Source organism: Lottia gigantea (assembly GCF_000327385.1).
Source record: "Lottia gigantea unplaced genomic scaffold LOTGIsca_191, whole genome shotgun sequence".
NCBI lineage: Eukaryota > Metazoa > Mollusca > Gastropoda > Lottiidae > Lottia > Lottia gigantea.
Window position 1 is genome coordinate 1 of NW_008708362.1, and position 52,069 is coordinate 52,069.

Sequence of the window (52,069 nt, forward strand, 5' to 3'; positions counted from 1 at the left end):
TATAGCCATTGTCTGTTTTGTTAATATTGTCAGTTTTATTTAAATTTTCCGTTTCATTATTATTGCTAATTTGTTAATATTGTTGTTATCTATTTTGTTTGTATTCCAATGAATATTGTCTTGATCCTCGTTGTCCTCAATTCCTGTTAATTTGGAACTCCGCTTAAACCTGTTCTTGACGATCTAACTTTCAAGTAAAGATCCGTGTTGATCTATGAATGGTGAAATGAAGCATGTTGGTAAAATAAATATGGAGACATATTCAACATACCCTATGTGGAGTCATAAAAGATTATTAGACTGAATTATAGTCTTAATTGTGTTGATATTATTTCGCTATATTGGTCTATATCCCAGTCTGAACAGTAATTGATAATGGAAATTCTGACCCTGGGGGTTCGACTGTAATTAGACAAGAGACTCTACCTCCATTCTAATTATAACACAATACACGGTCCAGGTTTAATTATGTCTCTAAGTATTAACTCTAAACTCTGCCAACATGAATGTGCCTATTTTATAAGCTTTGGAATATAAAGTTATGGCTATTTTAGGCTTCGCTTTCGCGTATTGTAAACATTTATACATTACCGTGTCTTTATAGCAGTAAGTCAAATTCAGCATCAGTGAAATTCTTAGTTAAATCGCTGTCTAAGTTGTGTTCGATACAAAACGCCTCGCCATTTCCCCAGAAACAATTTCAAATTAGAAGTAACACTGCGCCGCTTTTGTTTGAATAACGAGTATTCCTAAACTCCTTCAACACCATGGAATTAAGGTTTGTATAATAAGGAATAATAATTGTTATGAAATCGATATTATAGTTGATCAAGAAAGTTAAACCAGTCAATATGAGATTCATTTCACCATGTAGATTGATCTTGTAGGGTAAATAGACTTCCTTTCAATCTCACACTAATCTTACTTCGCCTAATTCTTCTTCATAAACAACCTTTACTACCCCTCATCCAACTTAATGAAAATGTTTATTGGACAGCTTTTGTGTTGCTAATCTTGCCTAGAAAAGAGTATTATTTGTCGACCAAGAATAGTTACCGTAAATTTCTAAAAATGTTAACATTAGTTAAAATACAATTTGGGAGTACGGTAGGACACTGTTAGTTCCTTGTGCTTTAATCTGTCCTCTTCTGCTGGGTTTTTTCCTCTACCGATATTGAGCGATAGCGCTCATAGTCAGCGCATTCGGAAACATGTCTAATGGAAAGATGATTCTACGAGTCACTACACAATAATGAACATGCCCAGCTACAGTCACATGCCTCATTCATCATAGTTATCAATGTCTACTTGGTCCTTTCCAAATGTCCTAGTTCTGATTGTGATATTTTTCTGAATTCATTTGGTGCGCATCACGGCAACGCAATGCAACTTCCGGCCTTGACGGCAATTTGTAACTATTGTTCGACGGCTAATTATTGATTTCCTGTGTAGTGAAATGATATACATTGCGCTGGTTTGATGGTTAAATACTCATCCTACTATTCGGAACCTCATATTTTATATATGGCACTTCATGTTTATATTCTCAGACAAATTTAATAACTCTTGGAGTACAGGTCATCTCAGATCGAATTTTTTTCTAAAATTTTAATATTAAAGAAAGGTATATTCCATTTTGTCCTGATATCAAATCTACACAATTTTGATCTTGATAATATTAATAATATCTAATTTGATAGACAATACGACAATAGAGTTTATGACTGACGTTCATTATGTTAGGATAGACACGTACAGCATCCTGAAAATATGGTTTGTGTCAATGTTTGTTCCATACAGTAAATTTGACGTCCCATGGGTACCAGAGTATTGATGTTGTATCAGTGCTTAAATGTCAGAAGCTCTCTGTGCTGCAACTTACTCAACTTTTCAATCAGCCGAACGAGATAATTAAATTGTCTAAGAGAGGCTATTTAATAAACATATAAGAAATATACAAGTTTCTTCCACTTTGCATTGCTCGACACAACCTTAGATTTTAACATTCAAAATCAAATTTTATTGACGTACTTTTTATCTGATGACACAATAACCTGGTTTATGATTGTTTTTTAAGTTCTTACAAGAACTGTGTGAGCACAAACGTAATTCCATCAGAATGTCAACAGACTGCTCAATGAACTATATACCTTAAATAGAAGATCGCGTGCACAACTAAATCAGCACTTAACACTATTACATTTTGTCCAATTTGAAAAACGTGTGACGTGCAAAGTATTTTTTTTCGTTATCTGGGGAAAAATCGACATTTTAAAATTACGAAAAGTGAGAAAGTAAAAAGTTCTTCCCGAGTGAATCGAGACACGAAACCTGGTTTGACACAATCTTTTTAAAAGAACTCGACATGCATAAATTGAAGGTAGTCCTTATAGACTTTATATACCAGCTTAAGATTATCACGCCACGGTTTTTCTATTACGGAGCACAATGTCAGTAAGATATTGGCTCAAAAAATTGATACGATTCATATTATTATTTGTCTTTTATCGGAATGAAGCGCCGTTGAATGCTCACGCTAGAGCAGTAATGAGAGCTATACTAAGTTCTATAATCTTAATCTTAAGCATTTGATTTTACAGCAGGGACTGACCTACGTTTATGTCCAATCAACTCCCTAGCAAAAACTAGACCTAGATATCATATATTTTAATTTAATGATAAATTATCTGCTACATTAGCCTTACCTTGAACAGGACATTCTAAATTACAGTACCGCATTTCTTTCTTTTATCTGAAGAGTTATTAATTGTTCGTTGATAATAAAGTGGTGAGAGTGTACGGCACTCAATAGAAAAGGCAGTATACAAGATAATAATGATTTATTTTTATTTAATATTCCTTGTTCTAGTGACATGACATTACGTGGTGCAAGTTCATATTTCATCCATATTTTAAGGATCACGATAATTCGTGAGGGGTGAGGCAACTACATCATGACACCGTGGTCCCTAGAATAAACATCTAATAATCACTTCTTAATATTCCAAGGTCAGGAAGACATGGACACATTACCAAATCGTATTCTGGCTCATTTAATACTTACCCAGACTCTTCTATATCAACTCTAGTCTGAGTCTAAATAATGGAAATGTATAAAGTGTAATGTGTGAAACGATTTCACAATACTATCCGTATTGTAAGAAATAATTCGCCAAGGGAATTAACTTGGTAAATTTTCCTAAAATAGTTACTTGTTTATATTCAAGTGGAAGAATTTCGACTCGAATTGAAATACGTATATACTTGACAATTCAAATAAAACTTTTCGTAACCTGCTTATATATGAGCAAGATGCAATGTACGTCATTTATCATATTTACAATGAAACCCCCTAAACCGACATATTTAAAAAATCCCGACCAAACACTATATGATCTATAGGTGTCCATGATTTAAATAGGTTGTAAATAGGTTTTTAAACTTTTTATGTGAATTGGGGACACTGAGTTCAGCGAATTGCACCATTTCAGTTTTCAGCCAATCGTCTGTGGTTCCTGAAATTCCACTAAAAATAATCATTTTACGAAGCTTCATATTGAACTCATCAAGATTGACTTGTAGACTTGTAGATAATAATATTCAATTTGAATTGGTAACAAAATTATGTCTAAGATAGTTTGATTTATGTAAAACAGATCAAAATTGCATATAATGCAATTGAATTACAATAATTTAATCTGCTGCTCTGGCGCATATTATCTTGCCTGGAAAGCTATTTTCCTATATGTATATTTGATGAATGATTACAGTTGTGTATTTCGTTTCGTTTACTTTTGATAATATTTTTCAACCAACGATAACATTTAAAGATGGATAAGACAATTTATGGATAGATACTTCAAGAATATTTATTACTTCAACATTTCAATGTGTTTCTCACACCATCATCAGGAATATAATAATTTAAAGATGGGTTTCCTTATTTTTTTAGTGTCAAACTAAGCAAACTATTTGATTAATTGGTGTTTCTGATGAATTATCATGTATTCCTAATCATATCATTATGTTCTTACTGCATAATGATTAAGAGTTTTAACCAATCATAAACGTCCATGAATGTACAGTCTGGATAAACAAAAAAAATTTTTGACCTGTTTGATCTCATCTCATAATTCTCTTCTAATTTAGCTAATTCTGAATTAATTATGGACATGTGAGACAAACTGGTATTTTTCCAAGTCATTAGAACACCTCTACTTTCTATTCATAAAAGTATTAGCATTTTTATTTTCATAAATGAAAATATGGGAACCCATGTTTAATGTTTTTTTTAGATAATTTTCTCAATCATTCACTCTCAAATTTCTTCAAATTGACAGGACAATTTAATCTGACTTGTCAACTTTCTAAAGATCACATATCAATTATCTAAAATTCCTTTTCATGAAGTATGAATTCGGAATGAAATATAATACAAGCATTGTATTTGTAAGGTTGACTGGTAATTCAATCATTTGAGTTGTTTCACCTGCAAAATCGGGAAGTTTCAACCAGAAATTGGACGGAATAGTTCAATACTGAAAAGCTGTACCTATCCCGTTTTTAGAAATGCCCAACCTAGTTTAGACACGGAATAATGTAACGAAAATTATAATTAACGTAAATAGTATGATATGCACCGGTCCTAGATAGAATAAAACAGATCGACATACGAGTTTCATCTTATGAATTATTTAACAAACCAAGGGGCACACGTATGTATGCACGTTCAATACATCTTAACAATATATTGATCAAAAAAGTGGATACTGCTTATGGCAACAGAGGATGGACTTTATCAAAAACGTAGGAAACCGTCTAGCAAGAGGATGTTACCTGAGTGCTTAGTTCGTGTAAAACTGTCTGCTGTCTGTAGGAATCAAATCCTGCTCTGTTGTTATCTGTATCAGAGCTAATTCTTACTGATGTTGTTAAATATTGATCTTATAATTGTGATTTCATTTGATGTATTATATCACTTTGAATTCCACAATTTATACTGATGTTGAATATAATAATTCTATTTTATTCCAATTCCCACGTCGCATACGTCCACTGATAATAATAATAACTTTATTGATAATCATTTCTTAACCAAATCTTCCTTGGAGTCCATGGAACATATATACATTATAAACATATTTACAAAAAGAACAATTTTAGCAATAAGTGGGATAAAGTTAAATGAATTGTGATAAAGAAGCAGACCATATTCTCAAAAAGTGAAATATATTCATGTATACAAAGATGGTATAAAACCAACAAAAAACACGAATTTTTCAAGAGAAAAAGATTATATTATAAGGTACAGTAAATATATCATGTTGAACATCTTATTTTAGTTCTGTCTTTCGCTTATTTCTTAACATATAAAGTGATGGTGATGACCTTAAATTAAGAGGTAATGATACATAATAAACTTGCTGTATATAAAAGTCATCGTCATAGTTCGCTTTAAGGCAAATATAATTTTTGGTCCGATTCAGAGCCAAGACATAGATTTGTTGTAGAAACATTAGATGTTAGGATTAAGCATTTTTTTCTAAATAATTTAGAAAACATGTCTGTCGGTCTTACATCATAGTTCGCGTCTAGGATACTTCTTGCCGCACGTTTTTTAAGTTTTAGAATACCATCAAATTTCACCATACAATATTACAGTAATCCATTACAAATAGTATAGGACTATTATAAAATAATGTAAATGTTTTTAATCCTACTGAGGAGGTCAATTTGTGAAGCTAAGCTTCCATGTAATTATTTACGGTGTTGTTCCCAGTCTAAGTGATCATCAATCGTAATCCAAGTAGGATTGTTTGAGAGACATTTTCTATAGGCTGTGAATTTCATTTTAGTAGTAAATTATTTTGAATACAGTGATTTCTTATCATCATAGATTTTGTTTTATTTGAGTGCCATTCCATTATTCTGACACCAATCAACAATGTTATTTACATCACCTTGCATCGATCGTTCTATAAGATTTATATCTTTATTGGAATTGTATCAACAATATTTCTGTGGTTAAATTATCGATAAATAATGGTAGGTCATTAATAAAAATAAAGAACAGAATTGGTCCTAAAATATAACCTTGTGGGACACCACATTTAGCAGTATTTAGTTGTGATTGAATATTGCCAAAACAGACTTGCTGCTATCATAAAAAAAATTTTGAAATTTGTTGATTAGTCCATGTTTAGTGAAAAAGTCTTTAATATTATTGGCAATATGTCTTTCAAATATTGTTGATATAGTTTGTAGAATTGATATTGGCCTGTCATTAGATGAAACTGGAATCTTACTTGTAAAGTTTTTCAGGGAAAACATTTTCAGATATACATAAATTAATGATATACATTAATGGTGCAGCAATGTATTCTGGAGATAATTTTAGAATACGAGGGCTTCATTCATCCAGGCCTGTTAGATAGTGTTAGATAAAGGTTTATACATATGACGATGATAATGACTAAATGGTCTTTCATGCACGATCACTGGTGGTATTGAATGGGACAACAAAGAGTACTATGTTAGCAGTGTGGAGAATATCTAGTCCTATTAAGTGTCATTATCCAATGCACAAATGAAAAAATTTCGTGAGCCATCATCTGGTTAATCAATCTATGTGCGCTTAATAGTAAGTAGGGTAGGATAGTCTAATGAATGGTCGACAAAGTTGAAAGATAAGATAAGACTGTGTTTCTTTAGTTCAATATCTGATCTGTTAGCCCTAAATTATTTTACGTATCTCCTACATATTGTTTTGGAAATTTCTTGCATGCAATTAAGTAAATGGTATTCCAGCTTCCACCTGCTAGATACTACGAAAGCCGGGTCAGGACTTCCAACTTCCAACTTCCAAGTTATTTTTTCACTTCCGACTTCCAAGTTTTTTTTTCACTTTATATTGATGAGATCTTGGACAAGTTCGATATTCACGATTTTTCGATGAACGGTTTTCGAGTTATTGCCCTTGACTTAGACTCAGACCTTGTTCGTTTTATGGAATCAAAAAAACTGACATTAATGACTCTCTATCATAAATAATTTTACTGACGTAATGAAGTTTACATTTACAATGGTGATTTATTATTGTACGTTGATATAATAGACGTTCAAGTTGACAATATTATTGATTTAATTATATTCTGCATAAATACGACTAGATCGGAACATACTGAACATTGTGCATGTCGACGTAGGCAATACATTGACAAGCTGGAATTGCTGAGTCACATAATATTTAACTAGTATTTTATAAATGGTCACGGATCCCCTGCTCATGACAGTTCGCTTCAGGGACGATGTTAACAAGTTATTATCTGAAACATTATTGTGCCATAGTGAAAACAAATTGCTTGGTAGATTTATATTATCTATATTATTATCCTTTCTCCAGACATCCTTTCAATAATTTCAATATGCTTTTTTCTCATTTCAGTGGTTATCAGAAGGTGTCCAAGCGTCCATGGTGTATGGCTTCACTTGCCTGGAAGTGGTAATTCTATTACTTCCGTTCGACCATCTAATGGTATTGTCACTTCCTGTAATGGAACAAATAACACATTTATTCTGACGCGGAATAAAAGAGGCCATCGAGATAAATTTGTATTAACGACTTTGTTTCGTTCAACAGTTGTGGACGGCATTGATTTTTTAATGTAAGTTGAATGTTAAAACTTGTTTCATGTGTATATGGCACGGTATGCAATAAGTATATACCATATCATTTTTTTTTAATCTCACGAAATAAATCCAAATGCCTTTGAGAAATATTGATATACCATTATTTTCTTAAAAACTTAGTGAGATATTGTAGATTCAAATACTGAAAATATCATTTTTACTCAATTTGCGAAAATTTGGGTGCGAGATTCTTCACCTGAATTCAGATAGGGAGATGAGGTCAAGGTCACACATGAAACGTGACATGATTGATAAAACTATTTATTATATATTCTTATAAACTCATATATCACGTATTGCATATGATAAATTCCTATTTTATCAGTTCTTCGTGCTGAATTAGAATAACTTTCCTCTCTGGCTATTGATTTGTTGTTGATGTACATTCTATGATACTTAATAATGTACATAATATTAATTAATTCCCAGTTGTATTCCACTCGAATACAAATGCAATATTACAAAAGATTAATCCCACTATATTGTTGAACGCAAATGGTCTTGTTCATGTCATAGTGGGATTAACTAGACCATGCAATATTGAATTTATTCTAATAAAGATGGGTTCCCTTATTTTCAATTATGAAAATGAAAATGTTAATACTTATATGAATAGGAAAGTAATGGTGTTCTAATGACTTGGAAAAATATCAGTTTGTCTCACATGTCCATAATTAATTCATTATTAGCTAAATTAGAAGAGAATTACCAGAAGTATTCCAATGAGACACTGATCAAGAAAGTTCAAAATTTGTGTTTTTGTTTATCCAGACTGTACAAGGAAACCCATCTTTAATTGATTGTCAATTTCAGATTCGCGTATGATTTGAAATTACATGGTACAACCAATACCTTTGCATATAAAATAGGTTTGTATTTTACTTAATTCTGACCTCTATAACTAGTAAGGTTCATTTCAGACCAGTCAAATTAATATTAGACCAATTCTTTTATGAGCTTTAATTTTAATATAGCCACTTCAATTAGGGTCTAAAGACGACCTACTTGTGCATCGCCAGCCAATCAAATTTCAGCCCACTCCAACGCTGGGATTTTGTGACGCGAACAAAAAGGGCTCTCAGAGTCTAATGCTTCTCAGAATAAATTTTTGTTCGCGTCGTCAAACAGATTTATGTTCAAGAAGGCCGTCTTTAGAACCCAACTGAATGTCTAAGTGTCTATATCAACAATACAAGCTAATAAGAAACAGAATAAACGTTTGGTCTAATTTTGATTTCAGTAATACGAGTTCAAGTAACTTGTAAGTGGTGACAGAATCATTTGCAACACAAACACACATAGACGTGTGCGTGACACTTAATGTGAAAGATAAACAATGAAAAAAAATATGTTGAGAATAAGTCCTGTATAATGACACTTACCGATGAATTTAATTCATTTAGGGACCACGTATTTATGACCCAGAGGTTAATTCGCACTTATTTAATGCGTATGTATGATGACACTCATCACTTCTAAATTCTATATCATTTTTCCAAGGAGAAACCATATTTGAAAGATATGTTAGATGAAAGATTTCTGACAATTGGCGTAAATATATAAACGGCGTAAGAACACATTAACAGATGACGTGTCAAATATCACAGTTTTTCCCAGTGAAAGGCAATATTATAATCTTAATTCTGTTCTGTTTCCGATTATCATTATATCACACAGAGAAATCGAAGCGCTAAAAGGTTTTCCACAATGGTGATTGATAATAATGTTGAAATAGTGGGTGGAAAGCTTCGGGAAAAGTTCTGAGTAAAGTTTGATAAAATGCAGACACCAAAAGCATGAAGAAGTCATAGATAAGTTTTAATGGAAAACTTTTTCAGGTTCAAATAATTCTTTGTTGACAACAAATTGTTGAAAATTGAAAAATATTGATTATACAACAACATCGTAACGTACAGAATGTCTTTGCAATTGTCAAGACCCCATCAGGTCATAGTTGACGTGTGAGTTGACGACAATAAATGTTCAAATTGATCAAAACCGAGATAAAGACATTATAATTCTAAACACTAAAACTCAATATATTAATGCTTCCAAAGAATTCTGACTCCGTGTATTAATACTTCTTAGAATTGTGACTAATGAACCAAGCTAAATTGACCCAGTGGAGCATTTCGTAACAGTTTTACTGTCAATTTGTTACTAATGACTAGAAAAAGTATTTCATGCTGACAGAAATGGAGTTATATTTGAAATGGTTGCGAAATCCTGTACGTTTTGATCAATATTTCACATATTTGTCCAGGATGCAACCCGAGAATAATTGGTTGACGGTTCTTAAATATGTCACGATATTTTTTTTTATTTTCTTCTACTTGCTGTGAATTGTGAATTCACTTAAAGGGGTTAATTCGACATAATATTATATTGTAATAATAATACATACAATATGAATATATAAATAACACAATGTTTACCAGCTGAAACATATAGCTAGGGTAAATATATTGCCTGTGCGTTTTTGACACATTCATATCATATGACTAAAGCGCATTTAGAATGAAATTCCATCTGCTATAAATGTCTGCAATTTTATAGTATGCCTTATGTTAAAAAAGCATGATACATTGAATTATGATGATTGGTTAGATCAACTATAGATTTCCTCTTTTAATCATTCCAGATTTACCAGAGGAAACTAGCTACCATTCCAGACGAAAGAGAGATACAGTTTCTCTATCAGGTAACTTAGTTCTATCAACTCAAGGTCTCTGATGCAGCATCATTTTTGAAATTTCAATCTCCGTTGCTTTTCGAAGTATACAATGTATAAGTTTTCCGAAATCTACCATGCAGACTACATCAAAAAACATTAAACGAAATCCAAAACATTATTCAGCCCATCAGCTTAGTCGAGTCCCTTTATTAAAGTCTTTAAGTGGTATTGAAGCTCACCAAATATTTTCAGGGCATTGACATATATCCCCCTTTACATGTCTGGCCTCATACTTCTACCTGTCTTACTTCCTCTGATTTGAAAATACAATGAAAAATGTAATTGAATACAAGATTTCGGTAAATTAAATACCCATCCAAATGATGACAACAACTAATTGTATAACAACATTCAATAACTGTAGACCCTTCAGTATGTTACTAGTCAGTAGGTCAAATATTAAAAGAAAGGTAATAGAATGATATTAACAGTCTGGATTAAGGTTATTAGAATATCTTTTCAAAAAAGTACTAATAACAGAAGTATGATGGCCTATGATTGCAGGAGTGTGTTTGTCATAAAAAAACTATCTTACCTTAAAATTAATAATCAAAATTCAATTCATTTATTTTTACATTTTATTTTACTTTACATTTCATTTTACTTTACATTTCATTATACGCCCACATCTCTCTATGTGGACGTATATTGTCGGCACCCCTGTCCGTCGGTCCGTCCGTCCGTACATCATTTGCTTGTAAACGCTCTGAAACTAGATTTTTTGATGGAATCAAATGAAATTCGGTATGTGTATACATATTCATAACTCTCTGTTAACAAAAGATCAAAATTACAAGCAATTAATCATTAAATGTTTAGATAATTGGAAAAATGAATATTTCGATATTACAGATCATAATGGTCTGTGGGATTTCATAAAATTCAAAATCAGAGAGACGACTATAAAATTTCAAAAAGTAAACAAAAAAATAAAACGTGGACTGAAAAATAATCTAGAACTTGAGATGAAAAAATTAGAAAATGAAATATCAAACACAACCTTTCAAGGAATTATCTCAGAGAAATTGGAACAATTACAATTTAACAAAACTAAGTTAAATGTATTATACGAAAATGAAGTTGCAGGAGCAATTCTTAGATCAAAATTCGATTTTTATGAACAAGGTGAAATTTAGAAAAACAAAATAAGTCAAAATCAACAATCAAAAAATTGACCACAAATGATAGAAATCAGATTTTTGATCAAAAATTAATATTAAACGAAATATATCTTTTTATGAAAAATCTGTATTCTTCGAAGTATATGAAACAAGAAAATTCAATACTAAAAAATAGCAAAACAGGCAAATTGACGACAATGTAAAACATATATTTGAATATAAAGTAGAATTTTGAAATTGATGAAGCAATTAAACTTTTTAAATTCAATAAAACACCAGGAAATGATGGACTAACTATAGAATTTTATTCAACTTTTTGGCCATAAATTTATAAATACCTACTCAACTCGTATAATTTTAGTTTTCAGACACTATCTAGCAGCCAACGTCAGTCTATTATAAAATTGATTCCTAAGGGAGATAAGGACAGATCCTTTTTATCAAATTGGCGACCAATAACACTCGTTAATGTTGACGTTAAAATTTTGAGTAAAGTAATTTCTATTAGACTGAAACCCTTTCTTAACCACTTGTTTCATCCAAATCAAACTGCATTTATACCAGGAAGACATATCCAGGAAAACCTGAGAATTGTAAGTGACATTTTTGAACTTGCTAAACAAAAAAGAATAACTGGATTCCTTCTGGCAATCGATTTTTGTAAGGCCTTTGACAATATCGAACACCCCTTCCTCTTCCAAACTCTTGTCAAATTTGGTTTTGGCAAAAACTTCATCAGATGGGTTAAAACTCTGTATTCAAATATTACGTGTTGCTTAATTAACAATGGATATACTACTAAGTCTTTTAAGGTTAATAGAGGAGTTCGCCAAGGTGACCCCATGTTATCTAATTTGTTTAATTTTGTCATTGAACTTTTATTAGATGCAATCAGAAATAATGAGTGTATTAAAGGCATCAATTTTGGAAAAAAAGCAATTAAATTAATAGCCTTTGCTGACGACATAACTGCCTTCCTCAAAGACTATGAATCTGCAAGACATCTTTTTGAAGTTCTAAAACTATTCAGCCTTGTATCAGGATTAACAATAAATGTAGTAAAACAGAAGCTTTAAATCTTAATATCCCTAAAAATGAATTTGCAAAAATATCAAACTTTGGAGTTAACAAATGTGAAAATCTCATTAAAATTTTTGGTATCTTTTTTTCATTAAGCTATACCTCAAGCTTAAAATTAAATTTTATTGATCTGATCCCTAAAAATGAAAAAATCGTGGATGAGACATAATCTGAGTTTAATAGGAAACCTGCATTATACCGAAAATCCTTTACCCCGCCTCTGTTATAGTGTATTCTAAAGAATTTGTTGACCAGATTGTTTCACTACTGTATAAATTTTTCTGGAATGGAGTAGATAAGTTGAAGAGATGTTTATTGACTAAAAATTATAGAAACGGTGGCTTAAACATGGTTAACTTGAAACTTTTATTAACATGTACTTCAATTTTTTGGATTAAGAAACTGGTATATTCCAATAATCAGACCTGGTTAATACCATATAGATATATAATGAAAAATTAGGAGACTTCAGACTATACCTTTCTTCCTATTTGCATTTATCCAAAAAAATTAGACATTTCTGTTCCATTCTATTCCATGCTATATGAAAACTGGTATGAAATTTATACAAAATTCATTAATGAAATATCAAAACCAAAAGAACAAATTTTATGACATAATATAAACCTAAAATTAAATAGAAATTATCTTTTTGATGAACATCTCATAAATAATAATATACTAACTGTATCGGATATTGTTGAAATTGACCAACAAAAAGAATCTTTCACCTTTAATTTACACATGCATAAGTAAATTTATTAATTGTGCAGTTCAATACTTAAAAGAAAATGATGCAAAAGATAATGATATATTAGTTTATAAAGAATCAATAGAAAAAATTTTAGATACAAATTTAAACAAACTGTATAAATGTAATTTTAAAAACATTTCATCTAAAATTATTTATGATAAGCTTATAAATATATAAACTATAGTAAACCTGCATGTGTGAAGAAATGGGAAGATAGGTTAAATATTAAACTTTCAGATCAGGATATTGAAATATTATTCAAAAATATAAATAAAACCTAATTCCAGACACCGTTCATTTATGTTTAAATATTTACATCATATTGTATTTACGAATACTAAACTTTTTAAAATGAATATTGTAACCTCAAATTTATGTGATTTCTGCAACTCTTATTTGGAGACAACAGAACATCTTTTTATTTTTTGTTACAAATCACAAGAATTATGGGATGAAATAAGTAAAATATTTGATCATAATAATTTCAACATTGAACTGACAACTAATTTAAAACATTAAGGTATTTATGACGATAATAATCAAATTAACTTTATAAATCATTTAATATTACTTACAAAGTTATTTATATTCAATTCAAAAATTAGTGAAATTAGTAAAATTAAATGTAAAGTTAAATGTAATGTAAAGTGAAAGTAAAATGAAATTTAAAGTAAAATGAAATGTAAAGTAAAAGTTAAATGAAATGTAAAGTAAAATAGAAGATATTTTTCAATTCAAAATTTTGACATTTTTTGACATTTTAGTTGAAATATTTGGGAGGGAAATTTGTTTCTATTCAAAGTATAAATATCTATATACTTATCAACACCAACTACCAACTACTACGACTACCAACAACTACCTAGTTTGCGATATTAGCATCTGCTGGAAGCGAACGTTAACTTGTCATCTACTAACCAACCATCAAGGCTAAGTCATTCTAAGACTATTAGTTCTGATTTCTTTTTTTTTTTAGCTGAAATTCAATTTCACTTGAAAGTGAATTTTGCATTTACGGACGAATGTGTGAAGAGAGCAGATGATTTTATTGCTCGTTGTTGTAAGATAGGAAATTGAAGTTTTATGACTTATATGTGGACTAGGTAGTTATTACCCTCAGGAAAGTTAATATAGCTCACGTGTAATTCTGGAGATAGTTATATTATGTTGAAAGGTAATTTAGTGAGAAAAGTAGATTTGAAACGATCGATTTAGTTTCTACAAGACATACTAATATATATATGGGACTAGAATTATCTCGGGTCCTCTTTACTCTCACATCAGCTGGGGTCAAAACATGACATTCCATTTGTCTAGGGAATCGAACGTTTGTTGAACATATGTCATGTACGAATCCTTGTATCACCCAACATCTGAAATTTCTCAATTAATGGACTCGTCTTAGGCAATGCTATAATACCAGAAATAACGTGTTTGAATGTACTATATTTCATATTAAATGTTCTCTAAACACAATATAATGTTAAAATTTCTATGACCATGGACAATGTCAGTTTCAGACAATATGCTATTTTGAAGACAACTGAAGCAGTTTGAATTATACCGTAATAAAAAATAAGCTTCTTGGATTCTTGAATTGACAACGATTGGGCGAATCCAGTCGTAGAGTGGCATCACGAGTTCAATCTGGCTAGCAACACTCGTGACAAGAACTAAGTGTTTCATTTCCAATAAATAGTTTTTGGATAAACATGATACATTAAATGTAACTGTCAATGGTATTTTACCGTCACAATATCATGTTCATTCAATTATACTAAATTGTATCTGTGTTTTCTAAATCGTGTTTTGTTCTAACAATTCTCTTGTCAACATAATTCAATTTTCTATCAATTTTCTCCGAACACTCATCTCAGTTCTCGTAAACTTTAAAGATACGAAATTCAAAGCAAACACATGGAACTAAATTTTTCTATAAAATAAACAATTTGATAATGTCAAGAAAAACTGAAGCTGACTTGAGGAGGGTATAACGAGAATATAATGGAAGCTTAGAAACATTATCAGAATTATACACAAACATCATTAACAAGCTTTCTATTGACATTTAAAGCGATTGGGAGATTTAGCCAGAATTAGCGAGATGGGGAGATATCCGGTTCAGACAAATTTTATACTGTTTCTACACGAGAAACGAAAGTAAACTTTTGAACATAATGATTGTTAATGTCTTAGCCTTGTAACACGTCACGTCAATCTTATAGACTGAAGATTTTATTTTCCCAATGAGGCTATATGGATTTCAGCTAATTTGTTACTCTATGCTCTTCGCAGACTTCTGGCTTATTGTTTGTTTCAGTTATATTGAATAGCGAAAAGGAGGTCGACACGTGTTAAACGACATATTAGTACCGATAAGTCGAGTCATTTCTCGAAATTAAGATACTTTTAAGATTTAACTCCATACCTCTGCTAGTTTTCTAGATAAAACATAAATTCATTCAACCTGCAGGTTATCTATTTCTCTGATCTTTTCTTCTTTTTTTTTTTAGATGGAACACCACTTAAACCAAGAGACTGTGGGAAAGAACTTACTTGTATAAGGTACTCTTCTTTTAAAAGAATTCAAACTACATGCCATTTTCTATCCTTTTACCCAAAGTTGGTCTTACACGGATTCAAAATTGAATTATGATTTTCAATTACGCGAACCAATGTTCACCCAAATTTCCGCAATTTTTAGTTTGTTAGTTTGTCTTAGCACCGAAATTTTCCATTTTATTAATAGTACAAATAAAGACATTGAGTGACAGGCTCTAGGACTATGAAGTATGTTTACAATGAGAGTCATATAGTCTAGACAAGAACAATTGAAAATAGATTAAAGGTAAAATTAGATGAAATATTATTGAAGAATTGAAGCATGATTGGCATGGCCATGATTTTTTTTACGACAAATCATTTGATCAGAAAGCGTGTTTTCCCATTTATTCGTGTTTCCCCATTTATTGTCTGATTTGGCTAATACGACATGTGGAAATAATTATGTTATTGAGTCAGATAGAACCAATCATCTCTGTATTCAGTTGACGCTTTCATTATACAGTTTTCTGGAAAGCATTTTGTTGCCGGAAGTAAGTTCTTGGTATACTAAGACTAGTTCAACCAGTTAGGAACATTTTTCTTGGCTGATAAAAACTGTTATAATTTTGCTTTTTGTTCCTACGTTATCGGTATCATAACAATAATGCGATGGTTACTGAAAAATATCAATGGAGCCCACAAAACTCAAAACTGTTTATCGGTTTATGTTTTAGTTTTTGATAGATTCTGCCAGCGATGCAAAGCCAATTTAAATTCGGTGTAAATTTCACATGCTGCTTCCTGTTAATTGAAGGGTAACTGGTGGTAAAATGTTTTTTATGGACTAATTTGTAAATTGCAGGTTTGGTTCTCCAGAATGTGCTCATATGGAATGTCAGTATTTTGTGTCGTATAAAACTCTTGGCCCTAGTGACGTGGAGATAGAGATCAGTGCTGAAACTATGGGCTGGGTGGCGATAGGTTTCTCCTCTGACGACAGTATGGTAAGTATGACACAAGCCTGCAATCACTTAAAAACATTGTTTGTGACCTATCCTATGTCACGATACTAGAAATTGAGGATATGCATTGAATATCAATAAACCAGATTTAAAGAACTTTCAAGAAAACGCCGTTTAGTCTGTAGATATTTCAAACAAGCTAATTAGAAACAATACACCATGTCTTCAATTTTAAGATCCCTTTCAACAACACTGTTATATTAAATACATGTAATGTAAGTTTAAAACGTTGGTAAATACTATGAAAGCTTATCACTCGCTACATTTTAGGGAGGAAATGACGACGTGTTGGTGTGTAAGCGTAAAACAGATTTTAACGAAGATGTAGAAGCAGTGGCTATGACGAATATCGTCCGCCATGCTCGACCTGAACCTAAAGACAGCAACTTTAACCTGACTGCTGCCAGATATAGAGACGGTTTCATTTACTGTAAAATTACCAGACCATTAAAGATCAATAAAGATGATCACTTGGATCTATTCAATGAATGGTATCAACTGTATGCACGTGGTCACATTACGAGCAGTAAGTAGAACACTGAATATAATTACGGAGAAATACATCTTAAAGTGATCATTGTGTTTGGCAAAACGTGAACATTCAAAATATGTTCTACTGGTGTGTTCTGTAGTTAATTGATTCTACGACAGCATTATTACACCCATTCTACAGTGTATACTAATTTGTATACAAGGGAGTATTTCGTCAAGGCTTGATATACCTCATAGAAAATTTTGCATCATTTTTTTCTGCAAACAAAGGATAATGATTTGGTCTCTCTAGTGATTTTGAAACCCGTGTATCCAATCAAATGCTTTCAATACGTGTTTGATATTCATTGAAAGTTTGACAACCACGAATAAGTTGATTATTTCAGACAACCCAGCTGTAGATAGATAACAGTAATGAAGGAAGTTGCAATCCCGATAGAGATTTCGTAAATTATCAGTAGAAAAAAAACCTTGCATGTTAAATTGTTAAACCATTGGTGCAGAATAGATTGCTCATGTCATTTTACAAGATGCATAATATTTTATTAAATAATATAAGAATATTATCTTCATGCATAACACCAATAATTTACTTAGTTGGCGATATTTCCTAGAAATCCATCAAACTTGTCTTCTTAATAGTATTAATGTTGGTTCATTATTAATGGATAGATATTTTCCAGCTGAATTATATATCGGAATTTCTTATAAAATGTCTCTGGTAAACGTCAAGAAAAAGTCAGAAATAATGAAACGGTTCTAATGAATGCCAGGACTAATCGTTTATTACGAAATATTACGTCAGATCGGCATGTATTTGCGTGAGTTCGATTTTCTTTTTCGATCGGGGTTAGAAAATCCAAATGATAGAATAGATACTGTTAAAGTTGTGATATATTTATCAAGGTGGAGGATTTAAACATTTTTGGAACAGAGGAAACAATTCATGAACTTTCCAGATCCAATCTCTTAGAAGCCTGACAGTAAATATCCTATATTTAGATAGAAATCATCGAGCTAGTTTATGATAAATTAGAAATTGAACTGTGATAATCAGGACTATTGAGTCTCGACTATCCTGGCATCTCTTTATATTTGACATTTCAACCGTCTTAATATTCGACCACCGAGGATTATAAGGAGACTGAAAACGTCAATATTGCCGACTGGCCTTAATTTCTATTTAACTAAATTGTCAAGCACTTCTCTCTTGATTGTGAAACAAACGAAGAGAGTAGACGACCTCCCCCTGGTCTGACACAAACAGGGTTAAAGGAAATGTTTCGTCTAAATATATATCTATAAAAAGGCAATAAAAACCACGCTTAATCTTTGAACTTTTTTTTTATATCTTTAAGGCTATATTTGTGCACATAAAAACAAACTAGTAACCCTTTTCTACGTTAATACAAAGGATTGCATTTTGCAACTACATTTGAATCATAATTTAAAACGAGAATTATTCCAAACATTTCCTTATAATACAATCGAATATTTAAATTTACGACTGATTGAATGTTATCCGAGAGACTTTGGTAGATTGATTGCGTAATTTTATAATTCAGGACCTCAATTCGGATCGATATCTTATTAGGCTTGTTTGCAGCGGAAGGTAATCATTATTGCCACGAATATAAATTTGATGGAATTTTGTCCAGTTTTATCAAGCACTAACCGGCTGAACCTTTACAAACCACATATTACTAAAACAATTTATGATATATGAAAACGTAATATATCATTCAGATAACCACCCTTCTGGTTTGCTTGTTCAATGCACTATATCATTCATTCTCTGCGATACTGACACAAATATTTATCAAGGTTTGGGTAACTTGGAGCAGTTTAATTACTGCTAAGTTGATTTATAGCCATCACCGTTTATTCTACGGTTATTTCATGTTTGATCTATATTTGATTTGTCATGTTAAAAGAGATGGTCGACATGCGGAAAGTTGTAATCTAAGCAAAACTAAATATGTTAATGATGCAAATAAAAAATGTGGATGTAGTCTCCCCCCCATTAATAACTTTATAGATTTATCAAATATATATTAGTATCCAAATGGAAACACTGAATGGCAGCAGTTTAAATACCACACCTAAAGTCTTCTAACTCTGGAGTCGCGACATAGAACTGTAAACGTGAAGATATAAGTGTGGTAGATTCCTAGCCTCTGGAGTGTGGAATGCCTAAAAATTGTGTCAAAACATATAGCCAGAGGGGCCGTGTGATTAAATCAAGTCGCGCATCAGAGCTATTTTTTCATCATACAAATTGTTAATGATTATATGTTTTGTATTTCAGCGGGAGTGATGTTACAGCACGATGAAATTCCACCAACCTCTGATAATAAAATATCAGTTATTGTACCAGTTAATATACAGAATTCCATGGCAACGTCATTAATAACTTCTTATATGGTTGTTATTCTTCCAGTTATTGCCACCTTCTTTGTCTCATGAAGACACGTGGTGATTTTCTAGAACATTCTGAAGCTCGTGGCCGTGTTGGTGGTGTACCGTCGTTAAGAAAAAGATGGGTTTGTTTTAGTATGTCGGAAACTGTTTTGATATTTTAATGGTTTTTTTTGTCCTTTTATAACTTTATGTGTTATAATTTTAATCAGCTGCGTTGTCCATCTGTTTATTATCCTAAGGATCCTCGGAACAAGTATTGGATAAATTTCCAGATATTGGTAGCGATGGAAATCTCACTTAAAATTATGAAAATCTATTTATCAGATAGCTTTAAGATATATTTGGAGTGAACACTCTAAGTTCAAATGTTATAGCCATAAGAGATTAGGACTATCGGTTTCCATTTCAAGGGCGAGAATTTATGGAGTGGATGTGTGTACAGTCACAAACAGGTAACGTGACAAGAATATGAAAATATGAAACTTTTGCATAATTTGGTTGTGATTGAGACAAATTTTGTTCAATCTTTTTTAAATGTGTTTATATCCTACATCACCTGATGTTTTTATGTTATTATATCCTACATCAATTGATGTTTTTATGTTATTATATCCAACATCAATTGATGTTTTTATGTTATTATATCCTAGATCAATTGATGTTTTTATGTTATTATATCCTACATCACTTGCTGTTTTTATGTTATTATATCCTATATCAATTGATGTTTTTATGTTATTATATCCTACATCAATTGATGTTTTTATGTTATTATATCCTAAATCACTTGATTTTTTTATGTTATTATATCCTACATCAATTGATGTTTTTATGTTATTATATCCTACATCAATTGATGTTATTATGTTATTATATCCTAGATCAATTGATGTTTTTATGTTATTATATCCCACATCAATTGATGTTTTTATGTTATTATATCCTACATCACTTGATGTTTTTATGTTATTATATCCTACATCAATTGATGTTTTTATGTTATTATATCCTACATCACTTGATGTTTTTATGTTATTATATCCTAGATCAATTGACGTTTTTATGTTATTATATCCTACATCAATTGATGTTTTTATGTTATTATATCCTACATCACTTGATGTTTTTATGTTATTATATCCTAGATCAATTGACGTTTTTATGTTATTATATCCTACATCACACGATGTTTTTATGTTATTATATCCTACATCACGTGATGTTTTTATGTTATTATATCCTACATCACTTGATGTTTTTATGTTATTATATCCTACATCACTTGATGTTTTTATGTTATTATATCCTAGATCAATTGACGTTTTTATGTTATTATATCCTACATCACCTAATATTTTTATGTCATTATATCCTACATCAATTGATGTTTTTATGGTATTATCTCCTACATCAATTGATGTTTTTATGTTATTATATCCTACATCACTTGATGTTTTTATGTTATTATATCCTACATCAAGTGATGTTTTTTTGTTATTATATCCTACATCACCTAATGTTTTTTTGTTATTATATCCTACATCAAGTGATGTTTTTTTGTTATTATATCCTACATCACCAAATGTTTTTTTGTTATTATATCCTACATCAATTGATGTTTTTATGGTATTATCTCCTACATCAATTGATGTTTTTATGTTATTTGAATTCATCTGTTAGGATTTTATGTTGTAGTTGTGCGGTGAGGTTTGCATTATTAGTGCTCATTTTGAATAAACTCTGTCGTATTTCCAATGCGGCTAGTATAGCAAGCAAATTGTTACTTTAGTATCTATTATTGCTATGCTATCTTACTGTCGTGATTTGCCATCTTCGATATTAGGACTCATGGTTTTCGAATGTGGCTGAAGTTTTGGTTTAGAACTAGTTGATTCCAATGTTACGATTACCGTTGCGCATATACTACATTGTCTACTTCTCAATAGAAAATATTCAAAGTGTATAATTTGTTAAAAGTCGATAACCACGTATAGTTCATCAATATTCATTCATAGCTTCTAGTCAATGTTGTGATATTTTGTGTGGACGTTTCAACCGAAACCTATGCCTTTTTCTCAATAAATCCTTTGTATATGACATTTATTTGTTACTATGTATTTGCCATATTCTTGTCAGTGCATTAATTATTAAATTATGTCATTATTATATCCTTAATTGGTTTGAATCATTCGTCATAGCAGCATTCTCTCACTACCGATTCAACTTGAATCGACACCATATAATGATGTGACAGAAACAGAAGGTACCACGTGATACTAGTGATTGTCGTCCCTAGATCCACGTGAGTAGTACCAACATTAAAATGAATTAAATAATGAAACACAGTTTTATGGTGTACTACTTCCTTGTTTTATTGTACACAACGTTTCAACAATCTACATTGTCATGATCAGGCGAAAGGTATTGTACAATAAAACCATACATTTGTGTATTTAATGTGATCTCTACCCCTAAATGTCACTTATTTTTTAAATGGAAGTCATCGACTTCCATATCTGTTGCAACCGACCAATTAGTATAGCTCAACTCGAATACCCCCGTGACATAAGAAGCCAAACCTCATACGTAGACAGTGATCATATTTTTGTCATGTTTTAAGATCTTTGTTCCTGGAAAAGCCCGATGTCTCTTACCGAAAGTTACATTATGTATCTGGTTTCGTGGTGATGGTTAAGACACCTTAGTCAATGTGAACTAACCCTCCAGTTCAGAAGAACATAACCTAATTGTACCAATAGTAGATGTATACAAAATCAACAGGCTATAAGTTTCAATATTATGCATTCTTAACCAAAAGACTTAAAATGGTCTGTAGTACACAATTAAATCTTTATTTACCTTTAATACTGCTATCGCTGTCTAAAATCAATACATAGCAATAACTTAAAAGAGTAATTGTTGATATGATATGTTGCTATAGAAATATGTTATATATTTTATACTCGAACATTCAGACGTTATACGTACAATTCAAGCGATTAATTCATGTATATGACACATCGCAAATGATATGGGTTTAAGCTGACATAATCGTCAAACAGATTTTGGCAGTAGTCTTCCAAGGTTCTTTCGAATACACTCTGAGGTAAATTCGAGTGGTGGACACAAACCAAAATATGTTTTTTATGATCTTGTCACTTGTCACATACTCTGCTGGTAAACATACTCGCCTGGTTTCCAACAGCTAAATCTCCCTTACAACTCTGTCACAGTTCCTCCAGGCTTCTTCAAACTAATCAATTGCTTTAAGACATTCAATAATACTGAATGAAATATAAAATAGATCTCATTTAATTCTGCAACCATTAAAAAAGGCAATAAATATCAGGATAATCAAGTCTACTAGTAGTCTTGGTAGAGTAAACACAAAGTATCAAAGAAACAATTGAATAGTGATCGATTTATTTGTCATTTCTATACAGAACACTTGGTGATTGTAACTATACCAGAGTTATTCTATACTGTAGTAGTCGTGATGATGGAAATCGCAAGAGGAACTTATCATACATCAGACTAGTGTAACATTAAGTGATACCCTATTCGAATATTCGGTAGTGTGAAGATTTCAACAGGATTTGACAGTGGTTTGATTGTATGATTTGACGTTCGGTTTTATTTCAAAATTTCAAAACAGACTTTTGTGTTCTGCTGTGTAAGGGGACATAACTGACATTCAGATAAGCGAAACCTTCACAGGTCCCACAAAAAATACTTTCGACGTACAATTTTTGAAATACCAACAAAACCATTGTCGTTGGCAAATTAATTTTCCCGTCTGACTGTCTCATGCGTAAAATGGTTAACCAATGTGTGTCCATGTTTGAAGTTTTTAATCTTTCTGAACGTTTATGCCTTTCATTCTCGAATTGGAGGTTAATCAAATAAAGCTTGATTTTAGATTTGGATACTCTGGATAGTCTCAGAATGTGGAACAGAAAAGTACCTACCTCGAACATTTATTTTTGACAAGTATAGTTGTTTTATCTTGAGACTGCCATTAATATAAAATAAATGGATTGACAATGAACTCCACTAAACAGATCAATAGAATATTGAAAATGGATGTGGTATTAATTTTATTAATACAGATTGTATACAGTCTAGCTACCACTGATAAGGTAATATAATCACAAACACTGTATTTGATATACGGGTATATATTTAGTCCAACATAGAGCTTGATGATATTATCTCTATACTGAACGTAATTTTTGACAGTTAGTACTTGGTTTATTTATCAACCAACTTGTTTTATTTCTATTTCGTTGGCAGCTTATAGTTATAATGCCCATTTAATTATATCAGGGTCCGAGTAAAACTGAAAGTAAGAAAGATGAAGGTTTGACAGTAGAAACGGAAGTTTTAGGTCCGTTACGAGTATGGCATTTGGTATTCATCGTGGGTACAGTTCTTATTATTGTTAGTAAGTATGAAAAGTATTTATTTTTTTTTTTAAATTATTTTTTAATCGAATCGGTAGTTAAAGGGACATAACTTTGGAAACAACATTCGATTATTGGTATTAACTGCGACTAAATTCTTCTTCTTCTTACTTTGTCCATAAATGCACATCTGCCCAATGCTGTTCCGGTGTTAAGAACACATCACTAATATATGTCACACAATTATCAGGGTGTGCAAGTCGAGTTGACCTCTGTTGTGTTCACTTATCGATGCGAAGCTTTAGATGGAATAACGGACCAGTTTATGCAAGTCGATAGACTAAAAAAGAAGAATTTGTGCTAAACAAAACTTACATATTTTAAAAGCAGGCCAACACGTATAATGAAGAAATATCAGAACTAGCCTACTCAACTGTCTACTGTAACTCTTAATGTTGCTGCCGCCAAATACATGGCGTATAATTGCAAAGGCATTTCACTCTCCTCGACTAGACTGTATTTAGTTCAAATCTCCTCAATGGCGTCTTCCCCAAATAAAGCTCTTCATTGGTCAACTTAAGTATAACTTTTTTTCAGTGGTAATTGTTTGTTGTTGTTTTGATTTCCGAATGCCAAGAACTCGTCAAGAAATAGAAGAGAGTTATAAAAAACGTCTAGTCAATGCTAAATATCTGGATTATTTAGAGAAGCTTCCAGAAGGTGTTCCAAAGAACAACATTCCAGCCAAACATGGTAATTTTAATCAATACGCTAATGGTATAATCGAAAGCTATGTGATTATAAGTAACTACCAAATCAACCTAAATACACATTGTTTCGATCAACAAATAATGGTGTCATATTGCTTTTTAATTGTTAATTTCTATATTGTGATTTGCAGATCATAAGCAATTGAAACAATCCAGACCTACAAGAACATCTACGGTCAACGCAGCGGAAAGACAGACAGACAGTAATGGTAGACGTAAGAGAGGTCGTACAAAAATTGACGAAACTGCTATTGAGGAACAGCAAGGTATGATGAAAGCTATTTCGAACAAGCGTCATTTAGGTGAGTAAAAAGTACCAAGTAGATATCATAAACCATTGCTTGAAGAGTCCTCAACAATCTGAAAAAAAACTTATTCTCTAAGCGTATCTGAATCCTATTTCAAAAACGTACTATTACTGAAGCTTTTTCGTGATAATTTTGTACAATTTTTAAGGCCGAATCCTATTCAAAAAGAACAAAATACATCTAGTAGCTTTCGCGTAATAATTTTGTAGAATATAAAGAGTCTATAAGGTCATCTGATTTAATCCTATTCAAAAAGAACAAAATAAATCCATTTACGTGGTACTCTTGTACAATATTTTGCAAAATACTCTCCGAAAATTATTGTTCGCAAACCGTCGGTGCATGTAAGATTAACAAAATATAGATTCGGCTGCGATTACTATAATACTGTTATGATAGTTAAAGCGAACACCGTATCGACTATAATTTATATCAATAATAATATTTATACAGCGGTCTCCAGAGATCCTATATCAATTACATTTACTTTTCGTTACAATAACCCATCTAATATTCCATGGTCTAAATCAATCCTCCCACTTATTTCTTTTCTTACAATATGGTTAATTATAGTGAATTTCAAATTCAGTGCAAATAATAATAATATTAATGATAAATGTATAGAATGATATCAATAAGGAATCTTGCTCACTACTGCTTTTAAGCACAAAATCCCTTTGCATATAACATATAACATATTCATGTTTACCTCATTGGTCGATAGTCAAATGGGCTTTTTAAGAGTTGGTATTCTGTCGGAACTCTAGTTTAAGGAAATATTAGTTATATGTAACAAGTCACCAATTTTTTCTCATAGTGAAATTAACCTGATTTTGTTTGATGTCTGCATTATACATTTCTGGTTTCAATTCTGATCATTATATTGACAACAAGGCTAAACTTGATATTACTGGGTTACTAGATGTCCTCTGCATTAGTAATGGTTAGAACACCTAATACAATATTTTGGGCCATTTGAGTACAGATGCTCTTCTAATAAATTCTTTCAAATTGTTACAAATGGTTTATGTTATTTCAGGAGAGAGTAAAACAAGACCAAGTACAGCAGCCATGAATAGAGCCATGTCTTCTTTACCTCGAAACACAACAGAAAACATCCGATATTGACCATTGGATATTGAACACTGTCTTGGTAGTGTAGTACTTTTTCAAAAATGTACATCAATATTGTTTAACGATTTTAATTTGGAATTATTGACAGATATCTGTACAAATTATTTAATTCTTTTTCAAATTCGAATAAAATATTCCAAACTGAAATTGATTTTTACTTTGGATTATAACTAACGAGGAAATGTTCTAGATAAATTTCAATGATTAAAATATACAATACATGTTTTTGTTTTGAAGACAGGTGTCAAATAATATGACATAACAAAGCTTCGATAAAATTATGATATAGGTCATTGGCGGGAATTATAGACACTGCTTCACATGAACATTACATGCAGACGATGTAGATGTCAAGCCTTGCAACAATACATCGTCCAAATAGTTTCACCATAGGACTTCGTCTGCCACAGACTTCGAGTTTAATCATGGCATTGGTAACATCCACAGTTGACAGGTTCCATAACTGAAGTAGTTCTTACTCCAGGCATCAGGTCACCGTCATAGTAGCATTCATCAAGTACGATAACTCTTGACACTAATTCTCTTTCACGACAGCATTTACAATTCTTAAAAGACAAAATCATATTGCGAATCCTTTGAACCAACTTATATTATAAACTGAAGCCTGTGTCCATCATAAGGCAGTGAAATGATTTTTAAAAGATTTAGGCGATATTTTTGAAAATCAGGTTTTAAATGCAAACTGACGCAACTGATTTCTGTTTGTATACTGAGATTCCCCTTTTTTAAATGATTAATAATTTGAACCCCTGTCATATAAGTCCTCTATCTCCATCTTCCGATGCTTTTATCATGAATGAAAATGATTTACCTTTTTCAGTCCTCTGTGATTTCTAACGCTGGGCGATACGCTCGAATCGCACACCCCTTCACATTTGTTGACACGTAACTTAGCGACACAACTCAGCACATACTCGGTTCCCAGATGCTCCTCTGTAATCTCCTTCACAATTTCCACTTCTGTCGACAAGGTGCGGCACTGGTTGGTTGGATTTGACAAAGTTGCCATGGTAACAACGATGGTTAGTATGTAGATAAATAATTTTCTCGTATTAATTTCCATTTCTGAAAATAACAGATATAAATAACCAATTAGCTTACAGATTGATTAAAAAACAGTTAGAACATCACACTGCAAAGTGTTGTAGTGAATAATTGTTAACATAATTAGCGTGTTCCCACGACCGCTTTCAAACTGGCCATTTGTTGTGCGGATGGTGTTTGACAATAATTCTGTTTAAAACAGTTATTTAGTTTCAAACCTGGATGATATCTTTTACACAAATTCGCTTAATAACGCTGCCGATCGGTCTGTGGGTGATTTTTTAGCGTATCAGCTGAAATCCACACAGTCGTGGAATGTTAAATCATTTTGATTATTTTGTTTTGCTTCTGAAAAAACTGAATTGAATTGTCAACGGAGAAAATTGTTCAGAGATCGCCGATCAATCTAATCAGTAATGTCCATCCGGGGCGACCTGAGGAGAATGTTTGAGTAGGATGTTTAACTAATTTGGAATAGAAAGATAATTCGCTGCTATATAGATATGTGGAATTTATTTCAAAGTAGCAACAGCGACAGTTTTAAACCTCGCTTTGATAAATGTGGGTAAATGGAATTCCGATGAGGAATAGACCCATACCGTCATGTACAATCAAATAACAGCATTTCCAACTGGTCAATTATCAAATGGTGTAATAACGTCAATGGATGAATCTTTGCGATGTTGTAATAAACAATGGGTGGTCTGTTAAAATTAGCTTTTCACTGTTCAGTCGAAGGATATAATGAATTGAAAATTTAAAAAAGGTCTCTCGAGAAGAAAAAGAGGGCAAGGTTGTGTGGTGTCTATTGTTTTATCTCTTTGAATGTTAGGTCGGTCAATCCATCGCGATCCATCATAGCTTTCAGTAGCGATGTTGAAAGATATGACCAAATTGTAAATCATTACCCTAATTAAAACTTTCATTTGCATCATAAAGTGCATGTTTACATACTAGCTTTTAATTCACTATTTGAAAAAAAATTACAAAAAGAGTGAAGTTTTACATACGACCATGAAATCCACTATTGGGAAGGAAGAACTTGATATTCATGAGTCCTGTCAAGTCAGTGATATTTGGTTGACTGAAGTCGGTGAATGACTTGATCACCGGGAAATCTTATTTCGAAATCCTCCAACATCTTCATTTAAATTACAAATTCCCCTCAATTATTATCAGGTTTCTTAATATAGAGCGTGTTTCAAGATACAAGACCAGATAGACTGGTTCTTTTGTAAATTTTAGCTTATTTCTTAAATTCCTATGCTGATTTTTATGAAACATTTACAATTTAAATGAACACTAATTATACTGTAAAATTGATTGTCATATTGGATGCAAAATCAGATGAAGAATGGTTTTCAGTCAGTTAAGTTAAAGGAGAAAGGTTTCCTACTAAAGACTTACGAATCTTCTAAGTTCAAATTATGGAATTTATTTCCCACTCATTCCATCCTTTATGCTCGGGCCTTATAGGCCTACAGTTGTCCAAGTGTCGATATCGATTTCGTGAATTTGGACTGTCAGAGTAAATTTAAATCGTCCCAATGAATCTTGACAACTAGCTTTTTAGATTAACTTAATTCAAATATTGGGCGTTATGTTTTGAAAAAAAGCAGACAAGGATTTGTTTTCTTTCCTGAAACATCAATTCTTAACCATAGAACGAGTAGCCATTTGTTGTTTTGAAGGTTTGAGTCGAAGAAGAGATATTTATCATACCTGAAGAAGCAAATTCCGTTTTCACGTTTTTCGTGTTAAACTAATTTCAGATTTTGTGTAGCACCGACTCACGATTCTCTGACACCTGACTTATCCAAAAATTCAAATAAGCAAAAGGAAATCATGCATAAATAAAATCCTTGAAAACTAACTTTGTCATAAATATTTTTTGAAATGTTAAAATCTGTCATATTGGTATTATTTGGTACGATATCATGGTGTTTTAAATATGTATTGTCTGGTACGCTATCCTGTTGTGTTGTATTGGTAGGCATAATGTCCGTTGTCTTGGTGTGTTTTATAGCTATGGATACTTTACGTTGACTTGGTGTATGGATAAGGTACGTTATCTAGGACTGGTATTGTTAGTTACATCATCTTGGTTTATACAATTATTGTTTGGTACGTTGTCTTGGCGTGTTATATAAGTATTGTTTGGTACGTTATCAGGTACGTTGTCTTGGCGTATTATATAGATATTGTTTGGTGCGTTATCAGGTACGTTGTCTTGGCGTATTATATAGATATTGTTTGGTACGTTATCAGGTACGTTGTCTTGGCGTATTATATAGATATTGTTTGGTACGTTATCAGGTACGTTGTCTTGGCGTATTATATAGATATTGTTTGGTACGTTATCAGGTACGTTGTCTTGATGGGTTATAAAGATATTGTTTGGAACGTTATCACGGTGTTACAGTATTGTTATATAATTAATTTTGGAAAAGTTTAAAATCTTATAAACCTAGAAACGAAATATTCCCTAACATATCACCAGAAGAATGGGCTAACTACTTTAAAGAGTTACTGAATCCGTCACCTGCCACCATCAATAGTGAATTTTCACACGAAACTTTCTTACATGTCAATTCTTTTGAAAACACTTGTGCTAACACAGCATGTGAAACAGATTTTATATTAAACGGCAGAATACAAGAACAAGAAGTGATGAAACGTATAAAGAAAATGAAAGCAAGTACATGACCTGGTATGGAGGATATTGGAATCGATTTTATAAAATCTTGTTGTTCACAATTAACCCGTATATTGACTCTATTGTTTAATGCAATATTTGATAGTGGTCGTTTCCCCAGTTCAAGGTCGAAAGCATTGATATCCCCTTTGCATAAAAAGGCTCCAAAAGCGATGTGAATAATTACCGTGGTATCTCTCTTTTGGATAGCTTTGGTAAAATTTATACGTCCGTTTTGAATTATAGATTGCAAATATGGTCAGAATCACTCGACAAATATACGGACGCTCAGGCAAGTTTTCGTACTGGGTACTCGACTATAGATCAAATATTCACTCTTCATGGATTAGTTCAGAAGTAATTATCTAAATCTAAAGGGAGGTTCTATTGCCTCTATGTTGATTTTTCTAAAGCATTCGATTCTTTAAATAGATTGAAATTATTATCTCTACTGATTAAAAAGGATATTCATGGTAAAATGTATACAACACTTAAATCGATGTATAATTCTACGAGTTCATGTGTAAAACTCAAATAACACCCTTTTTTGATTGTTTATCTGGTGTACGACAAGGCTGTATTCTAAGCCCAATATTATTTTGTTTTTATATTAACCAACTTATTGATATGCTGGAAATGGAACATACTGTAAATGGAATATTCACAATAGCAGAGGTTTAAGACATATTAGCACTGCTGTACGCTGACGATCTCTCAATATTCTCAGATACTGTAGGAGATCTTCAAAGAAAGATTTCTGTTTTATAATCATTTTGTGATAATTTAATCTTAATGTCAATTTTTCCAAAACAATAATTATTGTATTTAGAAATGGTGGTACTTTACGTAAATACGAAAGATGGTATTATAACAATGAACCTCTTACAACAATAACTTATTATAATTATTTGGGTTGAACTGGAGCAAAAACATTAATAATTTAGCCGTCAAAGCTGAAAGGGCTCTTATTCCCATAAAAAGTTTAATAAGGAGAACTGGTTATCCAAGTATCAATATATGTATTAAAATTTTTGATAGCATTATAAAACCAATACTATTATATGGTTCACAGATTTGGGGTTTTGAGTATAGACATGATATTGAAAAGGTTCATCTTAACTTTTGTAAATTTATTCTTGGGATTCATAAAAGTTCTACAAATGTTGGAACACTCGGAGAATGTGGCAGAAAAAATATAAGCATATATCATACAACTTCATGTGTAAAATATTGGTGTATAGATCGATACCCCAAACAAGTATACATTATGCTGAGACAGTTGGATGAAATCTGAAGAGTTTACTGGGTGACTAAAGTAAAACAAGTTTTATATTCGTTAGGTTTTAGATATGTATTTAAAAATGAAAATATCGGAAATATTCATATATTTGTAAATCAAATTAAATTAAGACTGTCGGACATAGACTTGCAAGAATGGTCTCCAAAGTTAGCATTAAGTGAAAGTCTTAAAGAGTATATCCAATGTAAGCCCTGTCACTTCAAAGAGTCCTATTTAATTTCAAGTATCCCTTTCAAACACAAACGAAACATTGTTAAAATCAAGTTGAATTTATTTCCAACTGCTGTCAATCTATATAAGAGAAATTTAATAAATAGTCCCTTGTGCCGATTATGTAAACTATCAAGTGAAGATTTGTTCCATCTATTGTTTGCATGTAAAGTAACAGAAAACTATAGGATTGGTATCAATACTGTACATATAACCAGAAACAACTATCTAAATTAAATAAACTCCAATGATAATTTTCACCTCTTAAGTTTATCCAAATGTATAGAACACATCTTCAAAAATTTGTAAATGCTTAATACATATCGATTAAATGCTAATTATTTATTGTAAATATATTTTTGTTATTGTAAATAGTATTCATTCATGTAATAATTTATAATATTGTAACGTTGGTCGTAGACCTATATTACTGAAAATAAACTTATTATTATTATTATAGGTATTGTTAGTTACATCATCTTGGTTTATACAATTTGGTTTGGTACGTTGTCTTGGCATGTTATATAAGTATTGTTTGGTACGTTATCAGGTACGTTATCATGGTGTGATTTATAGGTATTATAGGTATTACATCTCTGTAGGTTGATCCATTTTGAAATTACTTGTCGGAAAATATAATGCCGAAAGTAAAAATACTGTAATTTCTCGTCTTCCTTTTATATTCTCTAAATATTATTAATACTTTATTAAAAATCCTGAATTTTTGTCGTTTTTATCGTTTATTTGAATAAAAAATAGGCACATTAGGTTTCAGCAAAGTTTACACGTGTCGTCAGTTTTCGTGGTTTTCAGATTTTCATCTGATGAACGAAACGTCGTTTTGTTATTAAAATCTAAGTCTAAATATATAAATCTTTATATAAGTTTTCGTCTTGTAGGGTTTATCATTTATCTTGGCATTTTCTTTTAAAATAATTGTATAGTTATTCACCTTTGTTGTGATATATAAAATAATAATGTTAAGAACGCTAATTACCTATTTCCTTACAAATAGATGCCTTAACTTACTGAATATTGATAAGTTATTTACACACCGAACAATTTTTTCTCGATCCAAGAAGCTTAATATTTTGGACGGGATCTGTTCGAAACATTAAAATCCACCTGCGTTTTGAGGCCCTCGGTATTTTCACAGCACCATATGAACCTATTGGATCTATTACATTCAAATTGACCAAACGATTTTTTTTACGCCCACATGAAATGGGGTGGGGGGGGGGGGCGTATATTGGCGTAACCCATGTCCTTCGGTCCGTCCGTCTTTCCGTCTATCCACAATTGCTCGTGAACACTCTAGGAGGCACAATTCTTGACGAAACTTGGCATAAGTTTTTGTTATCACCCAAGGTTAAACCCTATTTAAAATCAGAAAGATCGAAAAATATTTAGCACGAGTTATTGTCATTGTTCTTGAAAACGCGTTCGTAAACACTGTAGAAGGCATAATTTTTGATAGATTTTGGTGAAAATTGGTGTAAGTGTTAGTTTTCTTCCAAGAATAAACCCTATCGAATTTTAGAAGAATTGAAAAATATTAAGCATTGAGTTATTGCTCTTTTTCTTGAAAACGCATTCAATATTTAGTCTGTAAACACTCTTAGAGACACAATTCTTGACAGATTTTGACAAAACTTGGTAATATTATTCAGTATCGCCCTAAAGAGTTAAAAAAAGTGTATGTCTGAAGGTTGAATATTTCATACTGGTAATTTTTACTGTACTGCTAAATAATTTTATTCAAAAGCAAAGCTGCCAGTGGGCGTATATTACCTTAACTGACAAGGTACATTATATAATTGTATTCGCGTTCTGTATTTTATATTGTACAGTAGACAACTTTTCTTACTGAATGTTAGAAATGGAAGTCCTCATTTGATAGAGACAACTGCAGTCACAATACTTATAGTAGCTTATTACAGATTTAATTCAAGCATGTTACGATTTAATACCATTGATTTGCCAGTAACAAAATAAGGTATAATAAATATATAAACTCACCTATTATAGACTGGAATCAAAATCCTGGAAAAGTAACTATGATTTCAACTGAAGCTCACTCTCCACAGACACAGGTGCAATGGATTGTCTTGAAATATATGAGTTATATAGATATATTAATATGATGTTTTTCACACTTCAACACCCAACTGGTCCATCAAATAAATTTCGTAACTTATAAGATAATGCGTGCAATGATATATTCACAATTCTGGTTCTTTAAAGGAAATTACAACAAAAATGTTGATGTTTCTTTCTGGTGTACACAAATCGGCAAGATATTTCAAAAGACCAAAAGTTTTCATCAAATCATCTGAAAATCTTACAGAAATCAAGGATGAAGAGTCTTTTCGGCTCTAAACTGAACCTAGAAGACACAGAAAGTGTAAACAAACTGTTGACTAATATTGGATGAAAGGTTTCTTTGATGTGAAAACGTCTCGTGTCAATCAAGAGGTTTCTGGCTACTACCAATGATCAACAATACCATTCCTGTTCCAATTGATATAGTACAGAATATATTGCTCGTCTCCTATTAGCAACTGTAATTATTGGAATATGAAACAACGGCGAGTTTCTGGTTTATAAACTCTATATAATTAATCTCAGTGTGACGTAGGGATATATTAAACACTAGCTAATGAACAGGTCAGGATCATTTACACTTAGAATGACGAGATGCTGATAACTTCCTTACTTATGTATCATTATTGTCTGTCTTACATATATATCATTATTGTCTGTCTTACATATATATCATTATTCTCTTTCTTACTGACGTATCATTATTCGCTTTCTTACTTACTTATCATTATTCGCGTTCTTTCTGATATATTATGTTTTCACTTTTTACTTATATATCATTATTCGCTTTCTTACTTATGTATCATAATGCTTGTTCTTATTTATATATCATTATTCGCTTTCTAACTGACATATTATCATCCGCTTTTACTTATATATAATTATTCGCTTTCTTATTTATATATCATTATTCGCTTTCTTACTTATATTATGCCATTCGCTTTTTACTTATATATCATTATTCGCGTTCTTTCTGATATATTATAATTCGCTTTTTAATCATATATCATTATTCGCATTATTCTCAAATAATATTACAAAAGATTTTAATTAGTTACTACAACAATATTTTTAGAATAAAAAACCAGACATTTGGTCACAGTTTACAACTCACGTGAAAAATTAGTCATTGGATAAATAGGAGACCACTATTCCCTTGAGTGGCCTCTTAATACAGTTTTTACTGTTATTGTTGCAAGATTTGGTCGTTAAAATTTTTTATCAAGTCACAAAGATGCAACTGCGTTGTAAATATAAGTAGACCAGGTTGATCTTGTGGCACATAAAGGCAACACAGCTACCAGTGTCAACTAATAAGATCATAGCACAATGACAATAAAATAACTGATTTTTACATATGCCTTTTTCCCGGGGTAGGACTCTAGTTTGACTCCGAGTGGTTATCTCTACTCAGAATATTTCATATTAAGGTAGCGGCACTGTGCTTGCTATTTGCATCATACAGATATGGCTGTGAATAATTATGTATGTGACCAAAATACAGTTATCAATATGACGATGAATATGAATGGACATTATCACTAGAAAGCAACCTTGTTTGTGATAATGAGGTTTATTCATTAGGCTACCCGTCTAGCTGACTATGAACCATGCAGCTCTCATCTGTAATATTTCAATATTTGACTCATAAAGTCAATAAAGCCAATAGTCTATTTTTTACAACACACACAAACACCACCATTCTATTGCACATGTGTCGCTCTGCTACACTACAACCTTCATTATCTTTAATGAGTGCATTTTGAGTAGAATTCAGTTGCAAAACGGTTCAGAGCTTTCTGGTCATGTGTCGAAGAACTTATATCGAAGACTGTAATGCTTGTAAGCTTCGAGTTCAAGGGAGGTAAATAATGTAAAGGAAATGCAATTTGAAATCGGACCACTAAGTTTAGATAATACGTTTGGATGTATTTTTACTAATGTGATTCCTCGTATGGCGAGGGCACACAACGTTTTTTTCGCCGACACGGCCAGACAAGATGATTTTAAAGATCAACCCAGTTTGATATTTGTCAGTGTTCTCGTCGACGATTGTTTTCTATTAGACAAGACTCCACAGACCGTCATCATCCAATAAAATTCATTATCACTTCGATTGCATGATTCATAACGTGACATTTTGAAAACGGCCGACTGTAGTAGATTTTTTGTCTCCTCGTGTCTGTGGCAAAATTCAACAATGAAAACCGTTGGTGTGCCATTAGCATTAGCATCCACATTTAAGTTTTGGGTAACAATTTAGTGAATATATTTGTTCATGAAAGTATCTGGCAGTGATCTACGTTCGATTGACTAAACTTTATATATACATTGTCTTATATTTATATTGTTATGTTTATTTTCTGGCATATTTGCATCAATGGCGGGTATGGTGCCATACAGGGTATGCCTATTCTTCTGGACACTTGGTGCCATCCTTTCATTATGAAATGTGATTGAAAAACTTCCTCATATTTTTTAACGTTTGTTTCTAGTTCTCTCTCTTGAATTGTCGTCAAATTGCAGTGTCCTGTAAACATGTCAGTAATTAGATAGAAATACATTGACCTTGGCAATTTGCTTCTTCAAAGAAGATATAGGTGACCCATTCCCTCCAAACGGTCGATCCGCTCTGGGCCTAGACTTGGCCATTTGTTCTTGAAATGAGAATTATCTTTTTGTCTCACATCATTGTTTTTAGAAAACAATACTAAGGAAATAAGAACAGTATTTTAAAACACCAAGTTATAAAGAAGCCTTTCAGACTGTCATCCTGCTGACCTATGAACATACCCTCAGCATTGAGATCATTGACTTATTTTGTAAAGTTGGTGCATTATATCGATTTTGAAGACTTAATGTTGTTGCACAAGCCTGCAAATGAGAATATCCAGTATGCTACATGAGCCCCAATCTGAATAATGGGAAAATGATGCAAATGATTACACTCTCTTTGAATTTACATTTATTATGTACGATATATTCGGTATTATGATATATTCAAGGTGGTCGCGACGGTGCCTGAATTATACTTTAAGTTACTCACCATATCTACATGTTCATCTTCACTGTTTACTAGCCCGAAAACTCTGGCCTTACCCAGTTCCTCAGGGGTGATATCGTCAATAGGTAGAGCCGGAGATCACATGTCGTTTTATATGGGCGATGATCCCGATCTGTTATGGATTGGTAGTTTTTGAGAATTTTCACCATGACAAAAGACAAATATGCCTAGACATTTGGTATATGTTATAATCTGAACAATTTAAGATTTCATACAGACATTATCAGAATATTTCACAACTTGCCTGTGCCCAAAACGGTACAACAATATAGTAAAAGGCATGCGGTTCCCTTCGTCGTACAATTCCTTAAGTATAATTTATGTATATCAGGCGAATAAGGCCACATGTAACCTCAACTTGAACAACTGTGTACTTAATTAGACCTAAGATGCTCTTTAATCTTTTAATATGATAGGAAATGAGGTAGACAGCGTTGAATATACGATATTCTTTTGAACATCATTTTTTAATAGACATACTTATTATCATGATATAATAGATTTTAATTATACTGTGCAATACTTGATGTATGTATTTATCTTGTCGCAATGCTGTAATAAGTCATTTTCATCCGGTGTACTGTTTGTATTGAGTACAAGGTTTGACATTCAAACTACGAAAACAAATTTAATAGAATTGACTCTTACAATACACAGTATTGATGCCGGCCAAATTTGCCACATCAGTCACAATGTTGACGAAAAAACAGGAGGGCCATAGTACCAAAAGGTGAATGCAACAAAAGGTGACAGTAAATGGGCGGAACAAATCCGTAGTGGTACTAGAAGTATGTGTCGTGCTCGGTATTTAGTGGTTTGTCACCGTTTTGTTCTCAAGTCAAGATAGGTGTATGGTGCGTCCTGGAATATGACGAATTACAGGACCAGCATTGCGTTCTACTACTGTATTTTGAGAAGCTTTGTTTTCTACAACAGCTTAGCAAGACGAGCATAGTCTGGACGGAAATATATTAAAATCAATCCTCACTTTTTGTCAGATGCCACGAGCTTTACTGAAAAAGCGAAGCCTCACCAGATCGTGATGGGCCAGTTTCGTGTTAGCTGGCAGTCCAATTTCCCCAACAGCTCGCCCTGGATACTTAATATGCTAGGACAACGACATGGTAAAATTTAGACAAACAGTATATTATAACAAACTAACTTCTTGCTCAATTTACACACAGATTTACAGAAGAAAACTATCTAACCGATCGAAACAACTATTGGAGATTTCAAAAGGAATATCGTTTGACGATTTTGGACTTCGTTTAAACATTATCCCTTCAAGGTCACAGTGACCACTGTAGTTATCATTACATTTAACCTCATCTTATAGTTGCTGTTGAATTAAGATGGAAGACTGACAACAGTTTTCAAACAAATGGTCAATCATCGACGTACATTCAATCCCAATCTTTAATTTAAATATCGTAAAAATAAGATTTTGATGGATTAAATAACGAGGAACAGAAACTTTTTCTCTTTAGATCATGAAAAAGTATTCACCACAAACGATAGTATAGTTTAGTTTCAGATATCTAGTTCTAGAACAACTAACTAACTTGGAGGAAAGGGTAACAATAATAATTATTTGTTGTTTGACTTTGTCTTTATTGGTTGCGTTAAAATCTATAGTGTACACCTTCGCTCAAATGCACTCGATTAAATGTAATACAACCATGTCGGTATCTCGGGGGAAATTTGAGAAAGGCATGGAATTCGGTGTTACTATGTCTTTCAAACAGTGAAATCAACAAATTTTATATCAGACAGTCTGTGTTATACAAATATAATAATTTTATAGAGTATTGAAGTAATTGTATGATATTACAATCGCGGATTGGATGAAAATTAAAATAGCCATGTCAATCAATCCAGAGATCAAATGTCATGGATTTCATTTTTATGTACATTGATTATGATCCGAATACTTAAAAATGAGTTACAACAAGAATATTACAAACCCATACAAGGAAGGACAAGGTATTGTGTAATATAATACCGTGATTAAAGAGACTTATGGCCAACATTCTCCATTACATATTAGAAGTAAATCGGTCAGTCTAAACACATGAAAAAGAAGCCAAAATTTAAATTATGAAAAGTACAAAACGTCTTCTATGATTAATTTCATACCACTCATTTGTGTTTCTAAAAAGTGGAAAACATTTGTTTGTCTCCCGAGGGGCCGGTGCTCTTTCCTGAATACAATCCATTGAATCGCCATATATACTAAAAGTATTTTTTACATTTGAAAGGTGACTTCTCGAAAGATTCCCTGAAAAGGTCACTAGTAGAAGTAGGTTGGTTTTCACGAAGTTATGATTTAAGTACTAGCGCTCACAGATCGAGTGGTACTGTCAGTGTTTCCCGACCAACGATGTCTCAAAGATGGCCGCATAATGACTAAATTAACACCTTTATCATTCTCGTGATATGCTCTACACGTTAACCATTTCATGGCCTTGACGCGGAATCGTCGAACACTTAAAAAATACAAAAAGAAGTTAATAGCGTGATTTGAATCACATAACACAAATGAGATCTGAGACAATAGTTCTTGGTAGGCTAATGGTAAATGACTGATGGGTAAGATGAGCAAGACACTTCGAGGAGTGGTTAGAACTAGAAATACAACAGACACAACAATTAACATAATGCTGACTTCACGATGGTTGCTATTGGATACTCTTAGAATCGAAAAAAGCGACCTCTGGCGCATTACAGACTGATTGATACCGCAAATTATCATTAAATTAAAAACAAATATTGAGGTACAAGGCAAAAAAGCATACAAAGTAGCATTGATCCAGTACCAAATTTGAACAAAATTTAAATAATCTTCTTGAATGAGGCAAAGTCCCTCTTTTGACTCGACTATGAAGAGAAGGTGACTAAATGTTCCGACCAATACAATGCACATTACACAAATAGAAATCAACGACTTTCTACAGCTCCACATCGATCCAATTTTAAACGGGAACCACACAGCCACAAACCTTTCCACTGCCATGGCTACTAATATCCAACTGGCAAAGCACACTAGCAAATTGCCCAGAAAAATCATAAATTTACAACCACCATTAAGAATATCCACAGAGTTCACTTGGAAAGCTAGGAGTGAAAGTTTTACAAAAATAGCTAAGAGGTCAACTACGGAGAGAACGGCTACGTAAGCGGTTAATGATGTAAGAGGCTTCATCTTTAAAACGGTAATTAACGTAGCTATGTTTCCAGGAACACCCACGGCAAATATTACCCATAAATAGTACCTTTGTATCTTGCTAGCCAGCTGAGAAACTGTTTCGTATTCTGATAGAGAATCGTTGAGATTTTCGGATACATTTCCAGATTCAGTAAAATTATCCATTACTAATAAGTAAGATTAGATAAGTTAACTTCTGTGTTACTATTCTATAGAGGACACTCTCGGCCGTTAAAACTACTTAATATTTCACACAAAGTAACTCCGAGTCTCCAAACTCCCAGCTGGTCTATACCTTTACTTGATGACTGCTCTGATGAAATGTATATTGCTTTATTTTACTGAACCGCCTCACTGAAAATCAAGATGAATACGGTTATTCTTGTAATCAAACTAACACATGACTCCCCAATGTTCATGAGAAAAGTTGTACTTTGTTGTAGGAAGCAATTACGGATACGAAGACGGACAATGGTGTGGGCGTGAAAAGGCTGTTGGGAATTCTATACCACATCAAACTTCCTGGTAGATTCTTTTAAATCGTTGATTAGAATACGAGAATATTTTATAATAATATAATATTTGCAATGCTGCATTACTTAAGGCATTAAGTTAAGAATATTTGGTTACAATTAGTATGAGACAATTTGAAATATTGGATTATTGCTAGTAAAAGATGAATAGAGTCTTAGGATAGCACAAGTCGTCAAAAGGTGTAGTGCCTGTTGATTTGATTTTGTGTGACTGATCGATTCGAAGTGTGCGATGTCTCTTCACTATCTGTCCATTATTCTTTCTATAACACTGATTCTATTTTATGGACCCCATGAGGCATTTATTATGCTGTAACATAAGATACTTATGACGGTACTTAAAGTACTTTTTGCCCTAGACATCAGTGAAGTACATTAACAATACGTTACACAATTTCATAGAAAACAACAATTATCGTGATTTGACTGAAATAGAAGATTCGATTGTAATACAAAATGAATATGAAACTTATTTTTCAAGCACTAATCTGGAGAATTAGTCTTAATATCGCTCAAGTCTAATTCAAGTTAGTTCGCTGAATTGATCTTAACAAACAACTTTATTTTAGTTTGGAGATGTGAATAATCATTAGGATTCCCAATTTTATAAAGTATAAACTTTGTTAAGAATCTAGTTAGAATGTCATACCATTCATACGCAGATGATACTCAGGTTTATCAAATCATAAGACCGCAAGGAGACTGGTCCGATCTGTCCAAACGTCTAGAAAAATGTTTATTTGACATTAGTGATTGGATGAGTGCCAATATGTTAAAACTTAATGAAGACAAAACAGAATTGATTATCTTTGCACCTAAACGTCAAGTGAAGCATCTAGACAATTTCCGTCAGACCTTTGACGGAACTGTGTTAAGCGACGCTTCTTGTGTGAAAAATCTCGGAATATTCTTTGATAAAACCATCACTATGGAACATCAAGCCAGTGCGATCTCTAAAGCTTGTTTTTACCACATTCGGAACATTGGTCGAATTCGATCTTTAATTTCAGTTGAAGCCTGTAGAACACTAGTGTCCTCCCTAGTTACATCAAGGCTAGACTATGGCAACGCATTGCTGTACGGTACTAACACTAACATTATCAGTAAGCTTCAGCGTGTCCAAAACACAGCAGCACGTCTGATTACACGAACAAGGAAATTTGATTCAATCACGCCCGTTCTAATCGCGTTGCACTGGTTACCCATTCATTACCGCTGCCAATTTAAACTTCTTGTTTATGTGTATAAAGCAATGCATGGTAAGGCTCCTAGCTACCTTCAAGAACTAATTACGCCTTACAAACCCAATAGATCCCTCAGGTCGGAAAACAGTATGCGTTTAAATCCTCCAAATGACGTTCGAACAAAAAGCTACGGCGAAAGGCGTTTTGACAAGGCCGCGCCTACACTCTGGAACAGTTTACCATTGTCATTGCGGAATGTGAATTCTTTAGACGTTTTTAAAAAACAACTCAAGACTCACTTCTTTCGAACTGCTTTTAAGGATTTCTTGTAGATTTTATTTCATTCTATATACTTTTAATTGACTGCAATTATTTTAAACTGTTTATTTTATTTTTTACTTATTTTTATGTGAAGCGCTTAGAGTAATTGTTTTTATATAACGCGCTCTATAAATATTGTATTTATTATTTATTTATTATAATGTGTCAAGGATGTGATAATCGATAATACAAAGCGATACGTTAAAGGAGCGGGTGATATGCAATAGTTGTTTTAGGAAATTGTATTATCGCAACATATTTAGAAACTTATGGCACAACATCGGGTATCTTTGCACATACACTTATTTCCAAACATCAAAGTAGCTAAAATTAAAACCTCACAACTGTCGGAAAATTTCACACAATGCTCTGTCGGATTAACCTGGGGTTTCGGGTGTAGAAGTACCATTTATTTATTAAATTAAAAGCGTTTAGTTCTAATGTAAAACATCTAAAAACTTTGCCAAATCATGCTGAACATACTTCATAATATAATAAAATTGATCTAAAGGATTTAAGTAATACAATAAAGTACAATATTGTTATATTTTGTACATAAAATGACGATTATCATTATAAGCGACACAATTCATAACAATATGACATTCATCTTCAATGACATTTTCCTGACAAAATAAACATTTTTGTACGCACACATGGAAATGACCAGTCGGTCCGTCCGTCCGTCCGTCCGTCCACAGTTCTTGTAGGCGCGATAGAGGCTAGTTTTTATCCGATCTTTAAGAAACTTGGTATGCATGTATATATTGATGAGATCTCGGTCAAGTTCGAAATTCGTAGTAATCGAATGAATGGTTTCGGAGTTATTGCCCTTGACATAGAAAAAACACGTCAAATTTGCCTTGTAGGTGCGATAGAGGCTATAGTTTCTTTCCTATTTTCATGAAACTTGGTTTGCATGTATGTATTGATGAGATCTCAGTCAAGTTGGAAATTGGTAATAATCAGATTAACCGTTTCAGAATTATTGCCTTTGACTTAGTAAAAACGCGTCAAATTTGGTTTGCAGCCACAATAGAGACTACAGTTTTTATTTGATCTTGATGAAACTTGGTATGCATGTATATAAGTTAGAATTGTTTATAATAAGATGAACAGTTTCAGAGTTATTGCCCTTGTGTTTACAGCGATGAGACATTGTTCATGTTTGAATTTGGTGATAATTTTATGAACTGTTTCAGGTTTTTACCTTATCTTATAGATGATTTTAAGATTATAATCCTTGTAAGATATTTTTTAAAAAAAATATATATCGGGTGGCCCAGAAAAAAAAACAATATGACTTTTCATGTAAGGATATTTCATAAAGTATCAAAGCACCTCATAAAAATTTGACCTCTTAATCTTTTCACAAAAAAATAGCTTCATTGTATGAAACACATTGAAATGGCAGCGTTTTAAAAAAAACCATATCATTGTCATTTCATTAACTATTAATAGCATAATAGTGAATGCGGGCACAATTTCAGCACAAACACTTTTTCCAAGACAGAATTGCCTCTGGATTAAGGTATTTTGGATCTCTAAAGGGACATTCCGCTTTTTTGAAGGTTAAAATTGTTTTTGCTCAAATTTGTGAAAACTACACACCAAAATCTAAAGAAATGTGCCCTTTAACGTATCTGAAAGCATTAATTAAAAAAAATCCAGCCGTTATTTTTTTAACGCCAAAATTGTTTAAAAACATTACGTAGGATTAGTTTGTTATGCTTTTTGGAAACTGTAAGAAAACTACTGTACGGATTTAAGAAAAAACTGTGAACAGCTCCTTGTGTGACTTTTAAGCCTTTTGACACTTTTAGTCTGTTAGCTTTTAAGCCTACAATTTTTAAACAAGGGATAAAAACTCTTAAGGTATCCGGTAAATAACCCAAGTATATAATACCTCGCCCCATAGCTTTAAGACTTTTTGTACTTTAAGGGCCTGCTCCAGCGTTCCCACAGTCGCTTTACGTGCGAGGAAACTAAACAGTTTTATTAAATATTAAGAGTATATTTATCTAATGTAACATTATCGTATGGTTACTTAATATCTTTGTAACATTGGGAGAAATAAATCAAATCGATAAATAGGCGGTCTGTAGATAACAATTACGTTAATATTCTTATTTGGAATATTCAAAGAAATGCGTTCTGTATATCAAACTCCCAATTTCATAATATTACAATTTTGGCTTTCCTTGTAATATACTTCTACTCCTCCGTGGCCCCTTACTTATTAAAATTCAAAATCTTAAGTGTTATCATATCTGGTGCTTTAATGTTGATGGTGAAAACATAAAACCATTTAATTTCAGTTTCGTTTCTGTGCTTCTGTTGAACATAATGTAGACTTATATTAGTATATGTTGGTGGGGTTTCCTTCTCGGGTTGCAAAAATCTGTTCATTGCTCTTAACGCTGATTCAATTTTTTCATCACAATATATGTTTTTTTCGCAAAACCTTGTATTGCAAGACCCTGTAATGTTTTAACTCTGCTTAACGCAAGATATGCTTGACCAGCTTGAAATATTCTATCAAGCATCAAGACTGAGACCTTGTACTTTGTGAATAGTAACTGCATCAATTGGTTCTTTTAACGATGTGTTTGATTTTTGTTCTGATTTATTCCTTATTCCATATCAGTAAGACTGGACTAGGTACGATGGGGGTAACAATCCTGTTGACAAAATGGATGTGTCCGAGCTGTTATTTTCGCATAGATTTAATAAAACTCTTAAATCTGGATAAGCCATTATAGTTCTTATTAGAAGGAGACCTTATCCCATGGCTTTCGAACATGTTGAAACTTCTAGCTTGTTAGCTTGGAACTCTTGTTCTTTTAAGCCTACAATATGTGAACATGAAATGAGCAATTGACAGTCTTTATAATGAAGGGTTTCTAAGTTTTGTTGAAAGAAAGTGTACTCTCCAATTTTAATGAAGATAGAAAAGTAATTCCACCGGTTTGACAATTTGAAAATATTTTTCGAATTTGTATGCGAGTTGCAACAACATTAAATACATTTTATTAGGGTTAAAAGATTACATAATCAGATTCTCTGGCCTGTGTATGTTGTAAGAGGTGAAAGAGTCAAATCAACCATGTATTTAAATACCCGGCAATCATTGAATTGACTCACAGAGAGGTTTCAGAATGCAAGAAAGCATGCTGAATTCCCAGGAAAGGGCTGTATTACCCATAAATGTAATACCCACGGTGAGTATTACATTTATAGTGGGTATTACATTTATTGGTAATACAGGGGCTCACCTGGATGAGCCACGAACAGTCTATACTGAAGGATTTATGTACTCTCCAATTTACATCGTCTGCTAATTTAGGTTTATAAGAGATACTATTTTGTAGAAACACTTTCTCACTGTTGCAGGGCCTACTTTGTTTTCGTACTTTCAAAAAAAAGTATGAGTTTGTGTCGAGTACTCTGCAGATACTGTAATAGTTACAGCAACATTAGCAATGCATTGGATCTGCATATTCGGTTTTCATTTTTCAGTTTTAGAATTTCGTACGAAAATCCTATGTGATAGCAGTTAAGAAAATTCGAATTTTGAATTTCGCAAATTTTGACCAAACTTTCTATTTTCTTGGCTATGCGTACGATTGATTTGAAATTTCTGGTGCCAAAACTGATCACAACAGAAAACAAATTGACACAATCAAAAATTTTGAATCACACCCGGTTTGCGCGAAATAAAGGTGCTAGCTTCCGGTCAGCCCACTTCCTGTTTTATGTATGAAGGTCACTGAAACTTATACTAATAAGTAAATAACGTTATGACTTTAAAAAGCAGAGGCATTTACTAGACACGAAATTGATAGTTTGGCCGCCATTTTCATTTTTCTGAAATTCGTCAAAATTTTATTCAGAGATTACGCTTATCCGATTTTGATGATTCTGGTTTCAAATGAAAGAACACGAAAATTTCAAAAACCTGTAGGAAGAATTTTTGAATTCCTTGTTTGCTTTTTTGCAATTTCCGGTTCAATTTTTCGAAATCTGAAGGTAATATCTCGTGACCTTGACCTATGATGAGCTTCCTATTAACCATGGTGATAATAGCTGGCCTTGGCCTTCTAATGACCTTTTGACCTTTGGGGTCAAACCACAACTTCCGGTTTTATAGAGGGTCTAAAAATGGTTAATTTGCAGTGCAGTATCTCAAATCCTAATTGGTTTAGCACCCTACCAGCTTCAGATTATTTATGTACTAATTTAATAGTTTCAAATAATATCGCACTTAATGATGTCAAAGGTATATTTAAAAAAATGTTGCAATTTTCTTCAAACTTTGAACACTTCTATCTCAGAGCTGCACCTTGGATGATGATAATATTTACAGTAATGATTAATATTAACTACCACTTTTAGATGAAGTTAATATTTTTCATGTCCGATACGTGGTTCCGGTTTAATGGGTGTCACTAAAAGTCGAGTTTGCATCTTTAAAGCGTTCTAGCAGGTGACCTAGTAGAGATAGAGCAATATTATTTTCGGATTCATGCTTAGATCCTGAGCTCTCCAGTGATATATAACATGTATGCCTTACGTGCAAATTCAAAATCCTATTCACTTAACATGGTGCAATTAAGTAGTCTGTCATCGTTCTGTAAACTCTAATTACAATCAAAGCGCCAGATTTTCATTTTAAAGACATGCTGCCTTTTATATTTGTTTAATATGTTTTATGTCCAGTTATAATAAGTTTTGTAATTTGAACAAATGTCAATGAGACGGAAATTTTGAGTTTGAAAGTTCTGTTTTAATATGTCTATGTATTAAGCACTTTTTAACAGCGAAAATATTTTATCATGATTTATTGTTCTATTATATGTTTATATGATTTTATGATTATATATTGGGCTAATGTAGCATCGATGGTTGTCTTGCATTAAGCAGGTGTGTTTCACTACCTTTGATGATCCGATTGGTTTTCAAATTATCTTCCGTTATATATGTTGTTTGATCATGAAGTAAGGGCTTTTGTTCGCTACACTGCATGTTTTTATACGCCCACGTGAAATGTGGGGCGTATATTGCCGTCACCCGTGTCCGTCCGTCCGTCCACAATTGCTTGTTAACATTCTACACGTCACAATTCTTTAAGGATTTTGACGAAACTTGCTGAAATTGTTTATTATCAGCCAAGGATGAACCCTATTGAAAATCAATAAAATTGAAAAATATTTATTATGAATTATTGCCTTTGTTCTTTAAAACGCGTTCGATTTTTAGCTCGTTAACATTCTACAAGTCACAATTCTTTACGGATTTTGACGAAACTTGCTGAAATTGTTTATTATCACCCAAGAATGAACCCTGTTGAAAATCAATAAAATCGAAAAATATTTAATATGAATTATTGCTCTTGTTCTTTAAAACGCGTTCGATTTTTAGCTCGTCAACACTCTAGAAGGGATAATTCTTGATGGATTTTAACGAAACTTGGCTTGAGTGTTTGTTATCACCCAAGGATAAAGCCTATTGAAAATCAGAAAGATTGAAAAATATTTAGTATGAGTTGTTCTTGAAAATAGTTCAATTTGTAGCTCGTAGAAACTGTAGAAGGCATGATTCTAGCGCTGAAGATTAAATATATGTCTTCTAGAGTTTTCACGAGCTAAAGATTGAACACGTTTTCAAGAACAAGGGCAGTAACTCATACTCAATAGTATTCAGTATCGCCCTAAAGAGTTCAAATGAAGTGTATAACAAGGTGAATATNTCATCGGTAACTTAATTCATTAATACACTTCGTCCATACTTAAGCAGTCAATTGTTCATTTGTCATAGGCAAACAGTTATTTAAGCACACCTTCAATTAAGCACATATTCACGTAATAACAAATTTCTTAAACACACTTATACTCGGCATAGTGTCATTTTGGCACAGTGGTTTAAGCACATCTTCGATTACGCACATATTCATTTATGCACACTACTTTTGGGGCATGTGACCAGGGTGTCCGGTCTTTTTCCCTTTTTCATTTTGATTTTTGGTCCTTATGAGGTACATTTCCCAGTCCCCCTGTGCTGGTCTAGTGTTCCATATCCTTATTGGCATAGTGCCTTATATTGCTGTGCCCCCTAAAAACTTTGGAATGAAGAAATTTATATCCTTTAAAAGTAAAAGTAAAAAATTAGCGACTTTTTCGAAGAAACCACACAAGAATCTCGAGTTTTTTCATGGCTGATATAGATTAACGGAAACCTTTGATTTGAACGAGAACAGCTCGAAGAACGATAACATATATATGACAATAATTAAGAAATTGTCTGTAGTTTGTTTGAAAGAATCGCAGTTTTGCTTGTGGTTATCAGATAAAGGATTCAAAAACTGATACCAGAATAGACGAGTAAAAGAAATTCCCTTTTGAATGTAATTAAGACATACCTTTGTTTTAAATTTACCCGCCGGTCGATAGATTCATTTTACTTGATAAAAAATCGGTAACAACTTTAAAACTGGAACTGGGTGGAACGTTTTGTCGAACATCCTTGAGCGATATTGTTCGCAGAAAATTGGTCTGGAGCATGCAGTACCAATTTATAACTACACTAAATTTATTGGAATATTGTACATGAACACATGTAGGAAAGTGGGCGATGCAATTGTTCTCTTCACTTTTAAGCACTATAATTTTTTAGTATTTTTGATAAAAAAATAATATATAATTAACAACTAATAAACTCAGACTATGTTTAATATTAAAAGGTGAATTTGGTCGTTTAATTGACATTCAACATTGTAGCTTTGAAAATAGCCTAAATTACTTGTCTAGTCCATACAAATGTTCTGAAAGTTTTTACTATACATAATGCCATTTAGTATAAAGTATAATTAAAAATCTTACTCTTACCTTGGCGAGTCTTGGTCAGCACAGTTGATTATAATTTTATAAGTTAAGGCATGTGCATGGATTCCAAAAGTTTTCAATCAATACTATAACACACAAATCACGCGAAAATTATACTGTGCTAGCGTCATTCTTAATTATACCATTTAAGATGGGTTCCCTTATTTTCATTTATGAAAATGAAAATGCTAATACTTGTATGAATAGAAAGTAGGGGTGTTCTAATGACTTGGAAAAATACCAGTTTGTCTCACATTATTTAATTCATAATTAGTTGAATTAGAAGAGAATTAGGAGCAGAATTCCAATGAGTGACCGATCAACAAAGGTCAAAAAGTCTTTTTGTTTGTTTATCCAGACTGTACATTCATGGACATTTAAGATTGGTTAAAACTCTTAATCATATGCAATGAGAACATAATGATATGTTTAGGAATACATGATAATTCATCAGAAACACCCATTAATCAAATAGTTTGCTTAATTTGACACTAAAACATAAGGAAACCCATCTATAAAGTATTGGGGGACAGACTCTTCCTTGCTTTCTTCAGTTTTCCTTGATGGTTTCTCTTTTCTCTTCAATATGGTGTAGAGATTCACAGATCTCTTAAGACAGTTTAGGGGATAACTTTTAAAAACTGATAGTGTATGAAATGAATGGAGTTTTAAGTCCTACTTTTCTGCAACATGTAGGCTAATGAAGATGGACAACGCCATACAGGGTTCAAGGAAGGACAATTTTTTCAAGACAGCAGGGTAAGCCATCTCTTTTCCGATTTCCAACTGTCGAGGGATCTTTAACGTGCACAGCCTGTAGTACACGGGGCCTCGGTTTATTGTTCCATCCGAACGACCTGCATCACTGCTCTAAGATTGATATAAATAAGTATAATCTAACACCCAGCTACAGCTTCGCAATTTAGTACTATTCCATATATGCTGTTAAAATAGCAATACGTATTACAATAATTTATTTCTGGAAAGTTCATCAAAATTAACATCTGCACAAAATGAGCCACATACTTTGCGTACTTTGCAGTATCAGACTTGTGATGTTTTGTATTACGACGTATGTATGAATTGTAATCATGAAAGTTTATGCTGAGTTCAATCCTGTACCATCATGTAGTGCCCCATACTTTCCAAATTGTACAAGAATATACCTCTTGATGATATCAAAAGACCTAAATGTAAACCACGAACCCTATTAAACTATTGTCAGATTTTTCTTGTGTGAACATTGTTCGTACGTACCATAGGATGCCTTGTTCCATCGTCAACATGAAAATGTTTATCTCAGTGTATTGCTTCTTTCCTCCATCCTAAAAACCTACATCAATTAACTACCTATTGTCATATTTTACGAATCAAGAAATCCTGAATTTCATAGAAAATGAGCTCAAAATATAGTTGACAGAGCGAAGGAAAAAAGACATAAACACAATAACTTAATTTGATTTAATAGAAAAACAAATCTTACCAGGCCGTAGCTATAGTGGTCAAAGAAAGAATGGCCGAATATATATTCAGAGCAACCAAACATCAAATTGATCTTCCAGATATATTACTATAAGCCTTAATCTGTTCAATAATCAGGCAATGGCGTCCTACAAACAAACAAACTAAACAAATAAGAACTGGTAAAGAATATACATATATTCAAACATATACTGTCATTGTTATAATTTTGCACTCTCTCAATTTTTATAGCTGAATATATTGTACCTTTAATTTGTGTATGTGCTCTTCGTTGGAACCTCACATACGTACCTTCCAGGAACATTACAATTTAGATTTGCTACCATTGGGCCCCACACCCCTGTACATTCCCAAACAGTGTTCTTGGTCGTCCATATTATTAGGATCGGAAATTTGTAACATAAACATTCCTCCTAGGAATGTGACACGATCTGGGTCTGTCCAGTGAAAAATATAATCAATACATAATTAGGGCTGCAACGATTCTTGAAGTTGCGATTCGATGCACGAAACGATATTCATTCAACAATACGATTTATTGCGATGATTATACTGCCGTTACCCATGTCCACTCTACAAGGCACAATTCTTGATTGATTTGGACGAAACTTGGTATGATTGTTTTCAATCTCCTCAGCATGAACCCTATTGAAAATCAGAAAAATTGCCTTTGTTTTTGAAACGCTCGTAAACACTCTAGAAGGCGCAATTATTGGTGGATTTTTACGAAACTTGGTGTGAGTGTTTGTAATCACCCAAGGATGAAAATACTTAGTATGAGTTATTGCCCGTGTTCTTGATAAGGCGTTAAATTTTAAGCTTGTTAACACTATAGAAGGTTCAATTAGTGACAGATTTTGACGAAACTTGGTGTGAGTGTTTGTTATCACCCAAGGATGAACCCTACTGATATTAGTAAGTGACGATACTCGCGGTGGTAGTAAGATTACCATACTGATAACAATATTGATAAGTGGCGATACTCGCGGTGGTAGTAAGATTATCATGGTGATCATGATATTAGTAAGTGGCGATACTCACGGTGGTAGGAAGATTATCATGGTGATTATGGTATTAGTAAGTGGTGTTAATCGCGGTGGTAGTAAGATTATCATAGTAATCATGGTATTAATAAGTGGCGATACTAGCGATGGTAGTAAGATTATCATGGTGATCATGGTATTAGTAAGTGGCGATACTTACTAATATTATGATCACCTTAATAATCTTAATACCACCGCAAGTATCGGCATTTACTAATACCATGATCACCATGATAATCTTACTACTACTGCGAGTATCTCCACTTACTTTTATCATGATCACCATGATAATCTTACTACCACCGCTAGTATCGCCACTTACTAATACCATGATCACCACGATAATCTTACTACCTATTTTCGGGAGAACGAGATACCGGTGGTTGAGTGTTATTTATTTTTACAACTTCCTTTTGGCATTCTTCATCTGTAGTCGATTTTTTCTTCTCTCTATCTTTTTTGTCGGGTTTTGATTTCTTGTCCTTTCTTTTGAAAAATTCTTCAATTTCGC

General features: G+C 32.5%; 3 protein-coding genes across 3 annotated transcripts; 2 read left to right on the forward strand and 1 right to left on the reverse strand.

Moving 5' to 3' along the window:
- Positions 1-7,063: 7,063 nt before the first annotated feature.
- On the forward strand, positions 7,064-19,902 carry LOTGIDRAFT_174310 (hypothetical protein; the record flags this gene model as incomplete). The annotated part of the gene is made up of 9 exons (XM_009052913.1): positions 7,064-7,097; positions 7,445-7,664; positions 8,503-8,558; positions 10,331-10,390; positions 14,355-14,438; positions 15,892-15,943; positions 16,785-16,926; positions 17,215-17,470; positions 19,745-19,902. 9 exons carry the CDS (start codon positions 7,064-7,066, stop codon positions 19,900-19,902), a joined length of 1,062 nt encoding a protein of 353 aa, XP_009051161.1.
- Positions 19,903-23,936: 4,034 nt separating this feature from the next.
- Positions 23,937-26,466, forward strand: LOTGIDRAFT_174311 (hypothetical protein; the record flags this gene model as incomplete). The annotated part of the gene is made up of 5 exons (XM_009052914.1): positions 23,937-23,996; positions 24,184-24,301; positions 24,858-25,013; positions 25,162-25,332; positions 26,378-26,466. 5 exons carry the CDS (start codon positions 23,937-23,939, stop codon positions 26,464-26,466), a joined length of 594 nt encoding a protein of 197 aa, XP_009051162.1.
- Positions 26,467-39,235: 12,769 nt separating this feature from the next.
- LOTGIDRAFT_174312 (hypothetical protein) lies at positions 39,236-40,279 on the reverse strand (the record flags this gene model as incomplete). The annotated part of the gene is made up of 2 exons (XM_009052915.1): positions 39,236-39,395; positions 39,909-40,279. The coding sequence occupies 2 exons, from the start codon at positions 40,277-40,279 to the stop codon at positions 39,236-39,238; spliced, it is 531 nt and encodes a 176-aa protein (XP_009051163.1).
- Between the last annotated feature and the right edge of the window lie 11,790 nt (positions 40,280-52,069).